General features: G+C 33.3%; 1 pseudogene; it reads left to right on the top strand.

The window, feature by feature from the left end:
• The first annotated feature begins 31,233 nt into the window (after window positions 1-31,233).
• LOC129314906 (2-methylene-furan-3-one reductase-like) lies at window positions 31,234-45,743 on the top strand (annotated as a pseudogene).
• Window positions 45,744-72,089: the final 26,346 nt, after the last annotated feature.

The raw sequence follows: 72,089 nt of genomic DNA, 5'->3' as shown, positions 1-72,089 counted from the left end.
TAGGTCTCATATTTTTTATAGGTTTGGGATCCTAAGAGCTATCATCAGTGATTAAGGCAATCATTTTTTGCAATAGGAGTATGCATAGTTTGTTATCCAAGTATGGTGAGATGCACAAAGTGGCAACTTCATATCACCCTCAAATAAATGGCCAAGCAGAGATCTCTAACAGAGAAATCAAGCTCATTTTAGAAAAGACGGTGTAACCCAACCGAAAGGATTGGAGTAGGAGTCTAGATGATGCACTTTGGGCATATTGCCTAGCATATAAGAGTCCCATTGGAATGTCTCCATATCGGATTGTCTTTAGGAAAGCATGTCACTTGCCAGTAGAGGTAGAGCATAAGGCATATTGGGCAGTTAAACAATACAACCTAGATCTTGGTGATGCTGGTGTTGAAAGGAAGTTGTAGTTGCAAGAGCTTGAGGAGATAAGAAGAGAAGCCTATGAGAATACTAGGATTTACAAAGAGAGATCCAAGGCTATTTATGATAAGCTTATAGTGAGAAGAATTTCATATAGGCCAAAAAGTGTTACTTTTTATTTCTAGATTGAAGCTTATGCTTGGAAAGCTCCGCTCTAGATGGGAGGGGCCTTATATTGTTACTACTGTTTTTCCCTATGAAGTTGTAGAGATCATAAGGGAGCCAACGGGTAGATGCTTCAATGTCAATGGGCACTACTTGAAACCTTTCTATGAGGGATTCTCTACTCAAGAAGTGGAGATTGCTATTTTGCAGGACAGCATGTAGCCCTAGTTGTATTCCTTCTCTTTACTCTTTTTACTTTGCATTGTCATATTATTGAGCTGGGCTGTGCTAGATATATTTGTCTTCATAATTTAATATTTGTTATATATTGAGGACAATGCATTGTTTAATTGTGGGGGAAGGATGACTTAGTTTTGTTTGTAAATTTTTGTTTGTTTGTTTTGTTGAGTTTTTTTTATATAGTTTTGGTTTTTTAGAAAGAAATTTAAAAAATAATTTAAACATTAGAATTTTTTTTAAAAATTTATAATTTTTTTTGAATGTGAAAATTACAAGCATTAAGTGACTTGAGTATGATGCATTCTTGATTTGAAGAGTAATTAAGCATGTGTTAAGTGAGAAAGCTAAGTGGCAATGATTTGGCTTTGGTGAATTTAGGCTAGTAATCATATACCTATGTGAGGTTTTAAGCCTATTGCATATTTCTTTTTGTGTGTATACCACCTATCTTTTTCCTTAATCTAGAACTTGACTTGAATCTTATTTGAGATCACATTTTATACATTTGTATACATAGAAGTAATAAAGGCATTCACTTTTCTTTTAGCCATAATAGCCAAAAAAAGCCTACCCTTTTCATGCTTTTTTTCCATTGTTATCCTCTTGAGCCTTAACCATTTTTTGTTTTCACCCTGAGCTATTAAAAAATAAAATTCAAATCAATCTTCATACCCTTTTTGAATGCTTTAGGAGTTGAAAAGCATTGCATTATGCTTGTTTTGGATGAAAGAACTTGTATATAGTTAGGGTTTGGGTTATTTTTGGAAAAAAAAAAGCTCAAAAAGTACAGAAAAGGAAAGAAAAAAAAAGAAAAAGAAATGTTAATAGCAAAAAAAATTGAAAAAAAATAGAAAAGGAGGAATAAAGACCCAACTCAAGTTTTGTCTCATTTGTTTCATTCCATATTCTTTTGTATCATAATGCTTTTCATTTTCCTAAGGTATTCATCTTTGTTTTTCCTATCATTTATGTTTTCTTCTTAACCCTTGCACCATTACCAGCTAATAAAAGTCCTTTTGATTTATGTTTGCATTTGTCTTGTTAGTGGTGGAGAATTTAGATTCTTGTCAAGCTTATGGAAAGATGATTAGATTGGTGGATTAGAGTTTAAACACAAGTCTATAAACTTTTGAGTGATGAGTGACATACACATTACCTTTGATGAGGGATTTTGAGCCAATGTTTTCCTTTGTCAAGTAAACGACCATGGTGTTTTTGATATTAATTCATGTGAAAATTTCTTGGATAGTGGATATATTGAAATGCTTAGTTTACTTATTGTTTGTGATTGGAATATTCATTTTTGCTAGTTTTGTTTATCTTGTCTCTTATTTTTTCTTAGTTTTGGTTTGCTTTGCCCCAAAGTGCAAGCAATGAGTGTGGGAGAATTGATTTTATATATTTTATCCCACCTTTTCTATACATTTTAATGATAATTTTGGGCTAATTTGGGTTTATTAGATATTATTTGGATTATTAGCTAATTTTGAGGAATAAAATATTTTTGCATTAATTATAGGAATTTTGGGCTTAAATTGTGAATTTTATATTTTCCTATTTTGAACATGGGTTAATTTTGTTAATCATTAATTGAGCTTAATTTAAATTATTAAATATTTTTTGAGTTTGTGACCATTTTGTGAGAAAATTATAATTGTTAAAAAATTAATTTGAAAATATTTTATAAGACATGAAATTTATTTTGGACATAATCTACAATAATGGGTACATTTGACTTTTTAGGCCGTGGAGATAAAATTAATGAAGTTCAATGTTGAAGATTGAGTCTTGAAAATTGAAAGACATCCAAGGGCTATGAAGAAACAAGCTAATGAAGCAATTTTCAAGATTCATTAAGGGTACAAGGGCATTTCCAACCAAGGAAAATTAGATAACTTTTATACTTTTTTTTTTATCTTTTTATCATTGGTTCTTTTTGAATTCAATGGTTGGGATTTTTCTTAAACTCTCTATCTTCTTTTCTAACCATTGGATCATTTGTCCCAAATCCCTCTCTTCCTCTTAACTTTGCATTGCCACCGGAACTAAAAAAAAGGGCTCTCTCGGTCGGTTTTTTTTATCATCCAGCGTGAATCATCTCATCATCTCCAGCATCTCTCTTTCTCCATTTTCAATCATCCATTCTTCCATTCCACTTATGCCACCTCACCATTGATTCTTTTCTTTTCTCCCCAATTTCATTCCATGCACAATTACAGCCATGTCTCTTCTCCTTCATAATCATTCACAACACACCATACTCACTCTTATAATCTCATGACCATGACTGAGTTAGAGCTTGGAGGAAGAAGAAAATCAATGGGAGCTTGAGCTAGCTTGGGAGGCAACTTGGGATGAACATGGAGGAAGCTAGAGCATAGAATTTACACTTGAAGACTATTGGGGAGTGATTTTTCATGTATCTTTTTAATTCAAGAACTTAGAATTATTTGGTTTTAAATGATTTTAAGTTTTAATGCTTGAGTACAATCAAATTTTAGGTTGTAAATATTTGAAATCTTGGATTGGGTTGATATTTGAATTAATTTTGTGTTTAATGAATTTCTAGAATTTATGTTTATACACCTTTTCTTTGCCCATTAAATTAATGATTGAGTTCTCATTGTTAGTTAATTGTCATTGTAGTGTTTCTTGCAAATTTTGGTTGTCCTTTTTACCTCTTGGTTGTTTAATTGAGTTAGTAATTTGCCTAATTGTTCAATTAGATAATTTAAACATATTTTCCAGATTTATTTTTATATTAATCATCATTAGATTTAATGAATTTAATTTGCCTAATTCATAATCATAGCATTTAGTTCACTATGAGTTATCTAGTGGATTAATTGTTAGATTTTGTGCTTATGGGTTTCCTTTGCTTTAATTAGGTAATTGAATTTATTAATTCCACTCTCCTATCATTTCCCTTTAGTCTAACTAATTGAATAGATCTAGGAAAGTTAACTCCATATGATGTCCTAAGTTGTCCCCTTTACTGAAATTAAATCAAACTTTTCTTAATCTTTAGTTAATTAATCATTTTTGTCACTTAATTAATTTCTTAAGCTTTCATTTCATTTTTATTAAACCAAAACCCCCAATCATAATTTAGAATTCATGCATTGCATAATAGAATTTAGTTGTTAGACTTTAGCATTAGCATCCATTTAGGTAGTTTTAGTAGCATAAATTGCATTTCTCATTTGCAATTTGGTGCAGAGATCTAGCATTTAGTTTTAGATTTTTTTATTAGTTTTTAAATACCTAGAACCAACTTAAGATTAACCCTTAAATTGCTTTATGGAAAGAATGACCTAGGGTTAGCTTATGCTATATTAAGTCAATCTTAGTTTAATTGAGTGCCGACATGACTTAGGCATCCATCAGAGAGTTTACCTACTAAACAACTTGCCACAAAACTTAATGCAATTAATTAGGTCAAGTGAGGTTAAGGGTTGTAAAGTCCCTACTTAATCTAAACTTTACCATTCCAATCACATATATAACAATACAATTACAATAACGTATCCAAGTAATAGCCCTCTATTTGTTTTCAAAATGTGAGATCCTGATTTTATCAAAAGCATGTTTAAATAAGAGGGCTAACGAAGCATAAACACAATTTTATGACTCAGAAGCATAACATCTTTCCTCTAAAAAAGTGCCATGCATTGTGGCTAACACCACTATGCACTATGGCATGTGGTACAAACCCATGACTCTATTCTTCTCTTTGCCATATGCTGCGGTGCATATGACAGCAAAATGGTAGTTTAAAAGGCAAATTTCTACTATGCGCCATTTTCATATCCGACGTTTGATTAGAGTAATTCAAGTGCTCACATGAAACATATAATGCAAGCTATCTAATGAGATAAGTTTTGACTTGATCTAATGGTCTGATCTAAAATTGGATGTTCGGGTGTAAAAAGCTACTTTTTCTTTCAAAACTTGCACCCTAAGTGCTCAATTCTCATTTTTGTCCTATTAGACCTGTAACATCCTAATTTTCTAATCTTGTGATTAGCTATTTATAAGGGGTAAAGTGGTAATTGGTGGAGGATTAGAGATTTGGATGATTGGTTGTTGATTTGTGTCCTTTGGATGTTGAAGAACCGCATTTTGGGGCGAAAGGTGTGTGTATAGTGAGGATTCTCCTAAATATGCCATGCGTTGCGATTGATGCTATATGCATTGCTACACATGGACCAAAAAGTGAATAAGTAAGTCGTGAAATTTTATAATTTTCAAAAGGAAAAAAAATCAAAAAACATGAAAGGGAGAAGAGGTGAGAGGCTTAGTTGCTAGGGCAAGCAATTTTAGAGCATTGGAAGACATTTCTGATTAGTAACTTATTAGGTAAGCTTTGTATAAATCTTACCTTTCATTCTACCTAAATTTCTCCCAGTATGAATTATAGAGAAACCCAATAATAATGAAAAGGTTCTTGAGAGTTAAATTAAAGCTTTGTGATTAGTTTAGAGCTGAGTGATAGAGCTTTTTTGGGTAACCCCTAGGCTCTATTTGGCCCTAATTCAATGAGATTTTTTAGGTAGAATTGAAGTATGAATTGGTTAAGGTAATGTAAAGTAGTAATTGAGTGGTAACTAACTTAGAATGGATAAGTGGAAAAGAATAGATGGCTAAATCTAGCCATAAGTAGTAATGAAATGTTTTTGGTCAATTGAGCCAATTGACTAAATTGTGCCAATTATGTGTGGATTGGCATATCACGTGTGTGAGTTGAAAAAGGAAGCTTGTGATGAGCTGTAGTGGTAATTAAAATCTACGAGTAACTTTTCTTGTGATAGAGGAGTTGAGATAACCATGTAACTTTCTTTATTTGATTATTTGTTGTAATTGTGTGTGATTATGCTATATAGTATATGAAATTATTTTAAATTGAGCATGTTTTGTGGCATTGCATGGTTATTGAATGAAAATCAACTTTGATTGAATGGTGTAATTTGATATAGAAATGTATGTGTGTATATATGAGATAGTGGTAATTACGAATGTATGATTGGTCTAAAAAGCATGATTATGAGGGTGGGAGTTCACCCATACAGAATGTAGTGATAAGACCATATGGCATATTCTCCTTAGTTCTCGATGAGGTGTGGTGTTAGAGAATTGTATCTCCTTAGTGCCTTTCGAGGTGCAGTGTTGGAGATTATCTCCTTAGTACCTATTGAGATACGGTGTTAGAGATTTAGACTCTTTAGTATCGATATGATGCAGTGTTGGAATCAACAATATCCTATTGTGTGTATTAAGGGAAACGATAGTCTGAAATTGAGATATAACACTATTGATCAGGTGATTCTGCCATTAAAAGTGAACTTAGGGCCAATGAGAGTGTATATTGGTGTAAGGCGAGTCTATGGTTTCAAGTTAGGGTGATTTGGAGGTTCGGTTGGTAGTGATCATGCTATATGTAAAAAGGTGGTGAAAAGTAGTGAATAAGTAGTGAAAAAGCTGAAATGATTTATATAAATAAAATTTAAAGCGAAAATATGATATATGTTATGTTTAACTATATATATTTTCTATATTTTCATATAGTTAGATGTGATAGTTGTTAGTAGTGAGTTACTCTGTTACTGAGATTATTATCTCACCCTCGTGGTTACGTTTTTGCAGGTCCTAGTAGTGAATCGGGTAAGGGAAACGAGTCTGGACTAGTATAGTGGTCTCACAGCCGTGATAAATCTCTGAATTTGTGTAATTAATTGGAATTCTTGTAGATAATGTGTATATAAGTTGCCATAGGGTTAAATACATGTTTTAAATTGAAAATTGTGGTGAATTTATGGATCTTAGCCCAATTGTGGAGATAAGTAGTGAAATGATAAACTAGGCTAAGATTGTTGTTGTGAGTGTGTGGAAATATATGTTAAGTTGTGATTTGTAGTGAATTAGTGGTGAATATAACCAACTCGGTGTGTTTGGTGTAATGTTATGAATTGTGGAAATAAGCCATTGAATGGCCAAATTTTGATATGTAGAGTATTAGTAATATATTGTGGTTAATTAGGTGTAATAGGTCCTTTTAGAGTTGGTTCAAGGCCTAGTATCCTCTTACATATGGGGTTTCAGCTCACCATATAGTCAAGAATCACAAATATACTCAACTCTTTCAAATGGGGCTTAGCCACACCATTTGTGTCAACACTAGTACAAAATATGGAATTTAATGTGCACTTTCTGCATTGGTTGGAAAGCAAATGATAAGGAAAGTCAAGGTAGTAGCATTTCTATAATTATGGTGAGTTAGGGATGGACTTTCTACATCACTTACCAAAAATAACTAATGAAGAAAATAAATAATCTACAGTAGGTCCCCACACCCGATGTAGAAAACAATATTCTACATCAAGTCCCTCGTATCCGATGTAGAAAACAAATTTTATACATCAGGTATGAGGGACCCCATGTAGATTATTATGTTTTTATTTTTAAAAAAATTTTAGAACAAGTTTTCAACATCAAGTGCCAGATAATTGATGTAGAAATTGAATTTTCTACATTGGGTATAAGAGACTTGGCGTAGAATATCAATTTCTATTTTTCTAAAATTTTAAATGCATTTTTCTATACTAGGTCCCTTAGACCTGATAGAGAAAACCACTTTTCTACATTGGGTACAAGGGACCCACTATAGCGAAGTGGTTTTCTACATTGGGTTTAGGAGACCTAGTGTAGAAAATCAATGCCTATTTAAAAAAAATTAAAACTAATTTTCTACATCGGGTGCCAGATACCCAGTATAGAAAATTCATTTTCTATATCGAGTCCTATAGACCCGGTGTAGAAAATTAGTTTTCTACACCAAGTATAGGAGACTCGATGTAGAAAATGAATTTTCTACACCTATTATCTCTCACCATGTGATTCTCCCCTACCCCCTAGCTGTGTGAGTCCCCTCCTCCCAATGTGACCCACCTCCATGCCCCCCAGCTTGACACCCTTGCCCCATCGCCCGACCCCGCTCCCCCTACTCGCCACTTAACCCATCCCCTAGCCCCCCAACAATGCGACCCAATCCCTTTAGGCTCCACACCGCTTGACCCCCTTGCCCCCTAACATTCGACCCCCTAACTCCTCCCCCCATGCATGACCCAGCTCTTTTTCCTTCCCTTCTCTGTTGCTAGCTCACTTTCTAAGTAGGTAGAAGTTGAACATTGAACCATTCTATTCATTCTTGCTTTCTAAGCAAGTTTCCTTTTCTCTTTATGTTTTTTCTAAGATTTAGCTTCTTGCTTAATCATTTTGGATTCTAATTGTTATTGATTATGATTATTACTGGGAGTAATGTTAGTGGCTTTACAAGGACTAAGGTTGTTGTATGTGATCAAGTTTTTGTTATTGTTAACATTGTTTAAATATAAAACTATGTATTTTTTGCTTATAAATTTTAGTGGAGGTCCAATTTTTAGAGGAGTATCTGCTGAATTTTTTTCAAATTTATTCTTCCCCTTAGTTGCTTAAAATTTAGTTGTTATTGATATTGATTATTGTTGGGAGTGCTGTTAGTGGCTTTACAAGGCCTCAAGTTGTTGCATGTGATCAAGTTTTTGTTATTGTTGACATTGTTTAGATATAAAACTATGATTTTTTGCTTATAAATTTTGTTGGCAGTCCAATTTTTAGGGGAGACTCTACCAATTTTTTTTTTCAAATTCATTCTTCCCCTTAATTGCTTAAATTATTAGTATTGATAACATGTACATTAGTTATATTCTTCTTTAGGAGGTGAAATATGGATTGTAGTTAGATGAATGCTAGACGAACGAGTAATGAGTATGATAATAGGGTAAAGGAGTTTTTGAAATTTACTAAGAAAAATACTATTGACAATAGTAGGAGGTTTTATTATCCTTGTGTTAATTGTTTGAATGAGAGAAGACTAGGTGTTGTTGAAATAAGAGAGCACTTGATTTGCGATAGGATTTGCAAGGATTATACAGTATGGATTTGGCATGGTAAATGATTGGAAAATCATAGTAGCATGTCTCAATATGTGAAAGTTGATAATCTTGATGATGAACTGGATATGAATGAAGATTGGTTAGAGGATATGATCCATAATGTTAGGGAAGAGGCCTTTGAACGAGCACATGTGTATGATAACTTGTGCTTTGATATGGAGAAGCCTCTATACTTAGGGTGCACTAATTTCAGTTTGTTATCTAGGGTGTTAAAACTAGTTACCTTAAAGGAAAGAGCTAGCTGGAGTGACCAAAGTTTTACATGGTTGCTAGAATTGCTCCAAATAATGTTTTCGAAAGGCAATGCACTACCAAGTCATTATTATGATGCCAAAAGGATCTTGTGCCCAATAGGTATGAAGTATAAAAAGATACATGCATGCCCTAATGATTGCATGCTATACAGAAAAGAACTTGAAAGGGAAGATAAGTGTCCTAAATGTGAGGTACCAAAGTATAAAGAGAAGGGGTCTCTTGCAAAGGTCTTATGGTATCTTTTGGCTATACCAAGGTTCAAGCGCTTGTGTACGAATGCTAATGATGTGAAGAACTTGATGTGGTATGCAAATGAGAGGGTATCAAATGGGAAACTTTGACATCCAGCCAATTTTCCTTAGTGGGAGAAAATTGATCAATTATTTCCTGAATTTGGCAATAAGCCAAGGAACCTAAGGCTTGAACTTTCTATCGATGGAATGAATCCTTACAGTAGTCTTAGTAGTATACATAGTTCATGGTTTGTTCTTTTGGTTATTTATAACCTATCACCTCGATTGTGTATGAAATGGAATTACATGACGCTATCCATGTTGATTTTAGGACCAAAACAACTTGGAAATGACATTAATATTTACCTAAAATCTCTAATTGAAGACTTAAAATAGTGGGGTTATAATAGTGGTTGAAGCCATTCACTTCTCTAGCTCAAAACATAAGAAACCTAAACTAGCATCTAAGACTTATTTTAGGGTTATTGAAGAGATTTGGGAGGTTGATTATACAAAATTTAGACTTCCTATTTTCAAATGCAAGTGGGTTGATATCAATAGTATTCATGACGATAAGTTAGGATTTATAATGGTTGATCTTAAAAAACTAACTTATGTGGATGAGCCATTTATTATGGTAGACCAAGCTAAACAAGTTTTCTATGTCATGAATCTAGCAAATAAAAATTGGTCAATAGCACTCGAAGGAAAAAGAATGATTGATAGTGATGACAATCATGAATCAAACTTTGACATTTCTAAAACCCCTACCTTCTCATTAGGGCTAACCATTTTGAATGTAGTAGAAAAAGTAGATGACGAATATGCTACAAGAAGTGATCACTATGAAGGGATATGGGAGATTATCCCTATATGAATTTAGTTTTGAAATTAAACTATGTTTTATAAATTCAATTAAATTTATATTGTGGGATTGTTTTTCCTAGTTATTTTATCATTGATTATTTTTAATTAATTTCATGTATATGTATCAACAGGTACATGGTGAATTAGAGTGGACATGGTGACGACCTTTAGAGCTAGCTAATTGGTGATGTTGCTCCTAGTGAAGAGCCGAGTTAGGGCACCCCTAGTAAGGAGCCGCGACGGAGCTAGCCGAGTTAGACCATTTTGTGAGGAGGGGTAGACATGGCGCACGATTGAGAGATTTGACATTGAGTAAGAGTGCCAAGTGTAGGTTACTAATCCAATTTGATTGGAGATGGAATTTGATAGGGGCACCTAAAGCCAAGTTTATTAGTTTTATGGGCCTCCTATCGCGTACCAAGCCTCCTATTATATATGAGGACTAGCTTGATGTACTAGAACATGTAAAGGAATAGATTTGGAAAAGTATTCGGGTAAATCATTAAAAATAAAAAAATTTGTGGTTATATATTATTGTTAAATTACTGATTATTATCTTATGTCTTAATTACAGCTCACATACGATGTTCCTTCCAATCAAGATTGTTGACATAGGTTGATTTCATATTGTGGAATATGTTGGAGAAATTTTAAGACTAATCTTGTTAGGAGATATATCTATGTCAAGGTGCTAGAAGGTCAGGCTCCTCCTAATTCTCTCGATACACACCAATTCCTTGATGAAGACACTTGGGAAGAATTTGTCAAGATTCAGATTTCTAGAAAAGCTTTAGTCTATTGATTTTTAATTGATTTGATTTTTATTTAGATTTACTTCAATTATAAAATCTAAAATTCAATTTATTAATAGGAAAAATGAGCTAAAGGGTATGAAATTCCTCAACAAAATCAATGCCTCCATACCCTATCTCGTGGGAGTTATACTAGGGTTGATAATATATTGATGGTAGAGAAAAAGAAGAAGAGAGAAGAAGAACTAAGTCTGATCCTTCTATACTCCTTTCTCCACCATCTCCTGTCTCTTCAGAGGAGAAATTGAGATATGGACATCAATATAAGGAAGGAGGCTATACAAGTGAGACAACACGTGAGATTGCTGAAAAGTTTGTAAGTAAAATAATTATTTCTTATTCTTTTAAATTTCTATACAATTATATCTATGACTAAGGTTGTCGTTGCCCTAGAAAAATAATAATAAATTACACTAATATAGTGATAGTGTGAACATAAGTTAATCTCTGTGAGGAGGCTTAGTTGAAAAATTTAGGTTTGAAGTGTGTTACAAGTTAAAGGTAATTTGGAACAGCTTTAAACTCAAAACTAATTAAGCTATTTAACCTAATTTTAAATGGAATAGAGTGGGTGTGTGTAAACCTATTAGAAGTAGGAACTCCTATGTGGATTTAGTCACCTATCCTTATTTAATTATAACCTAACTAGTATGGTTTCTTCTCTCTTCTCTTTGGTTTTAGTGACTTAATTATACTAACCAAGACTTAGCCAATACCTTGACCAACCCTAATCCATGATTATGGTATTTGAGTGAGCCAAAGCAAAGCTAGCATTAAGCCTAACCAAAGTGTTACAAACATGAGTCAATTAGGTCAAGCAGATATAATGGAATCAACATGCTCAAGATTATGATTCATGAAGATATTCATATGCATTCAAGTTGGAAAGATTATGACAAGCAAGAAAACATGTTAAACTCATCAAGCTAACCAAGATTATGAATCAACTTGAAGAGGCCAAAATCTAGAGATTAAAGTAACAAAACCTAAGTAGCAACAAGCATCTCCTAATCATATGAATCATTACTTGAAATTACAAGATCAAAGAGTCATACAAATTTGTAATTCTAGAGAGAGAAAATAGAAATTCAAATCCAACTAGAAAATAACAAAAACTCAAGGTTTCTTCTTTCAAATAGTAGCTACTTCAAGAATCTAGCCTTGTATCTTCAAGTGATGAATAAGATGAAGCTTCAAGATTATGGTCTTCTTCTTTATGATTTTGCCTTATGATAGCTTAGTTTGATACTTGAGAAAGCTATTAGGTTATGTAGAGGAAGAAAAGAGGAAGAGAATGATGGTGGTTTAGTGAAATTTAGATGGTTAGGTTAAGAAGTATGGAGGAGAGAGAATGAAAGTGTAGAGAGAAAAGTGAGAAGATTTGATGAACTTAAAGTTGGAAATATGAAAATATGAGTGAATGATCTAAAACACTGATCCCAAGCCTCTCTAAAAGTTTTTTGGACGAAATTGGAGATGGTTACCTACTAAACAAGTTGCCACAAAACTCAAAATAAGTCATTAGGTCAAGTGAGGTTAAGGGTAGTCTAGGTTGCAAGTCAACTTGAGTGATAATTCCAATATTGCTCTTCTAATCCCATATGTGCATGGACATGTTAAGCACTTGTGTTCCCCTTAAAGACCTTGACAATCACGTCTAAACCATGCTCAAATCAGATCTAGAATTGTCTTTAAAGCTTCTCAAACACATTGCAATTATCTTGAACTTTGACAAGTCAACTTGATCCCTTGTGTGCAAATGCATGGTAACCTCTTGTGTGCCTAATTAGCCTTGGTAAATCACACCATTTTAAATCTCATTAAGATCTTAAATTTCATACTCAAGCTCCCCTATGTGCCAAACCAAGTCTTGAACTAAAGCCTCTTCCATGCAAAGTGTCACCTAAGACAACAGCATGAAATTTGGCTAAGTTATTTTGCACATGTGATAATTATAAAAATATTCAAACCCTAATATCTTTTTACATATATTTTTAAAATTCATTCAAAACTTCACAAATACACATGAGAAAATTAAGGTGGCCATGCATGTATACAAACCAGGTCAAATTCACCAAATTGACAAGTCAACCTAAAATGTTGACTTTTTAACTCTAAGTCTAAATGTGACTTTTAAGACCAAATATTTCAACCCTAATAAACCTAAAACTAATGCACACATCAAATTTTCAATTTGCCCTTGAATTCTTGACGAAGTACAAAATGATCAAAATACCCCTAATATGTACACTTTCTCACTAGGGGCTAAAACCCTAGTTTAACACTAAGAATACACATTTCAGGGTTTCTTATCATGAAATGTGGTCTTAAATGCCTAAGATAAGTGTGTAACAAATATGACCTATTAGTATATTATTAATTATGATTCAAAATGTTCTGGTCTGAAAGATAAGGAGTCTTGGTAGTGGAATAATAGTGTACAGGACAAAATCAAACATAAGAAGAACTGTTTTAAAGCCATACATTTATATAACAATGAGAAAACTTAGGAGAGGTACCGTATGGCTAAGAAGGAAACTAAGAGAGCTGTAAGTAAAGCTCGTTCTAAAGCTTTTGAAGAATTTTATAAGAACCTTGAGACAAAGGAAGGAGAACGAAACTTTTATAAGATTACTAAGAGTAGGGAAAGAAAATCAAGAGATTTAGAATAGATAAGGTGTATAAAGGATGAAGAGGGAAGAATTTTAGTTACAGATGATGAAATTAAAAATAGAAGGGAGACTTACTTTTCCAAACTTTTCAATAATGGAGAGGGTTCATCTAGTAACTTGGAGGATTTAGTAACCCATAAAGGAGAATAAAATTTGTCATTCTATCAAATAATACGTGATAAGGAGGTAAAGGAAGCTCTTAAGAAAATGGCAAATGGTAGAGATAAAGGACCTGATTGTATATCTATTGAAGTGTGGAAATGTTTAGGTGAAGAAAGGGTGAGATGGTTAATTAAGTTATTTAATGTGATTTTACAGTCGAAGAAATGCCTGACAAGTGAAGGAGAAGTACATTAATTCCTATTTATAAAAATAAAGGAGATATTTAGAATTGGACTAACTATATAGAGATTAAACTCATGAGACACAATGAAATTGTGAAAGAAAATAATTGAGCATAGGTTGGGATTAGAGATAAGTATTTCTGAAAATCAGTTTGGTTTTATGCTAGGTAGATCGATTACAGAGGCAATTTATCTACTAAGACGATTAATGGAAAAGTATCATTGTAAAGATAAAGATTTACACATGGTTTTTATTGATTTGGAAAAAGCTTATGATGGTATACCAAGAGAAGTGCTTTGGAAAGCCTTAGAAAAGAAGGGAGTATGAATTGCTGATATTGAAGCCATACAAGATATGTATGAGGAGGTAAAAACTAGTATAAGAACGTCTAGTGGTCAAATAAAGAACTTTCCTATAAAGATTAGACTACATCAGGGATCATCTTTGAGTCCTTATTTGTTTAACTTGATCCTAAATGTTTTGACAGAACATATTCAAGGGGAAATTTCCAATTGTATACTCTTCACGGATGATATAGTTTTTATAGCAGAGACAAGAGAAGAGGTTAATTATAAACTTGAGTTATGGAGGAGGACATTAGAGTCGAAAGGTTTCCGTTTGAGTAGGAGTAAGACGGAATGTTTATATTGTATATTTGGTAAGAGACTAGTCAATGGTAATTTAGAAGTAAAATTGAGAAATAAAATTATACCTCAAGTGAAAAAGTTTAGATATTTGGGAGCCATTATTCAAAATGATGGTGAAATCAGTGAGGATATTTCACATAAGATTCAAACTGGGTGGTTTAATTGGAGAAAAGCTAAAGGAGTTATTTGTGACCGTAAGGTACCTAATAAGCTTAAAGGAAAGTTTTATCATATTGCTATTAGACTAGCTATGTTATATAGTAGTGAATGCTGGGCTCTAATGAGATAGCAAAAGCATAAAGTTGGAGTAGTAGAGATGAGTATATTACAATGGATGTGCAGACATACTCATAAAGATAAAATTTAAAATGAACATGTAAAGATAAAATTCAAAATGAGTACATACGCGAAAAAGTGAGGGTAGCACCTATTGAGGAAAAAATGGTAGAAAATCATTTAAGATGGTTTAGGCATGTAAAAAGAAGACCGTGGCAGGCACCAGTGAGAAGAGTGAAACATATAACTTTGAGCCCTATTAAGAGAGGTAGAGGAAGTATTAAGAGAACACTCTTGAAAGTTTTTGAATGTGATCTCTTAATTAATAATATTCCCAAAAACTTGATAAATGATAGAGTACATTGACGTTTTCAATCCATGTAGCCGACTCCACCTAGTGGGATAAAGGCTTGTTATTGTTGTTATTATTTTTATGTTATAGGATACTTTTAAGGAGCAACAAGCTAAAGGAAGCTTTATTCCAGAAGGCATAAATGATATCTTAGCAGTTGCTGTAGGCAAACCAGAGCATTCGGGTCATGTAAGGGGCATTGGACATGGTATGGGCATAAAAGACTATTTTGGAGCACCTGCACATCCCAATTCAATGACTAGAGAAGAACTTGATATAATTATATCCATTACGAGGCAACAGACTAAACATGAGTTTGAAGCTTCATTTACAGCCCAGCTTCCACAAATGAAAGAGTAAATGAAGGAGGAGATGATGAGCATGATAAGCTCACCATGGGAGACAATTGCTGAACCAGTTTATACATCTCCTAAATTTCATAGTACAAAAGGGAGTAATGTTCTTGAGCATGTGTCAGAGGGTCTTCTAGTGACAACATTAGTGAACTATGTGAGATATTTTTAAAAGATCTTGATAGATGCTTGGTTGCTCTTAGCAGTGTCTACAAGTTGAGGTCAATCATCTACCATAAGCAAATTCAAAATGATCAAATGAGAGTGATGGTTGAAGATCCAAAAGTGCCAAATGCATTAGTTCCATTCCCTACTAATGAGGTGAAGATTGTGGTTAAAGCTGTTGGCAATTTTATCCTATGGCCCAAGAGACTTGTGAATATGGTTTAAGTTGTAGTATGAAATTTCATGAATTTTTATTATGTAACAGCTTTCCTGATATATGTTTTTTTATTAACTATTTCTTGCCTTTTATTATGTAGAAGCTTTCCTTATCGAATCTCTAAAAACTTCCAGAACCCTCATTGACTTCACACCAACAAATGATCTTAAGGATATATGATTCATCATTCAAATTCAAAAATTTAGAAATGAATCTGGAGGTTGTGGGTAAGAAAGATATGATAGTGACAATCGAATGGGAAGATTTGGTTTGATTTCTATCAAATAGTTAGCTTACCACACTACACATTAAACTATTTATGATGTAAGTATGCTTTTCTTTAATATAATTAACTTAATCATCATGTTTAATAAACTAACATAATTTCATTTTTTGTAGGTACCTCTATCGTTTGTGTATTATATCGGGCAAAGGTGATAAGTTTGGATTCTTTTGCCCATATCACATGATAGAAAAAGGTAACACTCTAGAGTTAAGGGCTGAGTACCTTCAATAGAGAATATGTGAAGTCAAGAAGGATATTTCTATAGCTCCATGTGTGCACTCATAAGGATCAATTTGTAATTAATAGTTTTTTTCAATGTGGATTTACTTTAACTCATTGTATTTTGTAGAGAACATTGGTAGTTGTTTGTTCTTTCAATAAAGATTAACACTATTATCTTTTTATACTCCCTTCGTTACAAACTTAGGAAGGAAATGAAGAAGATGATAGACTCAGAAGTATACTTTTGTAAAACTATTCAATTTAATTTTTTCTGATTATGTTATTTACTAATTTGGTGATCTTGATCATAGGGCAATGAAAACATATCAAAATATGGTCTTGCAAAAGCAGAGACATGAGCTCAAGGATCTTACATGGATCGAGCCAAAGGTGATGTCTTATGATTTGTTCAATTATCAGGATTTCTTACTAAATTTCTTATGATTTGTTCTTATATAGAGTCATAGACAACCAGTGAGGACAAACTTGTATGGTCTATATGTGATGAGACACATGCTTAACATCATCACATTGGGCATGACTAAATTTACAAAAGAAGTAAATATATTCTTAAAAGTTTTATTTTATTATGTTATTTAAGATTGATTCATAAGCCTCTTTTGTGAATCATATTTCTTACTAATTTCTTATGATTTGTTCTTTATACAGAGTCGTAGAAAACCAATGAGGATGAACTTGTGTGGTCTATATGTGATGAGACACATGCTTAACATCATTACATTGGGCATGACTGAATTTACAAAAGAAGTAAATATATTTTTAAAATTTTTATTTTATTATGTTATTTGAGATTGATTCATAAGCCACTTTTGTGAATCATATTTTAGATGTTTGAAAATCCAGATGCATTTTCTAAAGCTGAAATTGAAGACGTCCACATACATTAGGCAACCTATTTTGGGGAGAATTGATGAGGTTTATAGAATGCTTCATGTAATGTCCACCTTGACATTACCAAAATTCACCACACAATCACAACAAACATTTATAGTTAGGAGCAAGCTCACATTATTCATATAAAGGTTAAAACTAATAATATTTTAAAAATAATTGTGGAATAATTGGTATCCCATAAAAACCCTTTAAATTGATAGTTTGAGCTTAAACTTAATGATTTATATAGGCTTTGGAAGCATGGAAAATTTTTGAGAAGCAAACCACTTCAAAACAGGGCCAAAAAGTCATTTTTGAGTATTTTGGTCCATGTGCCGCGGCTTGTGGTCTGTGTGCCGCGGCATGTGGCACAAAAAGCCATGTTTTCTCGCTGTACCGCGGCGCACGTGTCCATGACAGCTTTTATGGACGAATTTCAAACGCGTGCCATTTTCACATTCGATGTCTGATTGGAGTGATTCAAGCGCCCATGTAAAGCTTATTCAATAAGCTAACTAATGGTACAAGTTTTGTTACGATCCGACATCGTATGAGAATTTTAGATACTCAGATGTAAAAGTCAGTTTTTAAAGAAATTTTCAACCATCCAAGTACCCAAAACTCATAACTTATACTATTAACCCATTGTAAGGCTTGAACCAATTCCAATAGACTAAAATATACTTGAGTGACCAATCAAACACACAAAAACATATCAAACACAAAATTTGACCACTCAATGGCCATTTTACCTAATATGGCCAAAATACACAAGTAACACTACAAGTACTGTTTGGCCTCTATTGCCACATAATACACTACTAATACATTGTCACCACATAGATAAAATATTCATTGCACTTATATTAGTATTTTAGCCCATCACCACAAAAATTACCACATATTCACCTTATATACAATATTGGGCTAAAATACACCACAACATAGTATGAAACAAGTGCAACAAATCAAAATGATATGCATTCCTAGTTGGCAACATATAATATCATATAATAAGTTTATGTACACCACTCAAACCAAAATTAGGCTTTACAAAGAGTGTAGCAAATATGCTAGCCCCTGCCCGATTCCCTCCCTAGCTCAGTCTCACTGGTAGCACCTGTAAAATGATAATCCACGGGGTGAGATAAAAATCTCAGTGACTAAGATAATCTACATTATTGATTAACAAGCCAAGTTATAAACAAGCATTTAAATAAGTAACATAATCACATCATATAATATCAACACAAATTTGCATGCATGATCCCTAACCATCCGATCCTCCAATACTCCCGACCGAACCAGTAGGCTATTTCACAGAACTAAACCACATATATGGTTCCCAAGCTCACCATCCATGGTAGGACTATTCGGCTTAGGTGTCCCAAACCACTTCTGAACTACTGTTTCCCCCTATTACAAGTAATTAGGGTGTCGTTACTCCAACACCACATCCTACGAATGCTAAGGAGCATATTCTCCAACTTCACACCCTTTTGGGTATTAAGGAGAGTAAGTCTCCAACACCGCACCCATTTTCAGGCACTAAGGAGAGTAAATACTGTACTTGGCATCTCGAGGTGCTAGCAATGCCATATGGACTTAATCTTCACTATCTCCACTAGGGTGACCTCCCACCCTCTAATATGCCACATTTCATTACATATCTCCACTTGAACATGCATAAACAACTTTCTAAACAAATATAACAAAACCTTACCATTTACTTCAAAAATATAGAATTTCACAAAGCAATACTCTACTCATTTTCTAAAATAGTTAACCTTTAAGGAATTTATACATATATACTCAACAATTCATAGAAAAGCAACTTGAGAATAACTTATACAATGTAATAAACAATGAAAATTATCTAGTTACCTCAACCCTTTTGTTACTAAAAGGGTTACCCGTGGTACTAATGCTCTTCTTGTGTTAAGGTAAGTCTTCCCACACCATAATCTATATTAACAAGTACTATATGTTAATTTTCAATTAACACAAGAACCATTAGCTAATGATAACCTCCCAATTCTCCCACTTCTCACTCAAATTCTCAACAAATAGGCTTGTCAAGATTACAATTTGTTCACATCATCCCTTTAAGTCTCCTTCTAACTCTATCACAATATAAAACTCAATATCTCAACTTATGACACTTCAACACCCTATGATCAAGTTGGGGCTTGATCCAAACTTTACCAAACAAGAAAGTAGCTTCCTATGACAACAAAATTTACTATCATATAGTAGTTCAAAAGGTGAAATTCCACTGCACACATTTCCATATCTGACGTTCGATTAGAGTGATTCAAGCGTCCACACAAAGCTTATAATATAATCTATCTAATGAGATAAGTTTGGACTCAATCTAATAGTTTGACCTAAAATTGGACGTCCGAGTGTAAAAAGCTACTTTTTCTTTCGAAACTTGCACCCTAAGTGCTCAATCATCATTTCTTGTCCCATTAGACTACTCCGGGCCTTGAACCAAATTCAAAGGGACTATATACACTTAATTGACACTTCTAATCATATATATTACATCAATTACTCATATTGACCTCTCAATGTTACTTTACACAATTGTAGGCTTATATAAGGAATATATAGACAATCACATATGCACATAGACTTATTTTACTTTTAATCATCCAACTCTTACATATGGGGCCCCGGCTCACTATATAGTTAGGAATCACAAATGTACTTGAATCTTCTAAATGGCGCTCAGCCTCATCATTTGTATCAAGTTCTCATATATATACAAGTCATCACAACAATTCATGTATATATAAGTGGAACAAGTTACAAAACAACATACACTTGCTTGATTAACATTTAGGCCTACCCACATATCCACTACTGTGGTACCCTCAGCAAGATGCAATATTTCATATCCAAGCAAGTTTTCACAACATAATCACATATCATATACACAGTCATATATTTGTTTCACATACACTTATGCATCCTAGTTGGTAACTCAACTATAACAACTTATTATACATTCATTTACTCAAATGGTAGTCATAACACTACCAATCGAGGTTACTCTTTCTTTTCTTCTTTTCCCAGCCTTCTTGTGCTGTCTTCACCTATCTATAAAAGTAATGGAGTGAGATATATGTCATAATAACTCAGATATAACCCAAATACTAATTAGTAAGAGAAATTATAAACAAGATTTTTGAAGCTCCATAGACCTTTAGAATAATCATATTATCATGTGAGTCAATAAGGCTTTGTAGGTATAATGATTTAGATTTCTATATTTAAAAATATACATTGTATAATTACGCATTAAAATATATTTAAAGTAAATATTATTTAATCCTTTAATCCTTTTATTATGCGACTCTTTAAATGTCTACAGATATTTGGGATAATCTCATATGATATAAATCAATAAGGTTTCATAGATATGAGAGTAAAACTTATATGTTAAAATGGGTTCCAAAGGCCCATCATTAAAATTAACTCTCTTTTTATAATCAAAATTAATAATTTATTTAAGTCTCACATGAGATTTCAAAAATTTTTATAGAGACTTAAATTAATTATATCATCGTGTGGGATAATAAGTCCCTACAAATATAGTAATTCTCAATTTCTATAACAAATAAATAATTTTTGTAAATAATGATGTAATACACAATATATAAAAATTAATTAATCAAATTAATGTATTCATATTTACCAATTATATCTCTTAGTGATGTGAAATTTTTGAATCTCCGTAGATTTCTAAAATAATTGTATTATCGTATGAGTTAATAAGACTCTGCAGATATAATGATTAAGTTTTTTTAAAAAAAATATATATAAATTATATATTAAATTAATTAAATTAAAAATATATTTAAATAAATTTAATTCTTTTATCGTGTGAGATTTTAAAATCTTTGCAGATATTTAGGATAATCATATTACCTTACAAGTCAATAAGACTTTATAAGTATAATAATTAAGAATCTTTAAAATATATATATATATATATATGCTTAAATATAAATAAATTAAATTGCTAAATTCTTTTATTGTGTGAGATTTCAGAATCTCCATAGATATTTAGAACAACTGCATTACCGTATGAACCAATAAGATTTTTTAGGTATAGAAGTTAAATTCTTAATCATAAAACATAAAAATAATAATTTTAAACCCTTTTCTTTTCTTTATTTCAAAATTGAGAAAATAATTAAAATTAAATTATGTTTTGCAATAGAAAACGCACATATCAAATTTTTAAAATCTTTTTATTTGCAAAATGGTGAATTATTTCTAATTAATTTCTCTTCAAAAAATATTTTCACCAACAACTTTTAAGCCCGAACTATGTAGACTTTGATCCTCATCGCAGGGTATGTAGGTCTCAAAGTTTGATTCTGAGTTAAGTCCTCCCTTATAAATAAATAAATAAATATCCCTCACTTTATTATTATCATGTTTCTAAAACACATGAATAAAAAAGGGATAATTAAAATAACTTTAAAACCATATTAATATTTCACAACAAACTTCAAGTAACCGTTCTTATGAACAGGTGTTGTAGGGTACCTAACATCTTCCCCACACTCAATGGACTCCTGAACCTATTTTCTGTTTTCACTTACCATCCTTATTCTCCTTTAATTGGTTTCCCAAGATTTCCCTCAAAATTTTAGTGGCGACTCCTGTTCCATCCGGTTCTCGCCCTAAAGGCTGGAAACTCTGCTCGTGTGCCGTCCGTGTCGCATTTTTTGGGTACAATAACCATGATCCCCTATTCTAATGTAGGGTACACTCGTAGATCATTATCTTAGGTCAATCGTGGTAGAGTCAAGCTCTACGTTTAAGACCTTCGGGATCTCCTAGGTCCTTCCTAATGGAGTCAAGTTCTATGCTTGATACCTTTAGGAGTTCCTAGACTTGCACATAATAGAGCTGTGACCCCTTACCTTAGTCTAGGGTACTCTCACTGATGTAATGTGCATGTCAATGCATATGTCTCGTCTCATATATCTTAAACATTACTCACACACCCACATACAAATACTTTGGCAATACTACTACTTTATTAGTTCATAAATCACAATGCATATTGTTATACAAAGTATTTGTAAATAATTTCACAAACAAATGAGTAAAAAGGTTACTTCAGTTACCTTTTACCCTTACTATCATAGATTACCAACTACAGTGGACTCCTAAAGTGCAGATTCTCACGAGTAACGTCATAGGTGCTCAATCTGCAAAATGTAGTGTCCCTCAACCAATTCTTGATACTCAACATTGATATTAATTTAGCTAAACCAAATCCCTTAACATACAAAATAGTTCAATTAACACCCTTCAAATTTGCAAGTCTACTATCTATAGTAATTGGCCCTATAGGCTATTCAAATAACCATAATAACCTCTTAACTCATTTATTCAACCAATTTTCACCACTTTAACCTAACTTTTTAGGCTAATTAAGCCTAAATCCTTAAAGCTCAACCATTCAACTCTAAACTTGTCACAAAACCTTAGTTTCATATTCAAAAGTCCTTTTTAAACCTCTCTTTTAGATTCCAATACCTTAAAACTTCATGATTCGATTTCTCAACTGATCAAATTCAATGAAAATGAGATAGAAATGAAGCTTAAGGCTGTACGATACTTACCTGATAAGTCACTTGTTAAAGCAAGCTCCCAATAACTAAATAATGCTTGCCCTAGTAGAGATGATATCCTCCTCCTCTTAGATACTTTTTCCACCACTTTCTCTTCTAATTTCTCGAGCTAATCACATTAGCTTTAAACAATTTTTGTGCAATACACCATGGCGCATGTAGCTTCTGCCCAGCCTATGGTACAGTGAGGTTAATCTTACTTTTGCTCACGTGTTACACCCCAAATTGCTATCCTACCCTTAAATCCTATTAACATAACATCCAAAGAATACAAAATATCAATTCAATATCCAAACTACAATCAATCTACTAATTACTAATTTACCCCTAATTAGTAACTAATTTCCTGGATTGAAATTCAGGATGTTATAATTCTCCCCTCCTTTAAAGGAATTGTGTCTCCCAAATTCAAACACAACTGTAAACTCACCTCATGGAAACAAATGAGGGTATTGCTTCCTCATACTCTCTTCTGTCTCCCACGTCGTGTCACTAGGAGCCATTTCTTACTAAAATACCTTAACCAATTTGATATTCTTGTTACGCAATTATTTCTTTTTGACATCCATTATCTGATCTGGCTCTGTTTGAATTGTGAGATTTCATGAAGCTCTACTTCTTCAAGGTCAATCATATGTGATAGATCTGGTTGATACTTTTTTAGTTGTGACCCGTGAAACACATCATATATCTTGGATAAATGTGAAGGTAAAGCAATCTTATATGCTACAAGACTTACTCTACTCAAAATTTAATATGGTCTCATATATCAAGGCGATAACTTCTTAGCTCATATGGATTTACCAATACCAATTAATGGGGAAACTCAGAAAAACACATGATCTCCTACTTCAAATGCTAATGGTTAATGCCACTTATCAACGTAACTTTTTTGATGACTCTGGTCAGTAAGAAGCTTCTTTTGAATAACTCTGGTCTTTTTTATGGTTTGATCCACAATATCTAGACAATTACACTTCTCTCACTTAACTCAACCTAGCACAAAGGTGATATACACTTCCTCCCATACAATGCCTCGTATGGTGTCATCTGAATACTTGAATGAAAGCTATTATTATAAGTGAATTGAGCCAAAGGCAAGTGGCTATCCCAGCTACCTTTCCATTTAAAGGAACATCGCCAAACCATGTCCTTCAGAGTTTCTATTGTGTGTTCAGTTTATCCATTAGTCTGTAGATGATAGGAGGTACTAAACCTTAACTCAATAGCTATTGATCTCTGCAGTGCTCCCTAGAACCTTGAAGTACATTGAGGATCTCAATTTAATACTTATATCTTTAGGTATACCATGTAACATTACCACCTCTCTCACATATACCTTTGCATACTTTTCCACATCATAAGTAGTCTTAACTGGCAAGAAGTACACTAACTTCATGAATCTATCTATAATAATCCATACTGAATCATATCTAGACTGAGTCGAGTCCATGAGTGCTTTGTCTTTGCTTATGGAATAGGGAGGGATGCGTGTAGACTGTACCACTAATAACAGGGCCTTCTCTACATAGACCATGAGTATGGAGGAATTAGTCTGACCCTACACCGAGATGCCTTGAATAGAAGCCAGGGCGACTATTATATTCCCTATAGTCACCACCTGAAGTCCTTTCAAGGGCCTCCTAGAGCCCTCAATCTCTAGAGCACTTGTTGAGCTGGTTGGTGAGACAAAACAGATGGGGGAACCATTCTTGGGGCCTCAATAGAAGTAAGACCTTAAACTTCATTAGCCCCAAGCTCCAGCTCACCACTCGAGGCTGTAGTGAAAACTTCTCCCTGGCCAACAATAGCCCTAAGATCTTCTGGACAATTAGCACCATGTGGGGCCACGGTAGACATGGCAGGCCCTAAATCTTTAGCATGCCCCATCACCTTTCGAGCCACATCCTAAGTAACTTTAGTTAGATCCACAAGGATTGGCTCCAAGATGGCAGAGGTGGAGGCAGTAACCACTTGGGGGTCTGGGAGCTAGGTTTCCATCCCTCTATGTTGAAGGGGACTTACCTTATTGTTGTTAGATTCTATCAACAAGGTCATCATCCGATGGTGCTTATGCATGCACTTTCCCTTTTGGGGAGTAGGACCAGCTAGAAGAGGAGTGTAAGAAGGTTGATTGATGGAGGAGGCATTGTCTTCTTCCTCCTCTTAGAATCATGTGAAGGAGACGGAGCCTGCTTCCTCTTGTTAAGACCATCTCTTTTGTCTGGGTGACTTGAGGTGGGAATCTTCTTAGCCTTAGGCTTCTTTAAGACTAAGACTTAGGAGGAGGCATCGTTCTGATCCATCCCTTAGACAATGATCTATAATGAGGGGGCCATCTGGGTCTCTGAACTAACGGGGGCGTCAATAGTTCCCTTAAAAAATGTCATCAGCACGTGAGATTGCGTCCAATCACAGCCCACAAAAAGTAAAAACAAGATTAGACTTTGGCATAATGGAAAAGAAGGAAAGGTAAATTGAATACAAGAGATAATAGTTACTAGTATGGCTTTTTATTATACACCTAAAAGCTGGGCCCACCATTTATTGAAGCAGAGGCAAGTATCTCTATCTACAAGCTCTACCTTGCACTGCCTCTGGGTAGTATGTGGAATAGCCATCTGGGCGATGGCCTCTTGATCTAGCAGCTCCATACTGATCCTGGGGACAGCCCTCAAGGAATGCATTGGCTCAATTCAAACTAGGCCGCCACCAATTAAGGATGATACGGCTCTAAGTAGACCTTCAGAGACTTGGAGGAAGAACTAGTATACGGCAGCCACATCTTTCTAGGAGTAGTGGCTAAGAGAAAAACCTCATCCCTTAGTAATTTGGCAGGCTTACTCTTTCAGTCTACCACATATTTATACTAGGTAGAATGATGGCGATTCGAAATGTTGAAAGCCTTCAAGGTCCTTCCCAAGGACTAGCTTTACTGATTAAAGAACTCAAAGAAGTTCTTCAAGTCGGTCAGTAGATAACTACCCAGAAGGCAGGTGAAGGGGTGGTTGGTATAAGAATCTTTAAGAAAGGGCTCTTGCCAGAGAAAGGGGAAGTAGGTCATTATCCATAGCTTTAGAAACCAGACAGGCCCATAGAAGTTGCTGAAGGGCTTCTTTGTCAGCGACTCCCTCATACTGTCATAAAGGAGACATAAAAACATCATCCTTAAGGCTATCTGATTGTCGTAGATTAGAGATTAGGAAATCCTCAGGTGCAGTTACATGAGCTTCCCTCCCCTAGGGCCTAGATTGATTGGCTCAATAGGATCCAGATGAAGGCCAAGTACTCTGTGGGGGTGATGGGCTCGTCAACTGGCTTCTTAGAGAATAGTTCCATGATCTTTATATAGGAGCCTGCGCTCCTAATCTTACTCTCTAAATTGGCTGGGAGAGTGGTATAAGAGTTATAATTCTCAAGGATTGTATAGAAGTTCTCCTTCCCAGTGATAGGCAACCCCAGGTATATGAAGACATCCTATAATGTAGTAGACATAAGGCTGAGCTCAAATATGAAGGCATTGCAGGCTAGAGCTCAGAAACTTAAGAGGGCCATTAGAAGTTTGACCAGGATGTTGACATTGGCCATGGACGATTGAATCTGGTCGTAAAGACCCATTTCCTTCCACTAAGGTGAGTACATCTGCTTCGAGCGCCTCACCCAATTGACCCAAATGTGAGGAGACTGGGACCAATTCTTGAGCTTTTAATAGGATGACTCGAAGAAAGGTGAGGCCATTTGGCTAAAACCAAGTTGTGTATGGAGGTTAATGGCCATGGATTTGGTTAAGTGGCAGCTATGACATTAGATAGGTCGAGAGAAATGGTCAGGTACTCGATGTCGCTTTTGTTGGACATTTAGAAACTTCAAGGAGAAGTACTAGAAAAGTAATGAACAGTTAGCGTATTTTCTTAATAAAATAGAAGGACTAAATAGGAGAAGTAAAAAAATTACTAGAAATCAACAAAATCATGGAATGAAGAATCCTTCTGTAAAGAAATAAACAACTATTAGAATGAGGAACTAATTTGGGAAAAATAAGGGTTTCAACTACTTAATATGTATCGTCACAAACCTGCCAAGTAGGGTAACAGGTTTTTGAATAGTTGCCAGAGAATCAGGAAAACTTCTAGTGGATGTGGAAGACGGAGCGATAGTAGAGGCAGTGGTAGAAGTAGAGGAAGCCATTTAAAAGTGAAAGGGAGATTGGAGCAAGGGAGCAAATACTTGAATGTCAAGAAACGAAAAAAAAGGTAAGAGAATTGACTAGAAAAAGAAATGAGTTTATATTAACAAAGGGTGCTCAGAAATAAAGCGACATTTCAGTTTTTTCAAACGTGCCATGTGGCTTACGTTATCAGCCACTGGCATACGAAGGGCATTATTTGGGTTAAAATATGAAACGTCACTCAGATAAGTCACAAGGCTAGTTGGGCTTAGTAACTGAAGTATCAAGCTCAATAGAATAAAGGGGCTAGCCTCAAAACTCAATAAGAGGCCATGATAGAATAAACATGCCAAAATCCCATTAGTTGCAAATGATGGCCGTTGACACGAAAAGACATGATCTTAAGTAATGCCAAAATCTATAGACTTCATGCCCAAGTATCTTGGTGAAACGAGCTGATTACTAAAATGGAGAGCATGGAATAAAGATCGTGTCATGAGTTTCATGAGAAAATGTGCTAGGTCTTAAGGGAGAGGCTACTACCACTCTAACACTATAAATAGAAGATGAAGACACAAAAGAAAGTAGTCAACACTCAACCAAAGACTCACATTTTACAGTTTTTAGCCTTTAAGTTTATTGATTAATTTCTAGTTTAGACTTGTATTTTTTTTGTACTTCAATAAAATCAAGCACTTGTTCTACCAAAGCCTTATATTTTTTTACATCCAAGTGAACCATGGTAAGGGAGCTTAAGACCCTTTTTGTTATCAACTGTGACTTAGCGTCTCTGGCACACCTGGTATTTGTTGTTCACACACGAACAATTACAGGTTCTCAACATTGCAAAGAAGCTTGAGTTGGAGCATGAAGGTCAAGTAGGAACAAGAAGGAGGAGCAAAGACCGTAATGCAAAGAAGCTTGATCTTGGTTTAACGTCATCTCTCTACCATTCATCCCTCAAGCAATTGTGCAATCTTCAAGGGCTAACACCTTTAATAGAGGAAAGTTGAAGGAGGGAATAAAAAGGAAAAAAAAAAGTAGTAGAGGTACCAAAATAAAAATTGAGAGAAACTATGGATACCACTAAAATGGTTTTCCCAATTTATAAATAAAAAATAACTGATAAGCAATAACATTTGAAAAAGGGAACGCCAACTAAGGTGTTTCAGAGTTTATTTTAGTGGCGTTTTATTTTTAATTGCTACGAAATGGATGTTATCAAATCTCATTTTTGTAGGGGTGAAATTACCCTTGGACTTATAGTTTATAGTCCATATTGGCATCTAATCCTATATAGTTTTACAAGACTATAATTTTCACTTTTAACATTGAGTAATTCTATTATTCAAACATGAACGGAGGCCTGAAGAAGAAGATGATATTTTGGCCTTGCGAATTGGATATCACTGGTTGAGAAAGCAGTGATGTGATTAAAGGCATTATAACCTTGTTAAATCTGATTTGGACAAAGAGAAATTTGGCTCACCACAAGGCTCTCTCTCTGACTCCTTCACATCCAATCTCAGAATTTCATCATCAAATTTTCTTCTTAACTGAGATTTGTCATGGAATGATCAAGCGATCAGCAAAAGTACTCAAACATATCAATCTCACAGAAATCAGGATGACATGATGGTTTGAACATTCAAACTATATTCTTGCAGGAATCATCAAAATCTTTATGTATCATCCATATAGATCAGAAGGAAATTCATGTGTTGAAATGGAGGAGATCCACTCAGACTCCAGCACCAATTTTCGTCCTGGAGTATTTGCACCACTGCCACCCCCTTCTTTGGATCTCATTGGGACCTTTTCACCATCTAATAGCAGAGTCAAACTTCAATTTGGTTTGCTACAAGAAACAATACTTCAAACACTTGTTGCTTGGATCTGGCATATCGTCAACTCAGACTTTTGATGTTCTGAGCTTATCAAGATCTTTTCATTCTCTTGTTGCTTTTCAGTTACAAATGTTAAATTAACTTCTACTTTCTATCCTTTTTACGTTTGGACTACTCTACTCTGTAACTTTTCTTTCTTTTTAATATATTGATTTTATAAAAAAAAAGAAAAGAAAAAAAATGATGGTCATTGCGCCTTCCAAAAACGTTCCCTAACTTGCATGCCCTTATCATTAAGTTTTCCTACCAAACATTAAGTTTTAATATAGGATAATGCTAATGAAATAGCCTAAAATGGCAAAACGTGTTCTGTTCTGTTTGGGAGTTTTATAAAAACAAAAGGATAATTTCATTTATTTTTAGACGAGATCACATTGCAACAGTGAGCTATTATTATTTGAGAATCATTATGAAATGAAATAAATGGGATGGATCATAACTCTTTTCTTCTCTCTGATCTATTGCTTCTTAACATTGCTCTTACGAGATAATATAGCTAGGCATGACGATTAATTTATTGTTTTCTTAGTCAATCTGTGCTCCCAGTAGCTGATGAGATGGATATATATGTGTCTATGACCTTTTAAAAACAATACATGTCTTTGTTATTCTCAAGTCAATTTACTTTAATTATTAACTCATTATTTACCATTAAACTTTTATTATCAGTAAATTAATGAATGAAAAAAATTATCGTACACTAAAAATATGGATTTACGTATCTAAGTTTCATTATTTGAGATCACATTGCAATAGTCAGTGAAAACATAGATGTGGTCTAAATTACCAAGTCCACTGAGATATAACAAGAATATCTTTTCTTAGGTCTTACCACTCCTACCAACTTACTATTGATTTGTAATTAAAGCATCTTTACTAATTAACAAAAATGAAAGGAATAAAAAATATATAATAATATGATTTTATTGAGATCATTTTTATGAACCTTTTGTCAACATTACTAAACAATTCAATGATACTTTAATGTTTTTTTTTTTAATAAGAATAGAAGAATAATTTTATTCCGGCCGCTAAAGGAAGTCTTCGATCTATTATCGCCGCCTAAAAAATTCATAAGAGCACGCGACAAGGGAATGGCAGCATACGAGTGCGTTTGTTTGGACAAAGACACGTTTATTTTATTATTAGGAAAATATGTTTACTAATTGAGGTTAGTATAAATTAGAGAGAGATTCTCTCCTTACTTAAATAAGAGGTTGGGATTTGAATTTCAATCCTTCTATATGAATCAATTTAATTAAGAGAGATCTATTTAATATTTTCATTATCAATATATAAAATACTCCTATAGTTCTATTTATAGGGTTGATAAAGTATTTGTTTTGATCCTATTTATAAGGTACTTTAATAATTATTGTATCCATTTTTATCCTTTTGCCCTTATTAAACATATGAAATGTTATTAAATATTAGAATATTTGATTCTTAAAATATGTATATTTAATAAAAGTAAATTTAGAAACTAGGGGAATTTTTTATAAAGAGAGCTCATGAGATTTAAGATTTTTCTTTATTATAATGATAAAAGTGACTTATAAATTAGATAAAAAAATAATCCATATTTTAAAAAAAATAAAAAGAAAAAGATGATTGATGACTTGAAATTTCATTTGCCCTATAGTGAGTGTCGTAATACATTCATTAATGAGTATATCAATTACACCTGTTATATTTCATAAATACTTAAATATTATTAAAATATATATTTTTTAAAAAATTTAAAATAATCATCACAATCATAACACTCATTACTTCTCTTGTCCTCTTCAAAATTTTAACATTTAATAATTTTTTAAGTATTATATGATAATATTTTGCCGACATATGTGATTAAATTAAATCATTGTTATCATACCACAAAAAACCCTCATTGAGTGAATGTATTTAAGTCACTCCTCACATCCAAATCTCCCTAGGTGGCGTGCTACGTAAGAATGGCGACACGAAGCTGCGTTTGATTTATCTTTTGAGTGTTAGTCAGTTAGTGGGTTCAAGTGCCATGATTATTATATATAGGATAATTATGGTTTATGCTCAGTCATTAACATTATTAATCTGAATTGATGGTGATAAATAGTCGGATAGCGCTTGGCCCGTTCACTCACCAACTCATTTCAGCCAAGAATCTCCATATCGCTCAAGTTTCTGTGTCAATCATCTTCATTGCTCCTTTACTCATATACTGTCACACTCATGGCTGCATCTTCTATTCTGGCCCGCCATACCCTCTCACATGAAAGCTCGGGTTTATTCTGAATACGGCAAGTCATCAGATGTTCTCTATTTGGACCCGAATTTTGCTTTACCTCAACTCAACCATGATCAGGTTCTCCTCAAAGTCTCCGCCGCTTCCCTCAATCCCATTGATTACAAGCGCATGACTAGCCTTTTATTCAAGGACACCAAGTCTTCTTTACTTGTTAGAGCTTTTCACTCTGATCCTCTTCTTAATTCATTGTGCACTTATTTTCATCAAATTCTTATCATCACTTCGATCTTAACTGCTTTTCCGACTATTGAATGCGTGCCACTTGTTTAACTACTTGTCTGTATGCTGGAGATAGTGGGTGGTAGGGGGCCATGGTAGCCTAAACTTTTTAATTTTTTTAAAAATAAATTGTAAGAGTTATATGCTTTTGCCCCCTAAAATTGTATGCACACTATTTAACTTGTCAATTATGAATACTTATTATTATTGCAGGTAAATAATTAGTTGATATATATTCATTCTTTCAAAACATGAGTATGATTGTTAGTGTTTTATGTTCTTTACTACTACAAAAAAGAAAATATCAAACGGTTATTTTTCTTACTATATAACAGTTATGAACTGTTGAGTAAGCTAGCACTGAATATTCTATGACTATTTATTCAACGGTTTTTAACCGTTAAATATTTTTAATTTATTTAACAGTTTTTATTCCAAAACCGTTGCATAAATTTTTGAAATTTCAAAATGAGAAATTGTGAGAGATAATATTCAACGGTTCTGAAATAAAAACCACTGAATATTTTTAAATTATTCAATGGTTATTAATTAAAAACCGTTGAATATATACTTATTCAGCGATTGTAAGATGAAACCATTGAATAGTTTTGTGTTCATATTCAATGATTTTATCTTATAACCATTGAATATTAGAACCTAATTTTTTCCATATTCTACCTACATTTCTAGCAAGCCCCCTGCATTGTAAATTACATAATGATATTCCAAAACCCAGACACAAATTTCAGCCAATAATAGTTATGTTTATATATATAAATGTACAATGAATTCCTATAAAAAAAACTTATATACAACTTGAATTGCTTAAATGAAAGCAATTAGTGGTTAAAACATAAAGCTCCAAATTCCAAAATTTGCCTAAGTTTCCTAACTGTCACTGCTGCTGGCTGTTGAAAGTAAACCATGCTTCAAAAATACCGTGTGCTAACTCTTCAAGGACTTCTTCCATTTGAGCATGAGTATACGTGTCACAGTATGTGTCCTCGTAGTAGTATATGCAACAACAACAACAAAAAATTAAAATCATGTTTATTGATAAAAACTAATAAAATAGAATGGGAAGACAATTACATCATTTGGAAGAATTTCGGTTGGAGCATGTTGGATTATGTCCTTCATGAATTTCATGACAGCGTATCCACAATCCCTGACTTTGTCTACTTGCTCTGGGCATTACAATCATACAATGGATAAAATAACTGAATAGTTAATTAATAATATGACATGACCTATACAGTGACGTTTCTAACATAATTAATGATAAATACATATACCTTGACAATTGTCCATGATGCTGCTGTATCAAACCGACCGCTGCCCTTTACTAGTTGTCAAAATTATTGATCAACATTAGTACGGTATATGACAATGGCCCTAATGTGAAATAGAAAACTTGACATGAGAAATATTCATACAAAAAGAACAGATTACATAAATGAAAATAAATTAATCAACTTACTGATTAATTATTTCCACAATATGTGGTCTGTTAGACGGATGGCCACTCTGAATAGGGTCAAGGTACCACACCCTCCCTAAAGTTGGATTGATCACAAGCAACATCCAGTGTCCCCTATGACAAAAATTACAATTAGAAAGTATCATATAAATAATTAAATTTTGAATAAATTAAAGTGAAGTATTGTAAAGTAACTTACCCTTTATAATAAGGTGCTATAAATATTGTGTTCTTATCGGCACCACGTTGATAGAAGTACTTTGAAAGCTTCTAAGATATTTCCAGTCCTTGCTTAGGACTCATTATGTCATGGCCATAAGGAGAGATCATATGAGGATTGACAAATATAATCCTCCATGCTATATCTCTTCCAGCAAGCATGGTAGTGTAAAGGTTCCTTAAATGTCGAAATAAATAGAACAATATATGATTAAAGTGTGTGTGTGTGTGTAGCTAAATGTCTAATGAAAGGTTTTAGAAACATACCTCATATATAAGTTACATAGAGTAGTGGTAGCCTCTGCATGGTTGAATAAATCATCCAACACCTCGTTGTTGACTTGGTCAAAAGACTGTAGATCATCATACACATCTATAGGGAAAGGGAGCAACACTCCTTCTTGCATCTCGGCATAGGTCTTAGCAATTGTCAATTTTTATTGGGTGTGACTTGACTTTTAGAGGCTGGAACTCGAAAGGAGATGTAATCTAACTCCCAAATGTGCTCAATTACTATGAAATAACGCATGTTTGCGTAAATAGGTTTTTTATCTTTCGCACTGGAAATGTGCATGCTATCACCTATGGTGGATACACCACTATTTTGCATTGTACTTTGGCCATCATGCTCCTTTGTGTAGAACTTGTACCCATTGCTAGTATAACTAGTGTAAGAGAAGACATGTTTGCTCGGACCTTGTGCCAACCATTTTAATCTATCAAAAACTGAATTAGGATTGGCATTGTACTTCCCTTCAATATGCTCTGTCAACTAGTGAATAAACTATTTATTATGCAGTTTGATGATCCAACTCTCTAATCGATGATGGTGCTGCCTTTTTAGGTCTACCTTATGAATTTTTGCATACTCATCAATCTCTGGAGAGTTGTATAGCACAAAAAGGTGTACTTTTTCCCATTGGTCACTTGAGATAGTGACAATTTTTCTTCCTATTGTCCGTTCTGTAGCTTCATCATTAACATTCCTTGAATTTTTTAAGTATTGACCACAAAAGTGAATAGCCTCTTCATTAATATATCGTTCAACAATGCAACCTTCTGGTTGACTCTAACTTTTCACATACCCTTTTAATACTTTCATATTATGCTCAAAAGGGTACATCCACCTTAAATAAGTAGGGCCGCATAATTGTACCTTCCTAACCAAGTAAACGGTTAAGTGGACCATGATATCAAAAAATGCAGGAGGAAAAAACATCTCCAGCTCACATAATGTTTGCACAATTTGGCATTCTAATTTTGGCAACTTGTTAGGATTAATTACTTTACTACAGAGGCACCTAAAGAAGTAACATAGCTTTGTGATTGTACCTCGCACATTATCAGGTAAAATACCACGTATAGCAATCAGAATAAAATTCTCCATAAAATATGGCAATCATGAGTCTTTAAACCTTTTAAATTTTGGTCCTTCATTGAGACAAGGTTTCTAACATTTGAAGAGTAGCCATTTGGAACCTTGATTGTAGCAAGAAACTCATATAAACTTTTCTTTTCTTTTCTAGACAGTGTGTGAGCTACTGCTTGAAGAAACGTGCGAGTTCCCTTCTCCTGCGATGCCAATTCTTCTCTTATGCCCATTTCAACCATGTCTAACCTTGCATTAATGCCATCCTTTATCTTTCCTGGAATATGAAGCAACATCCCAACAAGACTATCGCACACATTTTTCTCAATATGCATCAAATCGAGGAAGTGTCGCACATTCAAGGTCTTCCAATATGGCAATTTAAAAAAAATTGATCTTTTCTTCCACCCGCTTGTTCCAACATGCTTCGCAAACGGTTTGCCAAATTTAATATCAAGGTCTTTTACCTTTCAAATAATTCCTCACTAGTCAACTGCTTTGATGGCCTTTCTTCTTCTATTTTTCCATCAAAAGACTTTTTCCACCGACAATATCAATGTTTATCACCCAACCATCTACGATGTCCAAGGTACACGTTCTTCACACCATGTTGCAATCTCATTGAACGTGTTCCCTCTTCACAAAGGAGACATCCAAGTTGTCCTTTAATACTATACCCTGATAGATTACCATACGATAGAAAGTCATTGATTGTACTAAAAAGCATGACTCTCAAATTGAATGCCTCTTCTTTGTAGGCATCATATGCCTCTACACCTGTCTCCCACAACAGCATTAAGTCTTCAATCAATGGTTCTAAGTAAACATCTATGTCATTTTTAGGTTGCTTGGGCCCTGATATTAGCAAGGATAGCATCATATACTTTCGCTTCATGCAAAGCCAGGGAGGAAGGTTATTAATAACCATCATCATAAGCCATGTACTATTAGTACTACTTTGCATACCATGTGGGTTCATTCTATCAGTAGATAATGCGAGGTGTAGGTTCCTATCTTCTTTTTCAAACTCAAGGTACTTCTGATCAAACCTTATCCATTTAGGAGAATCAGCTGGATGCTGAATCTTATCATCTTAATCCTTCCATCTGCATACCATGTTAAATTCTGTGCCTCTTGACGTATGCTATATAAATGCTTAAATCTTGGAATAATAGGGAAATACCACATTGCCTTCTTCACACTCTTCCCATTATGCTTATAACGTGATGTCTCACACTTAGGACAGTGGGTTAGCTCTTTATATTCATTCCTAAACAAAATGCAATCATTAGGGCAAGCATGTATCTTCTTATAGCTTAGGCCAACTATGTGTAACACCTTCTTTGCATCATATAGCCGATCCGGAAGCTTATTATTCTTCTGTAGCATTAGTTTGATTAGAGAGAGCAAGCTTGAAAAACTTGTATCACTCCACCCACTTGTTGCTTTTAAGTTGTACAATTCTAACATAATGGACAATAAAGTGAACTCAGTACAACCCTCATACAAAGGTGTCTCCACATCAGTTTTCAACCTTTTGAACTTCTCTAGAAAATTCTTGAGTTCCTCTTCCATCACATCAACCAATTCTTCAAAACAATCAGCCTCATTTGCATTTGTGTCAAAAGATGATGGTGATGAATAAATTTCTATATACCCTCAGCTACTGTTATTCACATCTTCAGGTGTCTCCCTATGCTTTACCCAACACTTGTAACTTTGATCAATTCCATACTTAAACAAGTGAAGTTCGCTTGTCTTAGGAGAAATTGACTTCACATTGCTATAACTTAAACAAGGACAAACAATTTGATCATGATTTTTTGCGTTGTTTACCGCAAACTTAACAAATTCTGCCACCCTATTCCAATATTCTTTAGATAGGTGATTGGCAGACATCCACTCCTTATCCATAATGCCCTTATTTAAGAAAGATGGTAAAAATAGAAAAGCATCCAGTGAATCACGAGTTTAATTACTTCAATAACTTCAACTACGCTTATATTTGTTCTTTTCAAGAGAAAAATTAAAGTTAAAAAAAATTAGCAACCTAACAGTTTCAAATAAGTATTTTCCAAGTATTATGCCCTTTCTTTACACTATTTTAACCTACAAAATTTTAAACTAATTCAAGAAACAAGATAGAAGTATAATTAAACTCCCTCTAGACCATAATTAACAATGGTCATGTTTGCAAGACTAAATTTTTTAAAAAAATTTGGCAGCATAACGGCATAAAACTAAGCATTTTCCAGGCTTACTGCCCTTTATTAACAAATTGAACATTAAAATAATAACAAATTCATATTAAAAATCACTCAATCAATCACATTTAACAATTGGTAGCAGACACAGAGCATTTTCGTTCAACCAAAATTCAAGCACATTGTATATGAAATCATCCTCATTGTAAATAATCATAATGTTCAAATAAAATACTCAAATTTTATACAATTTCTTAAAAAAAAAAAACCTTTTTTTGTTTTGCCAACCCACGCACGTAACCACGGTTGAATGGAGATGAATCACGAACCAAAGCAACTGGAATGGAAGAGGAAGATGAAGTTAGGAAGAGAGAGAGGAAGAGGAAGAGGAAAAGGAAGAGGGAAGAGGAAGAGAAAGAGGAGCGAAATGTAACGTAAAGCACTTACGTGTTCGCACACCGCAAGACAGAAGATGAATATGGCAATGAAGCCTTGCGACGGCATTCTAACAGTAGAATATGGAAGGGTTTGGCTGAAAATGTGGACTCGGTGCTTAGGGAAGGAGATTTGACAGTGGGTATTTGGTTCTGCAGAGGAGAAATGAAGTTTTGAGCGTTTGAGAGTAACGGTTTCGGGAGAATGAAAAGGTAATTTAAATGAAATTATTCAATGGTTATCTTGAACAACCGTTAAATAAATGTTTATTCAATGGTTCCTCAGGTAAACCGTTAAATATTATAAACGTTTATTCAACAGTTCTGGTTAAGGAACCATTGAATAATAAGATGATGTCATAAGGTGGTTTCCGAAATGTTTATTCAATGGTTTTTTTTTTTAATTGTTGAATATTCTGACACTTTATTCAATAGTTACTTTTCCGGAACCATTGAATAATATGGTGATGTCACTAGGCAATATTTTGAGGATTTTATTCAACAGTTTTTATATTTAACCGTTGAATATATATATATATATATGTATATTCAACGGTTAAGTTTTTAATCGCCGAAATATTAGTTTTTCAAAATCCCGCCTTTTTTTATTCAACATTTTTTCTTATAACAGTTGAATATGGGGCGTTATATATACGGTATTTTTTAATACTGCTTCTTTAATGATGATGTACAAGATATTTTTTCATTTCAAACTGCTAATTTGATTGAAAATGGTGAGATTCAAACAAGAAATGGCTAAGTTAGCACATTACAGTGGGTTAGAAACACTAAATGATATTTTCGTTTCAATTTTATATGTAGATTTTTATATATGTATATTACAACTACTTCAGTTCTTGAAGATATAATTATTACATGATCTACTTATTCTCAACAAGATGATACTACATATGCAAGCAAAACATTGATGCCATTTAATTTTTCTTTCATTTTACATTTGATGAAGGAAATTATGAGAATTACCAACAAACTTTGTTAAACACTGCAACAAAAGCTCAAAATACCTTGAATGTTAAAAGATTATTGTTAGGAAGGTTTTCAACAATAAGTTACTTAATTTTGTGAAAGCTAAATTATTGAAATTCTTGATTTGAATGTTTTTACTTTATAATCTTGGTCCCTCTAATTAAAATTTTTAGTTCTTTCCCTATGTAGAGTGCTCCTGGATATGATCTTGCTGGTGTGGTAGTGAAAGTAGGAAGTGAAGTGAAGAAATTTAAGGCTAGGGATGAAGTGTATGGTGACATTAATGAGGATGCTTTTGATCACCTGAAGGTGGTTGGGTCTTTGGCAGAGTATTTTGCTATAGAAGAGAAATTGTTGGCCCACAAACCTCCAAATTTGGGCTTTGTTAAGGCTGCTAGCATTCCTTTAGCTATGGAGATTGCTTATGGAGGGCTTAAGTGTGCCCGCTTTTCTGCCGGAAAATCCATCCTTGTTCTAGGAGGTGCTGGTGGAGTTGGAACATTTATTATTCAGGTGCTCCCTTCGATTCTACTTATAAGTCACCTTTTAAAAGAAATTTTTGATCCTTTTTATAAGTCACTTTACATAAAAAGCCGGGTCATTAATTACCTTCTTACTATTCTGCCATTTCACAATTTTTAATGAGTAGAGAGTGAAAAGTTATATAAGAGAAAAATACTATTAAAAATGATACATTTAATAAGAATAAATTAAAAATTTTGTTTCCTTTCTTTTTAGACAACATCAATAATTTAACAAGCTCTCCTTCGTTTTAATGAGGTGGCTAAAAGTGACTTATAAAATATGATTGGGGGAAGTACCACTTATACTTTGCTGCTTTAATGTAATGACGTAAATGAGTGTAATATTGCCTAATAAACTCCACTAACTTAACTATAACACCATACACTACCATGGTAATTGGCAATCAACCACCTTAGCCACCTTACCATAGTAGAAAAGAATTAATTACAGTTAGAAAGAGCTAACTATTGTAGAAAAGTAGACTCAATACAAAGATCTACTATGGTTATTATAATTAACTCATAAATGTAAGTTCAAATTAGAAGTATATAAATGGACCTAACCATGGTAGAATAGATTCTACCATGGTAGAAATAATTAAAAACCACTTTTTAGGTGCTAGCATTAGAAAAGTTTGGAATGCATAATGTAACCTTCCTTATATATCCACTCAATATAGGAGAAGATTACGGTGTTACCACAAAACTCACAACAATCAGTAAACAAATGTTGTTTGAAAAGCTTGAGCCCAAGATTTATTTTATAAATCCATCCAAAATCACAATACAATCAAAGAAAAACATAGCAGAAAGCAATATGCATATTAGTCTAACACATACTGGACATAACCTCATTTTCAATGCATGCGTTTTCATCACAAAATCAAGTTGAGATTAGGTCCGTGCACCATAGCATGCAGTATGTGCATCGTGGCATGTGGTACAGAGCCACAAGCTTAATTATTTTTTTGTGTCATGCACCGCGGCATGTGACACCATGCACTACGGCACGTCTGTTCAATTTTCTGCTATCATTTTGACAGCAGAAATGATAAACTTTCAACATGTATCATTTTCACATACGACAACCAATTAGAGTGATTCAAGCATCCACATAAAGCTTAGCTCGTATACTAACTAATGAGATAGGTTTGGACATGATCTAATGGTCCAATCAAAATTTAGACACCTGGGTGTGAAAAATCACTTTTTTGAAAAAAATTACACATACAATCGGTCAAATCAATCCCTTTCACTTATTAGACCTTACTAGGCTTGAACTAAGTCTAAAAGGATCCAATATACTTGATTGACAACAATATATCTCAAACATACTCATATTAAAATCTGATCCTTCTACGGTCAATTTTCACAATTCACTAACTTTACACACTTTGCTATTTCTTGGCATAACTTAGCCCACTTGGTTATCTCTCAACACATCTATACATATTCATATTCATAATATAATCTAAGCCCCCAAATTACTCATTTCATCATAATTTGTCTCTTGGCATAAGATTCACCAACACATATTCATTTCAACACAATATTCTCAAATCATAGCCCTTTTATTTCAATCAACACATATACAAATAATTGGGCTTTATTTCACAAAATCTTTATTTAAATCATGCATGCAACCCTATGATAAATCCTTTACACATTTATATACAATCTCAGTTCAATTCATTACATAAACTCAGAGTACATGGCTTCACAACTCAAGTCGATACAGACTCTCTTCCCTTGCCCTGATCACTTTTCGATCTTGTAAACATATGACCATGGGGGTGAGATAAATATTTCAGTAACAGAATAACTCACTCTTATTGACTATCTCATGCAACAATATGGAAGTAAATATAATATATCATTAAAACCTCATAATATAGCATTTATATCCTGTATCTCATTTCATTCTCAACTTTTCATCAATCACATAAGATTTCGTGTCATCTTAAAGCATATCTCATCATATCACATAGTATGCTAGCATGATCACTACTAACCAAACCTCCATATCACCCTGACACAAAACCATAGGCTCATATTAGACTAACGTACACTATCATTGGCCTTCAGCTTACCTGCAGTGGTAAAATCACCCGACCAAAGATGTTTTAATGCATAATATGGATTATGGTTTCCCCTTATACACACAATAGGGCATCATTAACTCCAACACCATATCACAAAGATAATAAGGAGTCTCTCATCTCTAACACTGCACCTCAATAGGCACTAAGGAGATCTTCTCCAACACCACACCTTTCAAGGCACTAAGGAGAATTGTTTCCAATATCGCACCCTATCGATTACTAAGGAAACCTTGCCATATAGTCTTTATCATGTCCTACACTAAGGTGAACTCCCACCCCTATGATCATGCTTTTCTAAATCATTTAAGGTTTCCATTTATCATTTCACACATTCTTACACATATTTGAAAACACACATTTCAATGCTTTATTTTAACCAAAAGCCATTTCACACAATAATCACTCAATGCTATAAAAGATGCTCAATTTAAAACTATTGCATGCACTACATAGCATACTAACATACATTTATAATAAATAATCAATCAAAGGAATTTATTCGGTTATCTCAACCCTTCTGTCACTAAAAAAGTTACCCCTGGATTTCAACTATCATACAACCTTATCTGAACACATTTGGCACATTTTAGTTATTGGGTCCATTTTGACCAAAAATCCATTCTTTTACTACTTAGGGCTATATTCATCCATAAAATCTCTTCCATTTATCCATTCTAGATCCATGATTATCCAATTACTACTTTACATTACCTCAACCGATCTTATTTTACTCAAATCAAATTTTTGCCCTAATTTTCTCTCTTTAAGGGCTAAAATTGAGCCTACAGGTTCAAAGCTCTACCGTTCAGCTTTAAACCAGTTGCAAAGCTTAAATTTAATTCTCGAGAAGATTTTTATTACTATTAAGCAAGAATTAAACCCCTTAAATTTCATTGATTCAATTTTTCTATAACTCGTTTTCAAAGAAATTTGTGTAGAATGGAAGGTAAGAGTTATACATAGCTTACTTGATAAGTTATCGACTCAAATCACCTTCAAATAACCTGAAATGGCTTGACTTAGCTTCTTAGCCCTTCACCTATCCTCTCTCATGTGTTTCTTAAATTTTCACTTTTGAAAATCACTCAATTTCACTATTTAAGAAGTGATTTTCTAGTCCATGCACCGCAGCACATGTAGCACAAGCTGCAGCGTGTGGCACAGTGAGATCTATTCTTGCCATTCGCACTTGCTTCGGCCTGAAATGCACTCCTATGACCCATATCTGTTCATACAACACATAAAAAATTAAAATACTAATTAATTATCTGAATCTCTAATCCCATACTAATTTTCACTTTACCCTCGACTAACCTTTAAACTCATGATTAAAAAATTCAAGATGTCACACATAATTGATAATGTAAAGCTATTCTAATCAATAGGATCCCAAGTTTGAGTGTGGCTAAACACATTCCAATCAAGAAACTAAGTAAATAACAGAGTTCACAATTATTTGGATACATGGGATACCAAATTTCAAATAGAAATCTTTGAAAAGGGAATCAAGAAGTCAAATTACAACAAAAAGAGTTGTTCATTGCAGTAGCCAAGACATGATGCACCACGGCAACAACAATGTACACAGTTCAGACAACACTTTGCTATCAAATTGTATAATCTAGGGGATGAACTTCTAACATCCCTTGAATCTTTGTCCTTCACCCAATTGAGACGATCTAGATATCTACAGAAAACTAACTAATAACACTAGTTTTGTTTCCAAATAATTTCATATCACAAGGTGGGATACCTAAATTATGGTAATCACATTTTCACACTTTTTAACCTTCCAAGTATCCAAAACTAAATCAATGTGCCAAAAGCCTAACAGCACACTTAGACCACACTTATAGGACTTGAGACAATCTATACAATGCACCACATTAATCAAATTCATCATAGAACTTAATATTAACCCTCAACCCCACATTTAATTAAAATCACAAAGGGAAGGTTTCAATACCATTTTCTAACAAAATAACCACATTTAACAAAATGACCCTATCTATACGTGTGCCAGTATATTAGGCCCTTTTAAAGTAATCTCCAATATACAAGTCAATAACTATGGCCTAACATATAGCTAGTAGCCATGAGACTAATCCCCTGAGAAATTTGAGTGCCACTTAAGGGGTTATTTTATCCCAAGTAATGCTCTACATACATACCTTTGGAAATCTAACTCTAGAATAGTGCTTACGGGGTCTACTTACTAGGTCATGTATACTGAATTTTGATAATACTAATGCTATGTTTGGATATACATGTGGATTTAGATTTGGGCTAAATCCCCTATTTGGGCACTTAAAATTTTATGGCAAATCTAAATCCAATTTTATCTTAATTCCTTCATAATATTCATAAACCCTTGTCTTCTTTCAAATATTCAAATGCACCCTCAAAACACTACCTAATACCAATAACCTTTGTTATTTAAACTACCTAAATAAAGAATTTTAAATACATGAATTTGAAATGTGAGATTTTAAATCTAAATTTAAAATCCAAATCTACCTATCCAAACACTACCTACCCCTTAATATGTTGGCAAGGCATGCAATTTACAATGATGATTATTGATTATTGCCATCGAGCTAATGTTTATAATATATATTTTGTTTGCTAATGTTTGCAATATATTTTGTTTAATGCAGCTTGCCAAGCACGTTTATGGTGCATCAAAGATAGCAGCAACTTCTAGTACTAGAAAATTAGGATTATTGAGGAACTTGGGTGTTGATTTTCCAACTGACTATACAAAAGAGAAATATGAGGATTTGGCATAAAAGTTTGATGTAGTGTATGACGCAGTAAGTGGGATTTTGAGCTGATAAATATTTTTGCAATCACGAACATTATAAACATGACAAGACTATTTTTTTTTGTTTTTAAAATGACAAATAGGAGAGACTAAATAGGCATTCAAGGCTATTAAGGAAGAAGGCAAAGTGGTATCAATAGTATGTTGGAAATTGTGACTTAGGGCTAATCATTATACTATACATATTGTTATTTAATGAATTTCTCTTTTGTTATCATAACAATTGCATGTTCAATATGATAATTATATCCTTGGATAAACTATAATGATTGTCCTAAATGTCCCTAGTCAGTCATCTATGAGGGATCATAGATAAAACAAGACTAGTATGACTTTAATTAATTATATAGATACAAATCAAAGTCATATGCACTTGAAAGAGTACAAGGTACTGGACCGACCCGCTATGAGAAAGCTACATGATAAAAGTCATAAAATTATCTCATATGTAACTATATCACTAAGCCCTTTAACCTGAGATCATCTTGGATTCCTACATAATGATCATTGAACTTTGACCTAGTCAAAAGTCACCTTTGACAAGGTGATCATAAAGGTTATGATTGAGTTTAGTGATATTCATGTAGAGGAATATAAGTGGTCAAGATGGAATTTATCCCTCACATTAAGTGAGAGATATTACTGGGCCCCTCGATGAGTAAGACTGAGAAAATATATAGCCATACTATAATAGAAAGACTTTTTCCATTGCTACTGTCAGTCCACTTAAAGATCGATAAAGTAATAGTCAGGTAAAGGAGAATGACAATTCCATGTCTCATACTTGACCAAAATATCATGTGACAAAAGGGATGTGATACAGTTGCATGAAACATTACATCAGATCATTGATCCTTATGTGAATTGTGCAGTTACAATGTCTTGCTAGAGGCTACTTGTGACTTGTGGGCTAATAGCGTAATAAACTTTTGCCAATTTCATATGGGCCTATAGGGTTGCACACAAGAACAACCCAACTCGATCTATAATGTCTATGTTCATTGAATTTGAAATATGTCTAGATTTAATGAATGTAATATAGGGTGAATGAATTATATATATATATATATGTTTGAAAATTTATTTGATAAATATTTATATCCATATTTATATGAAATTAAATACATATATAAAATATAATATATATATATATTTGAAATATATATATTCGTGTGTATATATATAATATGTATATATGATATATATTATATTATGTTATGTTATGTTAGTTTTAAATTTAATTTTATAAGATAGAATAAATTTAATAACTAACATGATATGAGAGAATATCATGTTAGTTTTATAATTTGAATTTATAAGATAAATTTGAATTAGATATGATATCATGGATTAAATTTATTAGATAAATTTATTTATAGTTTCGTGGGCTTTTTAAGTTGAAGACAAAAATCCTTATTTATATACTATATATAGATAAGGATGTCCTTTATGAAGGTGGAGAGTGTTAGAAAAGTTCTGACGGCAAAAATACTTTGAGAGTCATGAAACATTTTATAGAAAGAAAACTAACGTTTAAAGAAGAACAAATGCTAGGAGCACTAGCACGCCGTTCAAGTTAGAGAACTATTCATATGGATATTAGTAGAGGGAGAAGATCTACGTTGTCAACTCTTAAGATCTAAACTCTTGAAGAGAATGTGTTCCAAGTTTGAAGAATCAAAAGATAACTTTTCTATCCACCTTGACTTAAATGAGTTCGTTTAGTCCATATCAAGATAGGGACTTTAAAATTTAATCTTCCACTACGCCTCTCTATCTTACATAGTATTGCTTGCTGGAATTCCACTAGCAATCATGTTCATATTGACATCAAATGGAGCTGATTTAGAAAAGTTAAGACCTTACATTGAGAATGGCAAAGTGAAGCCAATATTGGATCCTAAGAGTTCATTTTCATTTTCTTATACAAAGGAAGCATTTGCCCACCTTGAATCTAATAGAGCCATAGGAAAAATAGTAGTCTACCCTATCCCATGAACAACAAGTTACATGACTCTCCATATTGTGGATTATATATGTTGGTATGTTCTTTTTCAAAGGAGATGATGTAAATTGATAATAAATATCTCCATGATGTGATTATATTGTTGTGGTTCGTTACTTAGTATCTTTATGTGTACTTTATGGTTGACACTTTGTATATGCAGTTTTATCGTTATATGATATGGTCATTGATTAAACTAAACAAGTAAAAGGACAGAGGAAGTCTTCCTACTATGATCACCAATAAGTAATAGTCTAATGTAAAATATATTTTAATGAGGTTCAAATCCTATAAGGAAGAACAAAATTATAGGTCTTGAAATACCTGCCTCCCAACACTTAAATTTCACTACTTTTCTCTCTTCTCTTCTATTGATGATAAAAATATGCATGTAATGTTAGATTTTCTAAATAAACTATTTCAATATTTGGTTAGAATAAAATGAAATTCATTTTCATTTTATACCAATATTTGTATTAGAAAAGTAGCAAAAAGTTAGTGTTTATTTTCAGGGAGATTAGATGATATTGATTGCTACTAAATAACTTCCTCCACATGTGGTTCCTTGCCCTTTATTTGTGATAACTTCTAATATTCTACTAAATTTATTAAAGTTTTTAATGCAATTGAAAGTTATCTAGTTGATTTTATTGGCAAAAATATGATTAAGTGGATGATTATTTGTAAGTATGGACATAGTTAAGGCTCAAGACAATTGTAAAAGTGATTAGACCAATTATGACATTAGTTTGGATTTTATCAATGTAAGGAGGCTTAATGATAGGGGACGCGGAAGCAGAATCGTGCTAGTTTAGGGACAAAACCCTAACACAACAAAAACACAAGAACAAAAAGAAAGAGATGAAATTTATGATGAAAATAAAGAAAGAAATGAAATAAATAATGGGATAATGATTAAGGAGAAGATCCTCTATAGCACCTACCTCTAGGAACCTTAACCTTTAAAGACACCACAAGAGTTAATCACGCTCTTAATCACATTTGTTTCTCACACGGAATGCCACTAAGGCTCACAAGAGTTATAAACTCTAAAATGAATAATTTCATTCAACTTCTGTTCAGGCTCACAAGAGGGAGCATGCCTAATTTATATAAGCTCATAAAAAAGAATATTTCTTAAAATTAAAACCCTAATTTCCTAATACTAAAAGGAGAAATAATATAAAATAATGATAAAATATTCAGCCATATAATTTAGGAGATGTGATCCTAAAATTATGGGATTACAAAATTTAAAAATTAATGCTATAATTAATTCTAACTTTTGACTAGACTTAAAATAGAAAATCAAATCAAAGGACCATTAAAATAGGAAATAATTAGGAGACAATCAAGGGATCATAAAGGATTTAAAATCACGCCACCCTTGACTTCTTCACTAGGGTTTCATGCTTCCTTGCTTGCAAAGGCTCAAGTAGTCTTCCTTGCATTGGGCTAAGGTTTGCATCTCTTGGGCTTGACTTTTCATGAATTTAGATCTTAAACACGTTATACATATACGGATGCTCTCCTTTGGGCTTGAAAGGAGTGCTCCAATGCTCTCCAAGCTCTTGAACTTCTTGCACAAGACTAAACAAGGCTTGCTTCATGGCTTTAGTTTGGGCTCTTGTCATTGGACCTCTAATATATTGTAATGGGTCTTTAGGTATTTGGATTAGAAGTATTGGGCTCCTTTCATGTCACCATACTCATGATTACCATCCTTAAGCTTCATTGCCATTAATACTATGTCATCTGTGCCATGGGGTCCGTGACCTAAGTTATGGGCCTAAAGTTGAAAATTTCAAGCCCACAATAAATTGAATTCTGAATAGTGTTATTGATGCAATGGGTAATGTGAATACCCTATTTTGTCTGGGCCCCTGCAAAAAAAATGAATAAACAAGAAAAATTGAGAACCCTTTTTAATAAATTAATAAAAAATAACAAAATGAAAAAAAATCAAAGGAAAAAAATCTTCAAATTTGTGCCTTAATATGAGTTTTCAATTAGAGAAATAAATGGAGATTCAATCCCCAAAATTGTGCCTTAATTTAAAATGGTGTGAAAGGCAAATAAATTAATCACAAATTATGATTTTATGGGATTTAACCATTAAAGATGAAAATCCTAATTCTCATCTATAAAAGAGTAGAAATCGAGGTGAAAAGGGATGCAGAAAAAAAGGCTTAAGAGAGTTTGTTGAAAAGTAGAGAATGATCATTGTTCTCTTGTATCATCTTCACTCATTATAATATGGGGTTAGGAATGGGTAGAGATGCCCTAGATGAGATAATACCAATTACTCATTATTTTATAATACCCTGAGGAAAGCCAATCCTCTTATTTGGGATTACATAGCTGATCTTTAAAATGTTGAAGGCTAAAGGGTATAGGATTAGTATAATTTAGACGATTCTTTTAATTTTCAATTTCCCCCTTCAAAAATTCATGTGTGTCATATGTGTGTGTATTCTTGTGGATGCCTTAGGTCTTATTCCCTTTCTCTTCTTCATGACTCACTCGTTATTTGGTTTGTTTTTTTTTTTCCCTCTTTCCTTCTCTACCTCGATTTGAATTTGATTTCACCAAAGTGTATCAATCATTTTTTTCATCTTGTGTGTCCTGTACGTGCAGCCTCCTTTCTATATGTATATATTGTGTGTGTTTTTTCATTCCTCACTCCTTTTGGTTTTCGTTTAATATTGCATTCTTTAATTTCGTCTCTTTTTTTTTCTTGTTCCTTTTTTTTGCCTCTTAATTAGCTTTAACCACAAATATCAATTTCTTTCTTCTTCTTTTTCTACTCCAAGTGTGGCTTTTCATTCGCATAGGTAGAAGAAGGGAAAAAATATGTGATTTTGTTCTAACGAGCATACACAAACACATACACTCAAGCACATATATTGGTTGGTTATTTCTTTTGCTTATGAGATAGAGATGATTGGAATAATCATCTAAGTTGCAGTAAGTGGTAAAACTCCAAAGGTTTGATCTCTTGTTTTTTTTAATGAGTCATTTATATTATTATACCCTTCTCTAGCACACACTACACCATATGATTTGAGACTTTTGTGTGTATATTTTTCCTAGTCATACTGTGTGAGATTTTTAGAGTCTCCACAGGTAATTAGTTGATTGGTATGTCGTTTGTGGTAATAGGCTACTGTAGGCACACCAATCATGGTGCTTAATTGATTTGTTAAAAATCCTTTTTTTATAGAGATTTTTTTTATAAACAAATAGGTTGGAAAATAATTTCTATGCCATTTGAGATTTTAGAATCCCCCAGGTATAAAATAAATAAATTTTGGGTGAGATTTTTAGAGCCTTTGTAAGAATATTAATCGAAATTTTTTTCCAAAATGAAAATGTTTTTATGCCATTTGAGGTTTTTAAAATCTTTGCAGGATTAATAGACCATGTGAGACTTTTAGAGTCTTTGTAGGAATATTAATTGAATTTGTTTTCCAAGAATAAAGAAAAATATTTTTTTTAAAAAAAAAAACACCTACTAGACATGAAAATATTTTTCTTGAATAAAGTAAAGATATCATTCTTCTAAAAGTCACCAACAAAGTGACATGAATTTTTATCCTCGAATTACATGGACTTTGGTCCCTCTAAAGAATACATAAGCCCTAGGGCTTTATCCTAAGTCAAGTTCAACATGTAAATAAATAATATTTTTAAATTTAATTTTTGTTCTTCTTTTTTTATTAAAGGTAATTAAATTTCATTTAAGGCCATATTAATTTCATTTAGTCAACTTAGGGTAACCATTCTCACATATGTGTGATATGGGATGCCTAACATTTTCCCTATGTACAACTGACTCTTGTTCTATTCTGGTTATTACAGACCATTTTATTTTTTAAAAGGTTTTCAAAATTACACTTTTAAATTTTTAGTGGCGACTTCTTCATTTATTGATTTTCCGTTCTGAGAAGATCATAATCTTGGCGCGACGGTATGGTGACTCCACTAGGAATTTTGAGAGTCCAGCCCATTTATGTTGATTGTTCAAAATAATATGGCTTTTTTAATTACCTTTTTTCTATATATCTTTTTCCTTACTTGTATATGATTCTATTCTTTTGTTTTTATGTTCTCATTTATCATACTAATTGGATTCTTTAATTTTTCTCACCTATTATAATTTCGTGATTTGGTTAGCAGATAAGGGTAGGGTAGAATCTTGGTTAATAGTTTGGTATGTTGTCTAAACACACTGAGCACTTGTACTATTTTCCTTATATACATATTAGGCCCTGTATCTGAGTCTGTGAGCACCCTAGATGAGTAAAAGTTTCTAGTGATTTCCCTATAGGGTGTTGGAACCCTTAGGGGTTATTGTGAAGACTTCATCCTAATTGTTACCTATTTAGTGAAGTTGATCTTTGTGGAATCATTGAGTTCTTGAAAGGTCAACTTTGTCAAATGGGGTCTTCATCTTTATGGTGCAGGCAACTAGAAGACCTTTTTTGTTAGGGTATTAGAACAACCCTAAAATCATTACACATGTTTAGAGGAACCTAGGGACCAACCTCATTACTTAGTGCCTTTCTTAAGAACAACCACCGTAAGGTTTACTACCTTATAGGATATTGGAGGGCATATTTTCTTTCTTTCACACTCTATTTTATTATCCTACATGCATGATTGAAAAGCTTTAAGGGTTAAGTGGCTAGCCATCACTTTACTTGAGTGTGTATCTTGCATCATTTTTCATATGGATACGTCACAATGATGGTGTTTGCATTGGATAACTCACCCTAGTTTATAGATCTCCGACCCTAATAGACCATGATTTCATTACATTTATCATAATAGAAATATCTCAATATGAGATGATCTTCTAGGATTCATGTTATTTCATTGCAACACTCATGATCAATTAATTATTGTGCTCATAGGTCTTAAAGCTTATTTTGGAATGGTTTTTTTTAAAATTATTTACAAAGCATTAGCCATGTCGTGGTTTGGAACATTCATAGGTTAATAGGTACTTTATTTTACTTTCCTTATGAGTTAATAGATCTCTAGAGGTGCTAGAGTTTCTTTTTCTACAAAAAGAAAACTGTATCAAAATTAGTTTCACCTGACAAGCAATCTAATTAATTGATTTTTTTAAACAAACATTAATTGTGTAGGAATTTAGATTCCTCACAAGTTATTTGTTATTTCCTGATCTTTATGATACAATAGGTATATGGAGGAAAGGAAATTTTTCATTGCATATATGTCTTTCTAACTTTCTTCCCTTCCTTTTTCTTGATAGGCCAAAGTATTATCAAGTAATTGTGAAATTTTGGCATAAGGATAATGGAATAATAAGAGGATCTGAATCATGCTCCTATTGGAAAATGTATACAGGAAGAGGTATCAAGTTGACTACACAAGTTGAGTCACTTGAAAGTTTGGTACAATTGAGTCACTTCATTAAGGATCAATTAGGTTGAACTTCAAGAGTAAATATGGAAACATCCTTGATCTGTTGCATATACAAGCACACTACGATGCTCTAATTGAATGGGGTCAATATTGGGATGCCTCATTAAGATGTTTTACCTTCCCAAACTTTCAAATAATGCCAACTATTAAAGAATATAGGGAGATTCTTAGGATTCCCATCAATAAGAATAATAAGGTCTATCATTCCTTAAGATATTTACCTGCCTAAGGGATGATTGCAAAACTTCTTGGGGTTCACACTAAGTACAAGTTGTCTGTCTAGGAAAAGATGAAGGGATCTCAAGAGCTAATCCTAAAAATCTAGCAAAGAGACAAGATTGGATAGCATTTTGTAGAGTCTTTGCATTGGCTATTTATGGCATAGTCATTTTTCCTTCATCAGTCAAGATAATTGACCTTAATGTGATTAGTATCTTTCATATTATTGAGAACCATAAAATTAACCTAATACCTGCTATGCTGGCAGAGACCTACATGTCTCTATCCTAATGTCATCTAAGGAGAGACGGTAAAATAAGATGTTTACTAGCATTGCTTAATATATGGATGCTAAGCCACTTATATGGCAAGGAGTTGCACTTTATGAAAAGACACGATGAATACCGTAATCTTCTTACATCATTTGTACATCTTCAAACATTTAATAGGATGCATAAAAATGAATGGATGACAGTCTTTTCAAAATTGATAGAGGACTCCCTCTTATAGAAGATAGAATGGTAGGAAGATACAAGTGTTATTTACTATTATGGAGACTTCCCTAATGTGCCACTTATAGGACCTAGAGGGTGCATTAATTATAATCCCTCAATAGCATTAAGGTAGCTAGCATTTTTTTTAAAGAGTCCCTTCAATAGAAGAAGTGCAAGCCATATATCTCCTCTATGAGAAGAATGATATTAGGGAATTATGTCAAAAGGTGAAAGCAATGTGGCAAAAGATAATGTACAAGGGAAAAGCTGAGCTTGGGATAAGAGAAATAGGTGTGACTCAAGATTACAAGACCTAGTTAAAGAAAAGGATAGAAGGAGCAAACCCTATTTATGCCCATTAAGATCCTTTATTAAGGAATGACGTCCAAGATGTAAATAGAGAATTGGCAAAGCTTCTAGAAGTAAAAGAAAAGGAGTTTGAAGAACTTGTTAGGGTGGAATCAAAAAACAAAGAAGAGCTGAGCTGATTATAAGAAAAGTGTGCTACCCTCCAAGAAAGGCTAGTAGAAAAGAGGAAAAGAAAGGATTCAGAGGGACAATCAAAAGTTATGGAATTGGAGAAGGAAAATGAAAGTTTAAAAAAGGCCATGCAAAAAATTGATAGGCAGATGAAGAATAATAAGGTTTGACTAATAAAAATGGTAAGAGAAAAAGAAGCACTTGAAAACAAGTTTCAAGATGGTTGTCAAGAGTTACAACAAGAGCTTAGAACTCTCATTCAATTTTTAGAAGACAAGACAAATGAATTAGTCTCCTCAAAGGCATAAGCTACTACAACAATCCAAGGGTTAAATAAAAGACTAGCTGAAGGCCTTATAAGGGTCAAATTCATGGGGCTTATTAGATCTAAAAGGGGTGTGCTTAGCTTTATCTATTACGATCCTTAAGAAGTTCAAAATGCCTAAATTCAATAAGCATAATGGCACTATAAATCTAGTTTATCACTTGAAGGCTTTTTGCATGAAGATGTATGTGTGGTCCCAAAATGAGAATTTCTAGGTGATATTCTTTCATGAGAGCTTGACTGGGCATGCATTGGAATGGTACATGTAGCTAGACCCTTTAAAACTTAAAAAATAGAGAGACTTGGTTGATGCATTCATAAGGCAGTATAAGTTCAACCTAGACACGACCCTAACTAGAGAGCAACTAAAGTCAATGAATAAGAAGGTCATAGAGTCAGTTAAAGAATATGCCTAAAGGTAGAGAATGGCTGCACCACAAGTTCAACCTCCCCCTATACAGTCTGAGCTTTATTCTTATTTTATTCGTACCCTATAGGATCTCTATTATAAATATATAGTAGGAAGACATGTAACTGATATCTCCAATTTAATTAAACTTGGAGAAAGGATTGATGTTGACATTCATAAGGGGAGGATTGCTATCATTCAAATTGAGAGTAATATGAGAAGAGGGCAAAATAGCAAGAAGAAAGAAGGCAAAGTTAGTTTTATGCAAATTTCAAGACAATCCTAGCCAATCTTCCATCAAATTGGTGGTAAAGCTTTTCGACTAGCATATAATAGACAAGGGGATAATAAACAGGGGCAAGCTGGCAAGCAAAGAAATATGCAATAGAGAGATAATCTCTTATGGCTAAATTTTGACATGACAAATATAGAATTGTATCATCAATTCTTAGAAGCTCGTTTGTTGGGGCCATATCCTTCACTACAAGAAAATAATGATTTTATCAAGGAAATTTGTCATGGAAATTAAAATATGAGAATTTCTTGTGGATTTCCTCACAAAAAATCAATTTATGCATGATTTCTCGCACCTTTTTCTCACGACTATGATATAAAAGAAATATTTGTGAGAATTTTATGAGAAAATTTGCAAGAACTATAGTGCCATATGGTACTAATTTGGCGACAACATTCTTACAGCTGTTAGTTGTGAGAAAAAAAATGAATATTGTCAAAATACAATAAAAACAACTTCTCAAGGACAATTTATGTAAAAGAAATTCTCATGGAATTTGTGCCCATGAGAAACAGTTCTAGATGATAGAGTTCTTATGCTTTTTATCCATGATAAATTCCAACGAAATTTGTGCCCATAAGTAATTCTCGCAGATTGTACGCCGTGAGAAATTAACTTCAAATAGTTTATGTGAGAAAGTCTTTTGAGCAAACGTTTCTCACAGTTAGCTTAACGAAAAGAACTTCTTTTGACACATTATCATTGAGAAAATATTTCAGGTATTTCTCATAGATAATATATCAAGAAAACTTCTTTCCAATTTCTACTTGTGAGAAATTATTATCTTGAATATTTCTCAAAGTTTATTAATGGTGTGAAATTTTCATTGATAATCATTGTGAGAAAGTTATTTAAGTGTGTATTTTTTTCAATAATTTTATTAAATAATATCAATTAACTAAAAAATTAGTTTTATGGAAAGATTATTCAAGTGTTTTTTTAATTTTATATTATGTTTGTTACTAACTAATTAAAAAATATTCAAATAATTTTGATTTTGTCCAAAATCAAACCATAAATCTTTTTATCTACATTTTTAAGCATAAAAATATTTTTATTACAAATAAAATAAAAAAATAATTGATAAAATAAAATAAAGTAAATATAAATTTTTCTCATAATTTATAAGTCAAGACAATCTCTCTCAAATTCCTACCTGTGAAAATTTATTATTGAATAATTTCTCACTGTATTATTAAGTGTGAAAATTCTTATTGATAATGGGTGAGAGGAATTTGTTTAAGTACATATTTCTTTTTACAATAAAGTACAAAAATATTGAGAAACTTTTTCTCCAAAAGCTTCTAGTATCCTTAGGCAAACAATAATGTATGGGTACTCATTTTATTTATAAAAAAGGACATATAGCCAAACTTAATCCTAACAACTTGTGCTTTTGGACTGAACTAAATAACCAAATCTTTAAATATTATTTTATTTTATTTTATTATTGTTTAGTCAATTTCAATTTATATTTTAAAAAATTTAATATTTGAGTTTTATTTTATTAATAATAAAAAAGAATTTGGCTATTTAGGCTTGGCTTATTGTTTTGAGATAGGTAATGATTAGAAGTTATCTAGATTGATCATATATAATATCCTTATAATTATTTTGTATTGTGAGCTATTGGTATTCATCAAAAATTAAAAATTGTTCAAAATTATTATTAGCAAAAAATTTAAGGAAAATCACTCTAAAGTCCCATAGAAGAATTTAAAATACGTTAAAGTCTCATGAATTCATTAAATAGCTGCTAGATTCTCAGGGACTTAAGGGTGAATAAGTATGAAAATGAAATTACCAATTTGTCCTTTACTATTAAAAAGGAAATTTTGGTTGAACGCACATCTCACAAAACTCATGATCAGCGATACTAAAGATTGTTGCATATCCATGACTGTTGATCATGATAAGGTAATTTTTACTTCCTCGTATCCATGATTACCACCCTTGTCTTCATCTAAGCAAGGTGGGAGTGTCTGCAACTGCAGTATTTCATTAATAGAAAACAACACAATGATTGTTGAGTAGGTCAATAATTTTTTGCGCGTTAATGATTTCATTATTGTTTAAGGGTAGGATAATGCATTCTAGGTATACATGTGATCATTCAGTTTGCATAGCTAATAGGTATGGATTTATCTAGTGCAACATTGATACGTTAAAAACGAATAACTCTACATGTTGTCAATAGTATATTTTTATGTTGTCAATATACTATGAATAGTTGTCGATACACTGTATTATACAGGATGACTTGTAAGAATGCTTGTACTACTGGAAAACATGTATTATGTTATGTTTTTTTTTCATATAGGGGACATTTTATATATTATTCTCAAGCATGTGATGCAAGCTTGTTTTGTTGAAAAATCTCTATTGTACCTTATAAGACTGACTTATGGTACAGGATGACCTCTATAGGAAAAAGGTAAAATTCTTGTGGTGGCCATTGAGTCATTGTAATAACATGAAGAAGCACGAAGCCATGCCTTTGTTAGAAAGATCCCAAGAAAAGAAGAAGGTTAAATAGAAAATTATTGATAGAACTTTAGGATATGACTTTATTGATAATCACGTCCTTTTATATAGTTAGCCCATTTCATGTAGTTAACTTAGACAATATTATTATGAATGCTGATTACAAGTTTGTAAATGTGGCAATAGTTTGTTTTATTAATTAAATGTTGATAAGTGGCCAACTGTGATTGACAAGTGGTTTTCACTTTATTGATAAGCTATGCATTTGCTATTAACTAGTGCTGATACATTAAGTGCTATTATTCCCTTTAAAAATTAACAAACTATAAGAACCTATTGATTACTTGCCATTAGCAATTAACAAGTGGTTATCAATATATTGATAAGTTATGCATTTACTATTGACAAGTGCTAACACATTAGGTGTTGTTATTCCCTTTAAAAATCAACAAGTTACAAGAACCTATTGATTATTTTGCTGTTTGTAATTGAGAAGTGGTTATCACTATATTGACAAGCTATGCATTCACTATTGACATGTGCTGATACATTAAATACTATTATTCCCTTTAAAAATCAACCAGTTGTAAGAACCTATTGACCACTTACCATTGGCCATTGACTGCAAGTTATCACTATATTGACAAGCTATACATTTGCTATTGACAAGTGTTAATACATTAGGTACTGTTATTCCCTTTAAAAATCAACCAATTACAAGAACTTGTTGACTACTTGCCGTTGGCTATTGACTATAAGTTATCACTATATTGACAAGTTATGCATTTTTCATTGACAAGTGTTGATACATTAGGTGCAATAATTCCCTTTAAAAATCAACCAATTACAAGAACTGATTGATTACTTGCCATTGGCCATTGACTATAAGTTATCACTTCATTGACAAGCTATGCATTCTTTATTGACAAGTGCTAATACATTAAGTGCAATAAAAAAAAATTCTTGATACATAAATAAAAAAGTACACTTGTCTCCGATATTTTCTAGTATCGATTAGGATTTTTGCAAGTCTTAGAGGTATGACCAGTCTCATGACATCTTGCACAATGATAAATCCTTTTGTTTTAGATTTGAGATTCCCTTCTTTTATGCTTTGGCCTACTAAAAGGCCTTATAGTCATTAGTAGCTTCAAGCACGTTTGGATTAATAAATTTGTCACCGTCAATGCTTATGGACATGGATAGTCATGTGTGGCTATCGGCCTCATGTTACTGGCATATATCTTTTATTAAGCAGTCATCTTGTAACATTCATCCACAAAATTGTATACATTGCTATAAACTAGCTTGATTGCTGCACATGCATGTGCACATGGTATTCCACTCATTTGCCATGCTAAACAAGAGCATGTATGTGCTACTCGTTTGATGATATCATTCTTATCAACTCTTTATACATTGTCCATTCCTTTATTGTTCTTGTTCTAACACTCCCCCTAACATATTGCATGCTTCCTTGGTCATAATTTTGAAAATGTCCCTTATATGGAAAAATTGTAATATATGTTCTCCAAAAGAACTTGCCATCTTATAGGTCAACCTACACCACACATAGTGTATTGATAACTACACACAGCACAATGACAACATATTTATCCACTATTGACAAGAGGCAGTGTTGTTTTATAATAAAGATTTTTTAATAAAACAAGCTTGCATCACATGCTTGAGAATAATACATAAAATATCCCCTATATGGAAAAAAACATAACATAATACATGTTTTCCAGTAGTATTTGCATTCTTATAGGTCATCCTGCACAATACAATGTATTGACAACTATCCATAGCATATTGACAACACAAAAAATACACAATTGACAACATGTAGAGTTATTTGTATCAGATATTTTTCAATGTATCAATGTTGCACTAGATAAATCCATACCTATTAGCTATGCAAACTAAATGATCACAGGTATACCTAGAAAGCATTATCCTATCCTTAAACAATAATGAAATCATTAACGCACAAGAAATCATTTACCTACTCAACAATCATTGTTTTGTTTTCTATTAATGAAATACTGCAGTTGCGGATGAAACACTCCTACCTTGCTTAGATGAAGACAAGGGTGGTAATCATGGATATAAGGAAGTGAAAATTACCCTATCATGATCAACAATCATGGATATACAACAATCTTCAGTATCGCTGATCATGGGTTTTGTGAGATGTGCGTTCAAGCAAAATTTCCTTTTTAATGGTAAAGGATAAATTAGTAATTTCATTTTTAAACTTATTCACCCTTAAGTTCTTGGGGATCTTGCAGCTATTTGATAAATTCATGAGACTTCAGTGTATTTTAAATGCTTCCATAAGACCTTAGAATGATTTTTCCAAATTTTTATGATTAAAATTAATTTTTTATTAAAATACTTTTATTGTGGATAAATTTATCTTTAAGAAAGGTGGGAAAACATTTAACCATTTTGGGAGATATAAATTTAATCATTCATTTATTAGATTTTGAGAAAAATATAGGGAAATAAAAGTAAAATATATCTAAAATAAACTTTATTTTGGTCACTAACATAAACTAATATAATACATATTTTAAATAAATTATATATTTAATTATTTAATTTAAAAATAAAAATAAATATTATAAATTTTTTAAAATATTTATAATAAATTATTTAATATTTAAAATTGGTTTCTTTTAAGTTCATTTTCATAATAAAAATAATATTTGTTGATAAAAATATTTTATTAAAAATATAATAGAAATAGTCATATAAATTATTTTATTATATTATTAATTAAAAATAAAATAAAATATATGTATATCCTTTTAGCAGTATATTATTTAATATATGTGTATGAAGTTAATATATATGTAATTTTATATATGATGATTGCAAGCACGTTTGAGTTCAACTGGCAAAGAAAGAGGGCATAAGACTTAGAAGGTGAAAGGTTAAGGGTCCAAGTCCTAACATTGGCAAATTTTAAAACAAATAAATGGAATGTCATGAAGAGGTAACGTGGTACAAGGTGGCAACTGACATGCGGCATATAAGGAGTGATGTGGCAGATGCAATGGTATAAGCTGAGCCACACATGGTGAGTGACATGGTGCTAGGTGGCAAGTGACATGGCATGAGCCAAATGAAAATGTGTTGGCTGATATGGTGTGAGGTGTTGCGTGAAGTGGGATTAACTGATGCATATGTGGCAGCTAACATGGCACAAGGTGGGCAGGTGATGTGGCATTAGATGTTTTTCATGATACATTATTATGAGAGACTAACGAATTTCTCTCAAAAATGTTTAAAAAAAAATTCTTGTAGATTTGTTGTATGTGAGAATTTCATGCAAAAAATGGTTATAGGAAATTCTTATAACCTCCTCCTATATCCACTTAATATAAGAGAAGACTATGGCGTTACCATTATCTCACATCATTCACAATAATCAAATTTTATTTTTAAAAGCTTCGGCTGAAGACTTACTTTATAAAACCAATTAAATCACAATACAATCAGAGAAAATAAAATAAAAATAATTTATACACATCTCAAATACATAGTGGACATAACCTACCAGCATTCCTATCTCAATTGTGTGCAATTAGCACACAAATAGAACTAACTTTTGGTCTATGTGCCATGGCAGACGGTCAATACGGACTATGGTTTTCTCCCAATACACACAATGGGATGTCATTCACTCTAACCTGTATCACAAAGATACTAAGGAATCTCTCATCTTTAACACAGTACCTTAATAGGTACTCATGAGATCTTCTTTAACATAGCACCTTTCAAGGCACTAAGGAGAATTGTTTCCAACACCACACCCTAACAAGGTACTAAGGAAACCTTACCATATAGTCTTTATCATCTCCTATACTCTCGAGTGAACCCTACCATCCAGATCATGCTTTTTTCGAACCATTTAAGGTTCCCTTTTCACAATTTGAAACTTTTTTGCACATGATATATATATTACTCTTTACATTACAACAACACAATTTCAATGCTCATTTCAATAAAAATCCATTTCACACACAACAATCACTCAATGCTATAAAACATGCTTAATTCAAAACCATTTTATGCATTACATAGCATACTAACATATAGTTACAATAAATAGTCAAACAAAGGAAGTTATTCAGTTATCTCAATCTTTCTGTCAGAAGAAAGGTTACTTGTGGATTTCAACTATCACCCAAGCTTTTCTCAAGCTTCCTTTCTCTATTCACGAGTCCAATATGCCAATCAAAACATATTTGGCACATTTTAGTCATTTGGCCCATTTTGACCAAAAACTCATTTTTACTACTTAGGGCTATATTTATCCGTAAACTCTTTTCCATTTATCCATTTTAAGTTCATGAATACCCAATTACTACTTTACACCACCTCAACTGGTCTTATTTCACTCAGATTAGATTTTTGCCCTAACTTTCTCTCTCTAAAGGCCAAAATTGAGCCTCCAGATTCAAAGCTCTACTGTTCAGCTCTAAACTAATCATAAAGCTCTAATTTAACTTACGAGAACCTTTTTATTACTATTAGGCAAGAATCAAACCCCTCAAATTCCACTGATTCAATTTTCCTATAACTCATTTTCAGAAAAATTTGTGTAGAATGGTAGGTAAGAGTTATACATAGCTTACTTGGCAAGTTATCAATCTGAATCACCTTCCACTGCTCCAAAATGACTCAACCTAGCTTTTCAGCCCTTATCCTCTCTTTGTTTCATGTGTTTCTCAAATTCTCTTCTCTAAAATTTTTTGAAATTCAGGACTTATGAAGTGAATTTCTAGTCTATGTGCCGAGGTACATAAAGCACAAGCCTCATAATGTGGCACAGTAAGATTCATTATCACCACGCGTACTTGCTTTGACTCGAAACGCACTCCTATCACCCATATCTGTTCATACAGCACACAAACAAGTCAAAATGCCAATTAATCATTCGAATCTCTAATCCCACTTTAATTTCCACTTCACCCTTAATTAACCTCTAAACTTAAGATTCAAAAATTCAGGATGTTACAATTCTCACAGCATAGCAATATGAGAGAAATTCTCACGCAATTTATGTGTGAGAAATTGTCTTAGACTTACATTGAAAGAACTTCTTTCAAAACCATTCCGCAAGAATGTCTCGAGGTTTCAAATGCCATGAGAACTTCTTGCAGATAATTGTGATGGAAATGGTTCTCATGATTTTGTTTATGTGAAATATTTTTTCCTCCGACTATTTTAGTAACAGACCTTTTGGCGTGAGAAATGATGTTCTCACTAAATTTTGGATGTTTTCTCATAGAAATATCCTATAAGAAAATCATTGTTTTGGTGTAGTACTTATAGGTAGTCTCAACCTCCTTATCTTTCTTTGCACAACCCTAATGCCATTTATGAGTATCATATGGGTGCTCCAAGACATTCAATAGATGATTGCACTACCTTCAAAAGGAATGTGTTAGATCTAGTTGATTCTAATCATATCTAATTAAAGAAAAATGATGAATATACTATCAATATCAATCCTTTTCCAAATCACAAGATGACTAAATGCTATTTAGAGTAAAGTTGGATTCTCCAAGGACCTTATAGATGTTAAGATACCTATAGACAAAGTCTACACTCATTTAGTAGTTGTAGGCTATATGCCTCAATTTTTAAGGGTCGATGATAACCAGGTTCATGGATTCTATAAATATCATCAAGAGATGAAAGGGCATGATATTGAGGGTTTTGATCAATTCAAGAAAGTCTTGAACAGAATAATGATGTGTGGAATTGTGGTTATTAAGAAAGCTGATAAAGAGATCAATATGGTCAGTAAAGGGAATATTGTAACCTCCTCTCATATATCCACTTAATATAAGAGAAGACTACGGTGTTACCATTAACTCATCATTCACAATAATTAAATTCATTTCAAAAGCTTCGGCCAAAGATTTATTTTATAAAATCAATTAAATCTCAATTCAATCAGAGGAAACACAAAGGAAATAAATCATACACTTTCCAAATACATAGTGAACATAACCCACCAGCATTCCTAATTCAAATGCATACAATTCAACACACAAAATAAAACTGAATTTTGGTACGTATGCCGTGGCAGAAAGTCAATGCACCATGACATGTGGCAGAGAGCCACACACTTGCCCTATCTGTGTTGTGCTCTGTGGCATGTGCATCCATGTGCCGCGGCACACCTGTCTAGATTTTTGCTATCATTTTGACAGTAATAATGACGAACATCTAGTGTACACCATTCTCACATACGACATCTAATTGGAGTGATTAAAGCGTCCATACGAAGCTTAGCTCGTATACTAACTAATGAGATAGGTTTGGACACAATCTAATGGTCCAATCAAGATTTGGACACTCAGGTGTAAAAAGTCACTTTTCTTAAAAATTTTGTGCACCCAAGCTCTCAATTCAATCCCTTTCTCTCATTAGACCACACTAGACCTTGAATCAAGTCCAAAATGATCTAATACACCTGATTGATCTCAATTAATCACAATCACACTCATATATCAAAATTTGACCCTTCTACGTCTAATTTCCATAATTTACTAATTTCACAAACTATGTCATTTCTTGGCATAACATAGCCCATTTGGCTACTTTTCAACTCATACATGTACAAACATATGCAATCATATTTATAATACAATCTTAGCCCCCAAATTACTCATTTCATCATAATTTTGCCTTTTAGCTTAAGATTTACTAACACATAATCACAATATAATCTTAGCCACCAAATTACTCATTTCCTCATAATTTGTCCTTTGGCTTCAGATTCACCTACATAAATAACCATTTCACATATATACTCCAAGTCATAGCCTCTTTTTGTTTTATTTCAACACATATACAACCAATTGGGCTACACTTTATAAAAACTCAATTCAATACATGCATGTAACCTATGGCAACTCATGTATACTTATATATACAATCTTTCACTTCAGTTCATTACACAACCTCAGAGTACACGGCTTCACAACTCAAGCCAATCCAGACTCTCCTCCCTTGGCCTGATCACTTCCCAATCCTATAAACATGTAACCACGGGGGTGAAACAAAAATTTCAGTAGCAGAATAACTCACTCCTATTGACTATCATATGAAACAATATGAAAGTAAACACAGTATACCATTAAAACCTCATAAAGTAGTATTTACATCATATCACATTTCATATTTCACTTTTCATCAATCCTAAAGGATTCTATGCTATCTTAAGATATTTCATCATATCATAAAAATACTAACATGATCTCTACCAACCAAACCTCCAAATCACCCTGATATGAAACCACAGGCTCATTTCAAACTAATGTACACTCTTATTAGTCTTGAGCTCACCTACAATGGTAGAATCACCTGGCCAAAAATGTTCTAACATATAATACGAACTATGGTTTTCCCCCAATACACATAATAGGGTGTCGTTGACTCCCACTCGTATCACAAAGATACTAAGAAATCTCTCATCTCTAACATAGTATCTTAATAGGTACTCAGGAGATCTTCTCTAACATAGCACCTTTCAAGACACTAAGGAGAATTTTTTCCAACACCGCACCCTAATAGGGTACTAAGGAAACCTTGCTATATGGTCTTTATCATCCCCTATACTCGGGTAAACTCCCACTACTCAGATCATGCTTTCTCGAACCATTTAAGATTCCCTTTTCATAATTTACTTTTTCTTATACATATCATATATATATATATATATATCACTTTACATTACAAAACACAATTTCAATGCTCATTTTGATCAAAATTCATTTTACATGCACAATCACTCAATGCCATAAAACATGCTCAATCTAAAACTAGTTCATACATTACATAGCATACTAACATACAGTTACAATAAACAGTCAACAAAGGAAGTTATTCAGTTACCTCAACCCTTTTGTCAGAAGAAAGGTGACCCGTGGATTTCAATTATTAGTCAAGCTTATCTTAAGCTTCCTTTCTCTACTCACACGTCTAACAAGCTAATCTAAACACATTTGATACATTTTAGTCATTTGGTCCATTTTGACCAAAAACTCATTTTTACTATTTAGGGCTATATTCATCTGTAAACTCTTTTTCATTTATCCATTCTAAGTTCATAACTACCCAATTACTACTTTACATCACCTCAACTAGTCTTATTTCACTCAAATCAGATTTTGCCTTAACTTTCTCTCTCTAAAGGCAAAAATTTAGTCTTCGGGTTTAAAGCTCTACCGTTCAACTCTAAATCAGCCAAAAAGCTTTAATTTAACTTCTAAGAACCTTTTTATTATTATTGGGCAAGAATCAAACTCCTCAAATTCCATCAATTTAATTTTACTATAACTCATTTTTAGAGAAATTTGTGTTGAATGGAGGGTAAGAGTTGTACATAGCTTACCTATAACATCCTGAATTTCTTAATCATAAGTTTAAGGGTTAATCAATGGTGAAGTAAAAATTAAAGTGGGATTAGAGATTCAGAGGACTAGTTAGTATTTTGACTGGTTTGTGTGTTGTATGAATAGATATGGGTGATAGGAGTGCGTTTTGTATTGAAGCAAGTGCACGTGGTGAGAAGAACTCTCACTGTGCCATGCGCCACGGCTCATGATTTGTGCACCGTGGTACATGGACTAAAATTTTCCTTCATAAGTTGTGAATTTTAGAAAATTTCAAAAGAGAGAAATTGAGAAACACACGAAATAGAGAGAGGAGAAGGTCTGAGGAGCTAGGTCAAGTTATTTTGAAACAGTGGAAGGTGATTCAGATTGGTAACTTTTCAGGTAAGCTACATATAACTCTTACCTTCCATTCTGCACAAATTTCTCTGAAAATGAGTTATAGGGAAATTGAATTGGTGGAATTTAAGGGGTTTGATTCTTGCCCAATAGTAATAAAAAGGTTCTTAGAAGCTAAATTAGAGCTTTATGACTAGTTTAATGCTGAACAGTAGAGCTTTGAACTTGGAGGCTCAATTTTAGGTCTTTAGAGAGAGAAAGTTAGGGCAAAATCTATCTTGAGTGAAATAAGATCGGTTGAGGTGATGTAAAGTAGTAATTGGGTAGTTATGGACTTAGAATGGATAAATGGAAAAGATTTTATGGATGAATATAGCCCTAAATAGTAAAAATGAGTTTTTAGTCAAAATAAGCCAAATGACTAAAATGTGCCAACTGTGTTCAGATTGGCATATTAGGCGAGTGAGTAGAGAAAGGAAGCTTGAAATAAGCTTGTACGATAGTAAAAATCCACAGGTAAATCTTTTTAGTAATAGAAGGGTTGAGGTAACTAAATAACTTCCTTTGTTTGACTGTTTATTGTAACTGTATGCTAGTAAGCTATGTAATGCATGAACTGGTTTTGAATTGAGCATGTTTTGTGGCATTGAGTGATTGTGTGTGTAAAATGACTTTTGGTTGAAATGAGCATTGAAATTGTGTTTTGTAATGTAAAGTGATACATGTATATATATGTTATGTATAAGAAAAAGTAAATTATGAAAAGGAAACCTTAAATGGTTCGAGAAAGCGTGATCTGAGTGGTGCGAGTTCACTTAAATATAGGGGATGATAAAGATCATATGATAAGGTTTTCTTAGTACCCTGTTAGGGTGTGATGTTGGAAACAATTCTCCTTAGTACTTTGAAAGGTGCTATGTTAAAGAAGATCTCTTGAGTGCCTATTAAGGTACTGTGTTAGAGATGAGAGATTACTTAATATCTTTGTGATACGAGTGGGAGTCAACATCACCCCATTGTATGCATTGGAGGAAAAACCATAGTCCGCATTGTGTGTTAGAAACATCTTTGGTCGGGTGATTCTACCACTGCAGGTGAGCTCAAAACTAATGATAGTATACATTAGTCTGAGATGAGCCTATGGTTTCATGTCGAGGCAATTTCGGGGACTAGTTGGTAGAGATCATGCTAATATTTTATGATATAATAAAATATCTTGAGATAGCAGGGAATCCTTCGGGATTGATGAAAAGTGGAAAATGAAATGTGATATGTAAATACTACTTTATGAAGTTTTAAGGGTATACTATGTTTACTTTTATATTGTTACATATGATAGTCAATAGAAGTGAGTTATTCTATTACTAAGATTTTTATCTCACCCCCGTGGTTACATGTTTACAGGACCGAGAAGTGAGCAGGCTAAGGGAAGAGAGTCTGGACCAGCTTGAGATGAGAAGCCGCATACTCTGAGGTTGTGTAATGAACTAAATCAAAAGAGTGTATCTATAAGTATATATGAGTTTCTATAGGTTGCATGCATGTATTGAATTGAGTTTTTGTGAAATCAAGCTTGAATTATGTGTATATGTGTTGTTTGAGACAGAGGGGGCTCTGATTTGAATATGTTTGTGTTGCAATGATTGTGATGGGTAAATCTTAAGCCAAAAGCTAAAATTATGATGAAATGAGTAATTTTAGGACTAATATTGTATTATAAATAGGATTGCATATGTTTGTATATAATTAAGTTGAGAAGTAGCCAAGTGGGCTATGTTATGCCAAGAAATGGCATAGTTTGTGAAATTAGTAAATTGTGAAAATTGGCTGTAGAGAGGTCAAATTTTGATATATGTGTATAATTGTGATTAAACATGGTCAATCAGGTGTTTTAGATCCTTTTAGACTTGGTTCAAGGCCTAGTGTGGTCTAATGAGAGAAAGGGATTGATTTGAGCACTTGGGTGTGCCAAATTTTTAGAAAAAGTAACTTTTTGCACCTGAGTGTCTAAATTTTGATTGAACCATTAGATTGTGTCTAAACCCATCTTATTAGTTAGTATACGAGCTAAGCTTCGTGTGGGCGCTTAAAACACTCTAATCGGATGTCATATGTAAAAATAGTACACGTCGGAAGTTCATCATTTTGCTATCAAAATGATAGCAGAAAAAATGAACAGGCACGCTGTGGTGCATGGATGCACATGCCGCAGCACACATCATAGACAAGATAAGTGTATGGCTCTATGCCACATGCCGTGGCGCACTGACCATCCACTGCGGCGCATGGTCCAAAACTCAGTTTTATTTTGTGTGCTAAAATACATGCATTTGAGTTAAGAATGCTGGTGGGTCATGTCTACTATGTGTTTGGAAAGTGTATAATTTATTTCCACTGTGTTTTCTCTAATTGAATTGCGATTTAATTGATTTTATAAAGTAAGTCTTCAGTTAAAGCTTTTGAAATAAATTTAACTATTGTGAATGATGTGAGTTAATAGTAACACCGTAGTCTTCTCTTATATAAAGTGGATATATGATAGGAGGTTATATTTTGGTATCAGTTTCTCAATTTTTGAGACCTGATTGTTGTTGATGCATTCATTTAGCAATATGGCAACTTATCTTGTTCATACACAACTTTTTCCTTAATGCCTTTTGTGTTTCACATTGTCATCCTTAGGAGGGGAGAAAATAGTAAAATATGAGAGGTACTCGTGCAAGAACTGTAGTATCAAGATGGGTTGTAGAGGAGGAACTGGAGTTAGAAGTTTAACCAGTTCAGCCACAAAGGGATAGACGTGATGAGCTACTGGAAGAGCTCAGGGATATGATTGTCGATAGAAGACAAACTGTTAGGGATCATGACAAGATTCTAAGGGGTAGAGAGCAAGAAGAGAGAGTTAAAGCTCAGAATATCCCAGTACAGGAAGCACATAGTACACCTAGACTGTCTCAGAATTCAGGTAGTGGACAAAAGATTCCTGGCACTGATCCATCTATTGATCGTGCTTGGAAGATGTTTGTTCAGTTCAATCCACTGACATTTGATGAAAGTATGAGGGAAGGTGAAGCAGAATTATGGACAAAATGAATGGAAACCATCTTTGAGGTGGTGATCTGTACTTTAGAGCAGAAAGTTATCTTAGCCATGGTATAGTTGGTTAGTGCTGTTAAGAGATGGTAGGAATCTGTGAGACCAACTAGTGGTATTCGTTTGAACTGGGATGAATTTAAGAGAATATTCTTTGATGACATATGAGGAAATGTGTCATAAATTGAGGGTAGCAGCTAGGCGTGATAGAAAGGTAGATGTTGAAAGGAGACGAGATAGTATGGGAAGATTTTCATCTCCTATGGGTCTGACTGGTGGAATCTCAAAGAGGACTAGGTTCAGTGCAAGTAGTTCCAGTTCTTTTGGAAGAAGAGGTTTCAGTCGAGGATCGCAGTCTCAATCTGTGCATAACGGATCAATGTAGTGGGGTGGAGGTGTGAGAATTGGGCCTCCACAATCTTTGAGGCAAGTGTCGAATGTTCCAACTCCAACTTTGAGTACTAGAAGGATGCCCCAATGCAATATATGCAGAAAATCTCATTTGGGAAGATGTTGGGCTTGTTACAAGTGTGGTAAATCGAGTCATATGGCGAGGCAATGCCCAGAGGGTAAAGTTGAGGGGACTGAACAAAGATCAATAGTTCCTAATTGAGTATTTACAATTACACAAGAAGAGGCCAGAGCATCTCCGAATTTGATCAGAGGTATGATTTCTATAAATGGTCATAAAGTATAAGCATTGTTTGATTTTAGTGCCACCTATTCTTTTATGTCTAAGGAATATGTAAATAGATTGGAATTATCTTTACAAGATCTCCTGAGTGCTTATTAAGGTACTGTGTTGGAGATTAGAGATTACTTTGTATCTTTATGATACGAGTGGGAGTCAACGTCACCCCATTGTGTGCATTAAGGGAAAAACCATAGTCTGTATTATGTGTTAGAACATCTTTGGTCGGGTGATTCTACCATTATAGGTGAGCTCAAAACTAATGATAGTGTACATTGGTATGAGATGAGCCTATGATTTCATGTAGGGGTAATTTGGGGACCGATTGGTAGAGATCATGCTAGTATTTTATGATATAATGAAATATCTTGAGATAGCACGAAATCCTTCGGGATTGATGAAAGTGGAAAATGAAATGTGATATGTAAATACTACTTTATGAAGTTTTAAGGGTATACTATGTTTACTTTCATATTGTTGCATGTAATAGTCAATAGGAGTGAGTTATTCTGTTACTGAGATATTTATCTCACCCCTGTAGTTACATGTTTACATGACCAAGAAGTGAGTAGGCTAAGGGAAGAGAGTCTGGATCAGCTTGAGTTGAGAAGCCGCGTACTCTGAGGTTGTGTAATGAATTGAATTGAAAGAGTGTATCTATAAGTGTATATGAGTTTCCATAGGTTACATGCATGTATTGAATTGAGTTTTTGTGAAATCAAGCCCGAATTATGTGCATATGTGTTGTTTCAGACAAAGGGGGCTTTGATTTAAATATGTTTGTGTTGCATTGATTGTGATAGATAAATCTTAAGTCAAAAGCCAAAATTATGATGAAATGAGTAATTTAGGGGCTAAGATTGTATTATAAATAGGATTACATATATTTGTATATGATTAAGTTGCAAAGTAGCCAAGTGGGCTATATTATGCCAAGAAATGGCATAGTTCGTGACACTAGTAAATTGTGGAAATTGGCCGTAAAGGGGTTAAATTTCAATATATGTGTATAATTGTGGTTAAACATGGTCAATTAGGTGTTTTAGATCCTTTTGAACTTAGTTCAAGGCCTTGTGTGGTCTAATGAGAGAAAAGGATTGATTTAAGCTCTTAGGTGCGCCAAATTTTCAGAAAAAGTGACTTTTTGCACCAGGGTGTCCAAATTTTGATTGGACCTTTAGATAATGTCCAAACCTATCTCATTAGTTAGTATACGAGATAAGCTTTGTGTGGGCACTTGAAACACTCTAATTAGATGTCGTATGCGAAAATGGTGCACGTCAGAAGTTCGTCATTTTACTATCAAAATGACAGTAGAAAAAATGGACAGGTGTGCCACAGCGCATGGATGCACATGTTGCGACGTACGTCACAGACAAGATGAGCATGTGGCTCTGTGCCACATGTCGCGGTGTACTGACCGTCCACTATGGCACACAGACCAAAACTCATTTTATTTTGTGTGCAAAAATACATGCATTTGAGTTAAGAATGCTGGTAAGTCATGTGCACTATGTGTTTTGAAAGTGTATGATTTATTTTTGCTGTGTTTTCTCTGATTGAATTGCAATTTAATTGATTTTATAAAGTAAGTCTTTGACCGAAGCTTTTGAAATAAATTTGACTATTGTGAATGATGTGAGTTAATGGTAACACTGTAGTCTTCTCTTAGGCTATGTTTGGTTGGGGGAGGGGAGGGGAGCCCTCTAAAACCTCCCCCCTAAATTATGGGGGAGGCCCCCTCCCCTTCCCTCCCCTCCTCTCCCCTCACCTCCCCTCACCTCCTCTCCCCTTGAACCAAACAGACCCTTATATAAAAAGGATATATGAGAGGAGGTTACATTACCTTGCAAGTTACCGATCCAAATCACCTTTTACTGTTCCAAAATGACTTAACCTATATTCTCAGCCCTTCTTCTCTCTCTGTTTTGTGTGTTTCTCAAATTCTCTCCTCTAAAATTTCTTGAAATTCATAACTTATGAAGGCAATTTTTAGTCCATGCATCGCAGCGCATGCAACATAAGCCACGGTGCGTGGCACAGTGAGATTCATTCTTACTACGGGCACTTGCTTTGACCCGAAATGCACTCCTATCAACCATATATGTTCATACAACACACAAACAATTCAAAATACTAATTAATCATCCAAATCTCTAATCTCATTTTAATTTCCACTTCACCCTTGATTAACCACTAAACTTAGGATTAAGAAATTTAGGATGTTACAAAAATCGAGTTTGTGATTAAGGAATCAATTTTAAAAGAATATCCTGACACTATACTTTTTACTATCAAAATACCATCCCATCCTCCTTCAATAACTATTCATATACCAGTCCCTTTTCCTTATCAAAGTAATCATGCTATGCCATGGAGATATAATAGTGTTATAGAAGCTAGGTAAGTAAGGAAACAACGATTTGTCCGACAAGAGTCACACGAAGTAGAAAAATATTTCTCTTGATGAATGTTAAAAAGTAAAAAAAAAGGGAAATGAGGTGAGCATTAAAGGTCCCTCAAGACCTAACCTACCAAATATAGAAAAGAATGATGAAGAATTCTTGCAAACTATAAAGCAGAGCGAATATAATGTAGTAGACCAGTTGAAGAAGACCCCAACATGAATCTCAATTCTCTCTTTAATCTTGTGCTCTGAACAACATCCTCGTGCACAACAAAAGGCTTTGGATGAAGCATACATGCAATCCAACATAACTCTAGAAAACATGACTGATATTATGAATATTGTAAAGGCAATGTCCACAATTTCATTTACAAAAGATGAAATCATAAAATTTGCTATTGATCAATTTAAGGCTTTATATGTCACTTTAAACTACAAGGGATTCATAGTTGATAAATTATTGATAGATGGGGGTCATTATTAAATGTTTTGCCAAGCACCTATCAAGCTTTTGGAGAAAAAGAAAATTGTAGACCAAGAAATCCCTTACTTATGAGAAACATTCGTAACGCCTATTGGAGTTCTCAACAAATTGACTATTACAATGGTCTCTCCTACTGGCTAAAGGACATATGTGTGGATCTCAACTGATAATTCTGAAAAAGCATTGGCAAACTGAGAGTTTGAGGATAATCTCAATTTTATAACCATAGAGTAGCTTGTTTGACTAAATTCACTCCATTTTTCTTCCCTTTCTTTCTATTTATTCGTTTTTTATTTTTTTCTTTCCAAGAAATTGATTTCCTCAAAACTCCTATTCAATTTTATGGTTTCTAAATCCCTGAACGATGATTTGCTAGTTATCTCTGATATGTATAATTATGAGTACGATGATGATGAGATAATCCAATTATATACAAAACTATTGGACTTAGAAGAAAAGCCAATATGCCTATGTGAAGAAATGATTAAAGTAATAAACATAGGAATAGAAGAGGATAAGAAAGAGCTAAAGATAGTCGATAACTAAAAAAGAGAGCAAATGATTGAACTCTTCAAAGACTACATAGATATACTTGTACGGTCAAACCAAGATATGTTAGGCCTTAATCCAAATATTACCTCTCATAAAATCCCTTTGCTCCATGATTTCAAGACAAAAAACAAAAATTAATAAGGCTCACTGTAGAATTGTTATTGATAGTTCAAGATAAGGTGATGAAGCA

Source organism: Prosopis cineraria, unplaced genomic scaffold, assembly GCF_029017545.1.
Source record: "Prosopis cineraria cultivar Desert tree isolate PC_DT_omini unplaced genomic scaffold, ASM2901754v1 PC7, whole genome shotgun sequence".
NCBI lineage: Eukaryota > Viridiplantae > Streptophyta > Magnoliopsida > Fabales > Fabaceae > Prosopis > Prosopis cineraria.
The sequence above is the reverse complement of the archived record's forward strand: the minus strand, read 5'-3'. Positions and strand labels throughout refer to the sequence as shown.